Genomic DNA, 72,089 nt, shown 5'->3' on the forward strand with positions numbered 1-72,089 from the left:
CATCGAGTAGCTGAGTGCCCCATTAGAATGCAAAAGAATGCGGCACTAATGCAAACAAGTCAAGGGAGTGCATTGGCAATGCCAATACTCACTTGTGATCGTTGTGGCATAGATCATTTGATCTCATAGTGTTCTAACAATCCAAACGCACCGAAAATCACACCATTGAACTTAATAGAGATTGTTGATGGGACACCACCAACTATAAACATAGCACCAGTGAATGCACTCACACGGTCGATGCTCCAAAAGCAAAATTACATCCTCGAAGAGAGAGATGCTGCATCCATTGGCCGAGCGAGAAAGAAGAAAACACGAATAAAGAGATCGCAAAAAGCAGCGAAGTCAGACCCCAGTTCAAAGACCAACATAGGTACTGGTGAGGACCCTGTATATATGAACGACGCTGAAGAAGATTCTGATTCAGGTGAAACCATGGAGACCAAAATGACCACTAACATAGAAACCAACAAGGAAGATCTTCATGAGCCACAATGGCCAGGATCCAAAAAGAAGATAGGAACTTACCCAAACCCTATAGAGGAGATTGAACAAGTCAAGCAATTAAGGAGTTTGGTAGAAGATACCCAAAGGGATCTAGAACCAGCACCTACGAAGATCCATATTACAGACACCGTGTTCCCTACGCAACAACAACCTCACCAAGACCATAGACCCTTGGACATACCTAGTGTCATCCAAGAAGAAAGTGACTTAAAGTCATGGAAAAGTGGGCGTACTCACTTCTTGATGGAAAGAATGTTTGCAGAGGGACTACCTGATCCTATTGAAGAAATGGAGATCCCATCTTCCCCACATCAAGGGACTCAAGGCCAAAAGGTGCCGTTAACATTGCCAAATTGATGGATTCATGTCTTCAGAAGTTAGAACCACCATCATGTCCAAACTATATAAAGACCCTCAGCTAGTCTCAGCTCTTCGAGCCTTCCTTAATGGAGAACTGAAGTTTGGGCTACCACAATTTGCACAGATGGATGGAGCTGGGGAGATGCCAATAGAGGAGGAACACTTAGATCCACAACCCAACCTAGATGAGAACCTTGTTATAGAAATACATGTTAACAAGTTGGGACAATACTTTGAGGGTGATGAATCCAATGCGATTATACCAATCACTACTAAGGGATTAACTGTGAAGGGAATCCTTGATGGTGGCGCTGGGGTTAGCATTGTGACTAAAAATTGCTGGGAAACTATGGGAAGACCTCACCTTGCAACCACAACCATAGTAGTGAAGATGGCCAATGGGTCTATTGTTAAACCTATTGGGATGCTAGAAGATCTCAAGCTCAAGGTCTTTGGACATAAAATAAGAGTTACCTTCATTGTTATGGATTTCTCCAAACACACTATGGCATCGGAGATGATCTTAGGATGTCCTTTCATGAGGGAAGCAAAAATGGTACATGACTGGTCTAAAAACCATGTCTACTTGCAGTTTCAAGATTCTGTCATTCGAGTGGATCTTGTGACTGGTCGAGCACATCCTCTAGGAAATAGGTTTATAATTGATCATAGATCTGACACCACAGTTCACTCGGCCCCATTGCAGTATTGTTATACGTGTAAAGCAGACACTGATGTTGGGAAATATTCTCCTTATATGGAGGTACTACCTGGGATGACTGAGTCGGACAATGTGGATTGGGTCCACCTAGCAGAAACCATAGACACTTGGGGAAATAGGGGGACGACCTGGGTAACACCCAAGGGGGATGAAATGCCCGTACCCTTAAATATGCTACAAGCAATGCATATAGCTTCTGACAAGACTCATCCTAATATAACAAAGAAAACATACAAGTGGGTCCCTCAAGCTTCTTTAGTGACCATAGCTAGTGCTAAAAGACAGAAGACTTGTAAGAAACGTTCCACTCGCCCCAAGAAATGTAAGAGAACATGGCGTTGGATTCCTAAACGACTATTGGAAGCCCAAGGCTACTATCAAGGAAATGATCAAATCTGGGTGCCAAAACGTAGATTGTGTTCTTACTTGTCACCTAACCCATGTGAGTCCAATCCTGGGGCTCCAAAACGAATCGACGATCGTGGAAAGAAAAAAATCACCGAATGCTACACACGCGCTCTAGAGCTAGTTTGGGTACCAATGAAAGAACGATTTGTTCCACCTAGCTCAGGAAGGGGGGAGTCCCATGAAGCTTCTAGCTCCTCATGTAATGCATCCATAGAGGTAAAAGCTTCTCCACAGCCTCCACCTACAATAGTGGACCTCCATGAAGCTACAAAGGAGTCCACACCTCCTAGTGTTCAAGAATCACCTGATGAACCACTTCAAGTTCAATCCTGGGAGAGTACCTTACCACCCTTGCAACTCGATGAGGCACCTAAGGTAATAGAAAACTACTGGCAAAAATACCCACCTATTACCAACTAGAACAATTGGTTTCAAAGGGTGACAAGCTCATTTCAAACGGTATGATCTACCCAAGGAAGGGGGGAATGTTTGTTGATAGTCATCATCCACTCGCTCTCCTCTCAACCTTCCTCCCTGACCTCTCAATCTCCCAATCTTAGGGAATGTCCATATAAAGCCTTATAATTACAAAAATAAAAATAAAAATAAAGAGCAAGAGCAATTAGCAAACGAGTATGCACAATAAAAGTCAAAACATTGACTCAGACCTACACATTTGCATCCGGTACACTGAAACAGAAAACTATGCCATAAAACACCTTTGATCCTCATCACTCGAGTGATGGAGGGTAGGTAGGATTATTACAATAGGAGTGTTTCTATTTTAGAGTTGACTGATTAGCAAAGTTCCTTTTTCCCACTGATGTACCTCCTAGAGGTGTTCTTTGTGTTTCTTAGTGTGTACAGGAACGTGTTGCTATGGTTAGGATTTGGACCTTCATGGAATCTTTCTCTCGTTCACACTTCATATCAAGCGCGATCATCAACACAAACAGGTGTTTCTTGTCCATTAGCATTGCCCCTTATCTTTTTTCATCCATGTTTTTCTGCTTTAATTGTGATTGGTAGCATAATATTCAATGCATTTTCTTAGTATCAAACATTTAATTCAATGTCATTTTTTGTCATAATCACTTGTCTAGGTTTAAACATCAAGCAAGTCCGACTAAGCTAGTTTGACCAAGTTAGGTGTTAGAGATCTTCTCTTAATACCATGGGGAATGCCTTCCTAATAATCAATGGTTACTTAGGTTCTTAATCCGATTTAGGCAGCATCGTGTGAAAGGTACTAGGGATTTCTAGTGGGCTTGACCCTATTGACCTTTAGCTTAAGTATTATAAAGGGAGTTTACTTGTGTGATGAGCCTGGGGAGGTGTATCAGTGTTATATGACCCCCCAAAGTTACAAAATTAAAATGCTGAAAATGAACAAACAAAAAATTAAAGTGCCACAATGTAAAATCTTAAGCTGGAAGAGAAATCTCAGCTTGATTGGGTACTTCACTCACATGTATCGCCTATGGTACTAGAGCCCTAGAGGTTCCCAGTGTGGGCGCTTTTCCTTGAAAAGAAAAAAAATCAAGGCATACAAAATAAGCACACACATCAAAATTGAATCACTGTGAAAATACTTTCGGGGGTCAAAGAAAAGGTAATCAGTCAGGCGATGATTTCATGAGAAATTCCTTTTATCGTAGCTTAACTACAAGGTCTTCTAGGTATAGCCTCTAGTCAGAAGCCCTCGAACATGAAATACTTGGCTCTCGCGATTAAACAACTTAATTGACCAGAGAAAATTAAGAAGCTTACCCATGTTATTAATAGTTGATCTCTAGTTCCTTTCGACCGTTAAATTAGCGACCCCAGACTTGTTTAATTTTTTACCTTTACATCTGTTTATGCATTTGATTATATTGCAATTTAATGTTTATTGCTGAAAAATTGTTTAAAATTCTGTTACTAATCAATTTGTCTGCCTAAAACTGCATATGCTTTTTAATCGCTTATGAGAATGCAATTACTGTGCCAATGTTGTTTGATTTTGCAGTGACTGAAGAAGGCTAAGGACATTCATCTCAAATGCTCTTCCACCTCGACGAACGATTTTCAACTCAATAGCTTCCGAGGACGGAATCTACATTAGGAAGGGGGGCATGTTAACCCTCACGGCTCACGGACACCCTATCACCTACGACGGACGTGTATTATGTATTTGGTAGAGTCAGGTACCAGGCTTGTCGGTCCAATAGGAAAAGGGTAAGAGTGATCGCCGATGAGAGGCGCACTCTAACTGGGACATTCAAGGGATTAGTTGGCTAAGCATGGGCGCCCAAGTGTGAATGGGGCAAGCCCATATAAAAGTCATTCTAAACCTAAAATGTAGTATTCTCTCATTTGTGCAATGCAAGAAGAGTGCTCTTGCTCCATCTCCTTCTCCATCTCCTTGTGTACTAGTGTGTGTGTGTGTACTTGAGAGAGAGAGAGAGAGAGAGAGAGTGTGTGTGTGTGATCGAGCATTGCGGCGGCACGACGGCGGTGAAGTGGTTGAGCGTGACATAGCGGCGTCTCCTTCTTCTTCACGGTGAGGAATCCTCCACGGTAGGAGCATAGAGCAGTGAGTGACACACCATTGCCCTCTTTTGAGCTTACTAGTTAAGCTAGTTGTGTGCTTGGAGCCGTCTGTGGCTCGCACACAGTGTTAGGCAAGTCCCTTGCTTCGACAATGCGGCAAGGAGCGCACACACACACACACTAACTCAAGCTCATGTGTAGAGTAAGAAGACTCTCTCTCTCTTATCAATTTTTAATGGAAACCTTGTCACCTACTCCAAGCTTATGAGAGGGGAGGCTTACACCAATAACTCTTGGCTTTGTGATGCAAATCCAACCAAGAGCCAAGCTTCAATGCATGCTCATCTCCTCTAGCATGCTAATTACTAAGCTAAGCTATGCTAATATGAGTGATTATGTGAGGAGATTTACATCTTTCTTGTAAGAATACTCCTTCTTCCTCTCAATCTACTCTCATACCCCGCTAGCTCTCACCATCTTTGAAGGTGTGTGAGGTCTTGGGTCTGAGACCGTGAGGGAATTGATGTTGTGTTTGATAAGTGTTTTGCTTAGTGCATGAAGTTTTGATCTTCATTGCACTAGCGAGTATTGAAGGAACACAAAGAGTTGTATTGTGAAATGTCTCTTTCAATGGGAGAAACCATAATACAAAGCCTTTTGGAGGGGGGACCGGCTCCATGCAAATCCGCTCCTCAACTGTTGTCAATAGCTTAATTTCTCTCTCTTTTGAAGTATTGTTCATGCTATCTAACTAGGTGTTATACTTTTTGTTGCTCTCTCCACCCAAACACTCTTGTTATTCTCATTAGGAATTTATTCTAATGAAATTATCACTATGTTCATGTTATTTTCCATTGCACACAAGTTACTAGGCCATTAAATGTTACATGGTTTGTTGTTGAAAATGATTTGTCCCCAGTGGTTGTTGATTATTTTGTAGAGATGGAAGGCTATATGTGTCGGTTTGACCCCACAAATATATGATGTATCCCAATTGGCCACTAATTTTCAGTATCCAACTGTTAATATTACTACCATTTATAATAATTTTGTTATTTCCAACTACTTGCAAGTGATTTTTTAGCTTGTTATCTTCAATTTGGTCTTCTTGGGTACTCTTTTGGTACTATATATATTAGGCACTGCAACATTTGGTTCTGTAACTATTTGTACTGTATAGTAGCAATATATAGTACCAAGTTTGGTACTTAATAGTATCAAATTTGGTACTTAATAGTACCAAGTTTGGTACTATGGACACTAGCCATCAAGAGAAGATGCACTAAAATATCATGCAAGTGGGTTACAAATGGTGCAAAACTAGTTTCGGTACTAGGTACTATTCATTTTGGTACTACCACATTTGGTTCAGTAACTATTCTAAGTTATTGGGATAGGATGATTAACCCAAGTTACTCTTTGGTACCTGCTATCAGAACACAAGAACAAAAAGAGAGGAAATGCAAGAGAAACAAAAGACCATTAGGCTATCAAAAGAACTACATGGTTGAGTTTTTCATAATTAACCCAAGTACTATAAGAGATTGTAGTAGAATCTATTGGTACTTTTTGCCTTTGTGTTTGCTATTGTTTGCTACATGATTAGTTCATCTTGATCACTCTCATCATCATATGGCATGCTATTGTATATGCTTTCATAAATTTCAGTAGATAACTTGAATCTATTTTGGCATCTAGGGATAGGCTCCATGGAAAACCGTATTGCTCTTACAAGGTGTGAGTAGATCATAACTAGAGGTGTATGATGTAGAAGGCCATAGTACAAGCCTTCAACTACTTTTCCCCCTCTAAAATTTTTGTTATGCCATGCATCCTTTTGTGCATTCACTGTCTGGTACATATTTTTGATGCATTTGATCATATAGAAATCATGTCCTTTCTCTGCTGCCTTGACTGCAAAGTTGTCACCAATTGACAACAATTCACACAAACATTCAGGTTTCCCTTCATACATGGGGAGGTTAGAGACATTTTTCATTGGCAAATTGAAATCAAAACTGTTATTTTCTTCGGCACGATCAGCCCATAAAGCATAAGGAAATAACCTAGGCCACTCTCCCATTTCACCTTTGCAAGCCTTAGCCAAAGCTTTAATTATAGGAGGATGCCCACGTTCTAATTTACCACTCACTTCAGGATTGTATGCAGTAGTTAGTGAGAGCGAGTTTAATGCCCAATCTAGAGAAAAAATCCCTTGCTTTGTCACAGCATCCAACTCACCCCTATCTGCTGTTATTTTCCCAACACAACCATAACGGCTAATTACATCATCCAAGAGTAACCTACATATCCCTTCTGTGATTTATGTTCTTAGAGAACGACCTTCAACCTGATTAGTTAAGTCTTTTCTTGCAAGCACTATGTATCTCATTTGTCATAAACCCAGTGGCATTGTAACCAAATCTACTACCCACTTATAATGCATGGCCAGTGGGTAAGTAGGGTGCAACCATCATGATGACATACATTTGAATACATTTGATAGGTTTCACAAGACTACACAAAGTGAGATACATCTTTATACATACCTTTCCACCAATACCTCTCTTTCATTTTAGTAAAGGTGGCCCATACCTCTCTATGTCCAACATAAAGACTCTCATGAAACTTTTTCATAAAGTCATTTTGAGCATCCTTATCATTCACAACTCTCAACAGAATCCCATTTCTTTGTTTTGGATGTTTCCACAAGTATCTATCTTTCAAAAAGTGTCCATAGGCTTTTCTACGTATTCTTTTGAACTCTTGATTTGTCCACCCTTCTTGCCTTGTCAAAGTGCTCAGATAGCGTCCAATGAGCAACCAATCACCTTGATATAAGTCCTCTGTAAATGACTTAAGTGCATTTGATAGGCAAACATGATCATCCTTTGCATAATTAGAGATACAATAAAACCTTGTGCCTACATCATCACCCTCAATAACCATTTCTTCTTCATTTTCATACCTTGCTCTTGAAAGCATATCTGCAACTGGATTATTTTTCCCTGTAATATGCTTAAATTCTAGATCTAAGGACTTTATGTAGGCAATCCATCTCAAAATAGCAATGTCAAAATTTGAATAGCTTGTGATCATTCCAAGAAGAGGTAGACAATCAATCTCCACTATTACATTTGCACCTACCAAGTACTTTTTATCACATTTCAAGGTTGTAATTGCTCCCCATAATTCCCTTTTCACCTGTGGATAATTGCATTGGCGAGCACTTAGGACTTTTGCTCCAGATCTCACTACATATCGCTTACCACCTTCATCATCCATCCAATTCCTGTGGGGCTTGTATCTACTATCACAATCACATGTCTTCCACAATCATAGTTTACTTTCCTCAAAGTAAGTGACATAAGCAACAACTTCTTTAATTTCCTCATGGCATGTGTATGCATTTCTTCCCATTGAAACTTTTGGTTCTTTCTCAAAAGCTGATACAAAGGCTCTGCTACATGTGCATAATGCGGAATCCAGATAACATAAAACACACATACACCCAAGAACCTTTGAACCTCAATGACATTTATGCATTTATCTTTCATTCTTTGAATTACATCAATATTTGCAGGACAAGGCCTTCTACCATATGGCCCACACATAGGTCCTACAATAAGAACTTCATTCATACCAAACACTGACTTTTGGCTGAACAAGGTAAGATTCACCTCTTCCAATCTTGTCAAGATCTTATCACAATCATTGATATGGTTTGTCACATACTTGTGGCACCCCCTCGAGTCCAGAGCCACATCTATATCCCTCACATCACATCCTTTGATTGGCACATCATCAAGGAAAGGCATTGTAGTTTGAGGTATGAATTCACGTAGGACTTTGTTAATGAATTAGTTGCTCCTTGAGATAAGGTGCACATCCTTACCAGGCCCAAAGGTGTCCTCATGGTAGTAAGGTCCATGCTTTTCATTGCTAGTTGGAGTTGATCATACCCTCAGTACAAATCTCCCATAGAATATATTGCCCTTCCTGCAATTGCCTCTGTAAATTCATCTACAATTGGCCCTGTACCCACATTTCTGATTGTCGCCTTATTTACAGGTTGCATATCTTGAATAAAGCGTAAAGAACCATTTTTTTTTGGAACTATGAACCACCTGTTCGAATACGGAGCACAACAAGGGTCCAAAATACCCATCTTGATCTTTTCATGAAGCAACTCAATGAGTTTTGGCAAATGGGCCTTTGGAACTGGAATAGTCCTCAAGTTCCAAGGTACATGAGGGATAATGAAGATCACCATATGAGAAACAATGGATGGATCAACACATCCTATCTCATGAGGCTCAAATGCAAAAGCTTTTCAATGTTTAGCAAACATGTCTTCAAAGCATATCTTTTCAGCTTTTCCATGTTTGGCAAACATGTCTTCAAAGAATATCTTTTCAGCTTTTGTCAAATTGTTCTCGCAAGCAACCTTTAACTCCTTCAAAGATTCCTATGTGAACTTGTGTCCAATCTTGCTTGGGTCACGAAGGCTAGGTTGCAAAGCAGCTTGTTCCTCAATGACTTTATACCTTTCTATTGAGCAAACTTTCACAACCTCACTTCCCATACACAAATTTCAATCCACTAAAGACTCCAAGTCTTGCATAGTATCCACAAACGAACACTCATCAATCATTTTCTAGAAAACCATTCATCTTCAAACCTTTGTACACTATTTACATGTTGTTGTTCACCCCATTTTATAAAAGCAATAGATCAATAGTCTATTAATCCTACAAGACCTGTAGAAAACGTTTTCTTTGCATATACATCATGTGAGAACTTTTCTCTTCTTGTGCCACTGCAATTTTGCTCTACAATGGTACATGGCCAAAACCCCTCATATCCCTGTAGTCCTTGAATTCTCTGTTTGTCTTTGGCAAGGGTTTCTCTCTAAGACTTTCACGGTTCCTTTCATGGTCCACACAAACAGTAATTAATTGTATTGCACGCTTCCCATCCCTACTCCTTATCCTAGCATAAGCTGACCCATCGTCCATTACCTTGGTTCCATGTGAGTAGCAGTGATGTATGGCTGCCCAAGGATAAGAGGGTATGCATACATCTTCTGTACAAAGAAATTTTGCTAACCTTTCACATCCACTATAGTAACCTTTACATTTGGACAAGCTGCGTACAACTCTCCCGATGAGTTATTTGTTGCACGGATCATCCATCCATGATTTATATCAATTGTCCATTTTCCCTTTTGATATAAACTCTTGGACATAAGATTAATTTATGACCATGATCTATCAGTGCAATGTATGGCTCTTCTAAGCCTCCCACTTTCACTAGGGTCTCAATAGTTGCTCTTGCCCAGTGACTCTTCAAGTAGTAACTCTTGTGAGTTTTGACTTCATCTTCGTCATCCAAGAAGTGAACTTGTTTTACTCCTCCCCTACACTTGTAGCATCCAACAATAGTTTGATCACCTTGCTCACCATAGAGCTGTACTCCTTATGTATTTAAAGTCTCTTCTTCACCTTGTACATGGATAGACTCAGTAAGAGACTACCACTTTCTCTTTATGATATCAATTATCTCTTCATGGAACTCCCTCTTTGTTATTCAAAGGACCTCACCCGATGTAAATTCCACCTTACTGTTCAAAATCCTCTCTTCCAAAACCTTTTTAAGGTCTGCTGCCGCCTCTATGTCAGATTGGAGCTTGTAGGCCGGGGACCCTTTGCTTTGGCTTTCATTGCATCCTTCTTCTTTTCTTTAGATGCTTCTTGCATTGGCACTTTGGGGACAGGCATCTGCTACCGGGAAGGTGATCTAGGAGGCACTATGTCATTTTTTCCCCCACTCCTCGTCACCCGTTTTGAAGGCCCTTCATCCCCATTATCACGCCTACGTTTCTCTTCGACAACGGCCTCATTGTCTTGAAATTTGGCGTTGTATGCATGCACTGACAAAGAGTCAACAGGGTCGTTCCAACCTCTTTCTAGCCGAATGCAATCTCCAGCTTCATGTAAAACTCTTTAGTCATTTTACCTTTCACAGCAAACTCTATTGCTCATGGACACAATTCTCCAACCCCATTAGATGCTGCTTCTACAACCTTGACTCCTTTCTGCTTAATAGGTTCCACCTTCAACCCATAGGCGGTTGCCTCAACCATTGAGATGGCATGGCTAGTAGCCTTGTCCTCAACTAGGTTCTTTATCCACCTTTGCCAAAGTTTGTACCCAAGAGCTTACCTGTTTCACTTAAGTGAATTTTTCCATCTTTAAAGAAAACAAGCTCCTTTATCAAAGCATCTTTGAAACTTTCACAATCCCTCGTTCCATGGTCAGTACTATCACACCATATGCATCTATTTACAAAAACTTCTCTGCTTTGAGGTTGTTGCACTTTCGATTGACCTGATGGTTTCCCTTCTCTTCTAGCCTTGTAAGCTTTAACTTCAACTCTTTCATTTCCTTAACAATATCATTGAGGATGGATTTGTCACTCTTTGAACCAAAATCATAGGCTTCATGGGACTCTCGGGAACACTTGAGTCTTGAGTAGGGTTGGCGATCATCTTGTATCTTTTGTCGTTGTCGCTTGGCCAACAGTGAAATTGCATCTTCGACCTCATTCCAATCAGTCTTTAAGCCCTGTTCCGCATCCTTATCCTCAAGCAGTAACTCTAACTTCTCTTGAATCTCTTTTCCTGGAGCTTCCAAAAAGAGCTCTGTCTTCTCTAAGTCTAGGGTAGCCTTCTCAGTCCTTGAAAGTTGATCATAAAGGCTTTCAAATTCCCTTAGCAGTTCAATAGGCAAAAGTCCCTCTTTTGGCCGAACTACCCACTGTAGAAAAGTCCTTTTTGTTACCCTTCAGAGTCTTCCATGAAATACTCTTCTGTCAAGGCTAATTTGAATGCTTCCCAAGTTTCCCCATGCTCATTTCTAATTCCCCTTACATGATCTTTGATCTCAGGAACCACAGCTAGTTCAAAACTTTGCACCGTCTTTGCTTCGGCCACTCGTTGAAGCTCCATCTCCTTTACATATCCACAAAGATACTTTGTTACATCTTTACCTTTAAATTGGTAAATTTCTTCACCACAGATCGAAGCACTTTAGTTGAGGAAAGCTCCCTCCTTTTTGTAGCTTGCTGCTGCTGCATAAACAACGGAAAAGGTTGAAACATTTGCATTATGACAGGATCAAACCGAACCCCCTGTTTATCTTATTGCTTATCCATAGATTTAAACCTTTGTTTTGATACCTTCAATGAAGCTTTTGAACCCTCACCCTAGCCTACTTTGCGTCGGACTCACGAAACTTGTGTCAAGAAGTACGGAGTGCGGCTAAGAGAGTGTCGGGCCTCTGATTGTGAGAGTTCGCAACAAAATCAACCAAGTTATACAAGATCTGAGGCTAAAAACACACTTGAAAAGAACAAAACTCCAGCCATTAAATCTTGTCTTTGAAAAAGAACCAAGATCAACTCAAAACTCTTGTGTGTGTGATGATTTGGTGTAGCCTCACTGCCAATTACACAGTTGCAGTGCTCTTTCGCCCTGATAAAAACCCTACACAAACGCTTCAATTCTCCATCGTTGTCATTTCATGGAAGCTTAAGAACTTCATTATTCATTCCAAGTGGTTATTTGAAGAGGAGAAACCCTCATTGGTGGCCTCACAGCCTCAAATACAGGGTTGGAACAGCATGGGACTGCACTAGCATGCCTTAGGTGCAGGCTTTGTCCTTTTTGCATCAATATTGCACCAATAGCATGCTCACCCACACTCAAGCTCTAGTAGAAAATTTCATCCCAACAAGGAGGAATCATCAAAGGTAAGGTAAATATCTTTTGCTTAACGTCCTCAAAAGTTGTTTGTTCATGCTCGGTCCAAAGAAAAGGGTATGTTTGTGTTGCCTCTCGCAAAGGGTGCATATATTTAGTAAGCATACAAAAAAACCTTGAAAAGTACCTTAGATTTTTTTTCAAAACTCATCAACTCCTTTGTAATTTTAGGACTTTCCATCATAAGAAAAATATTCCACTTTTGCAGGATTTGGAGATATCCCATTCTCACTTGCCTCATGGCCAAGAAATGTCACTCTAGCTCTTGCAATTTTACATTTCAAACGATCAACACCATATCAAGTTTTCTCACATGAAGCATTCTATCAGTATAAGCACAAAAATCATCCATAAAAACGTTTACAAAGTTTACAAGGTAAGGCCCTAGCACTTTGTCCATACAACTTTGGAAGCTACCATAAGAATTCATTAAACCAAAGGACATTAGCCTATAGAAAAAACTTCCCATGGGGTCAAAAAGCTGGTTTTTTTAATCTTCACATGCAATGCCAATTTGAAAATATTTACTAAACCCATCACATAGCAAATATCTCTCATGACCGGCCTGCAATAGTGTCCAAAATTTTATCCTGAAAGGGAAGTGGATAGTGATGCCTCTTTGTTTCCCCATTCCAATGGATTATAGTCCACCCTTATTCTCCATTTATTACCCTTATTTAGAATTATAACGATAGGGGAAACCCACTCTGCATCGTCCACAAGGTAAATAAAATCAGCTTGCAAAAGTTTGCTCACCTCCATCTCCAATATCTTCCATTGAATGGTGCCCAATCTCCTTAACATTTTTTGAGAATCAGGCTTTGCACCTTCTTTGATATTTATTTTCATGAGAAACACTCTATTTTCCCCTCATTTGAGCATAATATTTCTCAAACAACTTGGTATACTTATCAGAAATTGCATCATATGCCTCTCTCTCTTGACTAGTCAAGTCGCCTACAAGCATATCCATTATACATTCGGCTCATGATAAAAAAACGTGGTAGTTTATTTATTTCTTAGCATATTATTTATCACAATTTTCATAATATATGTGCACCCCACAAAGGTCTACATCAAGATCAATAAGACTTTGATCATAAACCTCATCATTACATGTATAGGATGCACTAGAAGAGTTTTCACACATGTCATAAGTGGATGGTGATAATCTTGATGCATAGCTGGTTAGTCATCAATTTACAACACCTTACATGTTTTCATATCATATCTTATCCTCTTCTCTTTAGGCCTATCCACAAAGATGTCAATGCATCCCATATACCAGTCCTACCACGACCTCGTAGCAATCAACCAAGGTCTACCTAATATAACTGGATATGCCCCAAGATTTGCAAGCATCACATAAATGTCCATGACAGCCCTTTGAACCAAAAAACTAAGCTCCAAGTCATGAATGACGCCCAAGCATTTCACTCTACTACTGTTTGTCATATTTACACTAAACAAGGATTTGCTTGTGAGTTGCAATCCCAATTGTTGCATTGTTTCTTCTGTCATAACGCGGGGATAATAAATTTGTAAGCTTTTAATTTAGAGCTTTTGTTGCAACTTTAGAGCTTTCTTAATTGGGTGCTCAAATAAACTTATTATTTGAAAAATGACTAGATATTGAGAGATGCCCATGTCTTGCTCCTATTAAAAAAAAGATTCCAAAGCTTTCTTTGCCAACCCTATATTCTCTATAGTCTAGACTAAGAGACGTCATCTTCAAATAAACCCTTGATTTGCAACATAATCCACAATTTTTTTGGCATATTTTTCAATTGCACACTCAAAGAGAAAATCCCAAATGAGGCTCTTGTCACAAACTTATTACAATTTTTAGAACCAATAGCTCATCACACATGGGACATGATAATAAACTGTACAAACCGAGTAGTTTTGTCACTCTAAGACCCATTGTGGCATTACCTAAGACATCGATGAGCATTACGTGGTGTCGTAGTGAGGCAGTGCCATCATAGTGTAGCAGAGGTCACCGGAGTGTGAATAAGAAGCAGCGACGACCTCAGGAATGGAGCCCTTTTTGCCAAAGACTTCCTTTGGAAATAGGAGTGGCGACAGCTTCCATCGCGCATTGCTCTCTCTCACTGCATCTCCACGGACTTTACAAGGTTGGGCGACGACGTGTGGCCCCCAATCACACAGAGTTCTGATCCATGCATAAACACCGTAGATGTAGCTTCACTCCGCCTCTCGTTCAGCTCGGGTAGCACTTCCCACTCAAGCTGTCTGCCAGCTCCAGGTGCCCCTTCAGCCGCTCACGAGGAGATGCACTCTCATTAACACTTTCTACTGCATACAATCACTATTTATTGCCATCAAAAGATCAAACCAGTAATGTGCACATAGGGATAAGCCTATAATTGGCGTTGTTTACTTGCTGTGATCCCCAATTTTTTCTTTTGCAAATACTTATCATTAGCTTTAACGAAATAAAAACCCACAATTCAAAGTATAATTTAGAAGAACGAGCAAAGAAGCAACATTATAAGATACATTTTCCCTATTGAACGGGACACCACTCCCTGAAGTTAAGTCCTCTATTGTTGGCAATTGGGAGAACTGTGGGCGGAGCATTGCCAACAAGCAAGCCTTGGGACATGTGGTCTAGCCATTTCCAATCCTTGTAGTTTATTTGAAGGCCATTTTTCTTTTGCAAATACTTATCATTAGCTTTAACGAAATAAAAACCCACAATTCAAAGTATAATTTAAAAGAACGAGCAAAAAAGCAACATTATAAAATACATTTTCCCTATTGAATGGGACACCACTCCCTGAAGTTAAGTCCTATATTGTTGGCAATTGGGAGAACTGTGGGCAAAGCATTGCCAACAAGCAAGCCCTGGGACATGTGGTCTAGCCATTTCCAATCCTTGTAGTTTATCTGAAGACCATCTACCAACTATTCTCCCCTGGGGTTGCTCCACCATTCCGACAACACAATCCTAATTTATGGTGGCACTTTGTCCATTAGCATCTCCAGCAACAATATGGCACCAACGCTGCATGTGTCGACCCCCATGCTCAGGATATCGTCTGTGCTTATTTAGGAGTTCCCTTGCCTTTGCAATCTTGCAGCACGATGAATTACCATCACTGCCCTCATCGGCTTGTAAGGGCACAACCAACCCAAAATCTTCTAAGCGTGCTGCATGTGGAGATGGCTCCCGCCTCATGGAGAAGGATGTTCTCAGGCCTTATGGCGAGGTGCAAGATGCTGTGCTGATGGTAGAACTAGAGCAAAGCCTTGGAGACATTGTACCTATATAGCAAGGGCCACCTCTTCTCGACATAACATCACCAACAAGCTGCCTTGGACGTCGAACCCAACATGTGCACAATTGGCGTGTTGCAGTGTGCTCGCTCTGAGAGGAATCTCATGAGCCAAAGCTCCCCTGAAGCATCCACCACGTCCTGCTGCTCATGATCAGGTTGCTTGACAAGCATTTTACATGCCATATACCTGTAATATAGAAAATTTATACTGTTAGAAACTGTAATGAATCCCCTAGCAAGAAATACTATAGCAAAGTTGCCCTCACCGAGATGGGAACCCACAATCTCCATCCCTTAAATGGCACCCCTATAAATTATCTGCTCATGTTGCATCTTGAATAATATAGCAGCCGTTGCCAGACGATGTTCCATTGTCGATGGATGCACGTAAATTCTCCATCGCCATTGCCATGCACCTCTTCCCAGATTGTATTGTCGAAGGTAGAGCGCTGATCTCTTGGCCGATGATGCAGACGATCACAAAACCTAGCTTGCATCCTATCAATCAGGGCCCAACGTGGTCCTGAATACGTAGGTTCTACTTCTCTAATAGCAGCTAGCAGCGCCTATCAAACTGCAAGTCGAGGTCTTACAGATGCCCTGCACCCATTCATTTGAATTTTGCACGTCAATTAGCAGCAAAAGTATGTGTTTTATATACTTTTTCAAGTGAAAAATATGTAGGAAGAAGCTTTGCCGGCCACCGTATTGAGCAGCTTGTTGCTCCAGCAACACAATGCATGTGTGCTCAAGTTGATCCCCAAGCGTTAAGAGCATAATGTCCGTCTGCGTGCGCACGAATGAGCAGTGATCTCAAGCGATAAGAAAAAAAATATGAGGCATTTTCCAAAATACCCCTCACAAGATTCCCAATGCCTATAAATATTTCCAAAATTTGTGAGGCGTCTTAGCCATTTCCAGGGTTATGAGCACGCTGTTCGTCTGCGCTGTCAAGAAGTGCGGAGTGCGTCTAGGAAAGCGCGGGGCCTCTGATTGTGAGAGTTCATAACAAAATCAAGCAAGGCGTAGATGATTTGAAGCCAAAAACACACTAAAAAAGAACAAAACTCCAGCCATGAAAGCTTCTCTTTGAAAAAGAACGAAGATCAACTCCAAACTCTTGTGTCTGTGCTGATTTGGTGTAGCCTCACTGCCAATTACACAGTTGTAGTGCTCTTTCGCCCTGATAAAAACCCTACACAAACGCTTCAATTCTCCATTGTAGCCATTTCATGGAGCATTCAGAAATTCATTCTTCATTCCCAAGTGGTTATTTGAAGAGGGGAAACCCTAATTGGTGGCCTCACAGCCTCAAATATAGGGTTGGAACAGCACGGGACTGCACTAGCATACCTTAGGTGCAGGCTTTGTATCCCTTCCCATACGCAAATTGCAATCCACTAAAGACCCAAGTCTTGCATAATATGCACAAACCAACACTCACCAAACACTCCTGTAATGCATTCATCATTTTGTAGCAAACCATTCATCTTCAAACCTCTTTGTACACTATTTACATGTTGTCGTTCACCCCGCTTTAAGTCCTCACACTTTGTAAAAGCAATAGATCCATAGTCTGTTAATCCTACAAAACCTGTAGAAAATGTTTCCTTTGCATATACATCATGCGAGAACTTTTCTCTTCTTGTACCACTGCAATCCCGCTCTACAATGGTACATGGCCAAAACCCCTCGTATCCCTGTAGTCCTTGAATTCTTTGTTTGTCTTTGGCAAGGGTCTCTCTCTAAGACTTTCATGGTTCCTTTCATGGTCCACACAAACAGTAAGAAATTGTATTGCACGCTTTCCATCCCTCCTCCTTATCCTAGCATAAGCTGACCCATCGTCCATTACCTTGGTTTCCATGCGAGTTGTAGTGATGTATGGCTATCCAAGGATAAGAGGGTATGTAGACATCTCCTGTACAAAGAAATTCTGGTAATCTTTCACATCCCCTATGGTCACCTTTACATTTGGACAAGCTCCTTACAACTCTCCTGATGAGTTGTTTGCTGCACGGATCCATCCATGATTTATATCAACTGGCCATTTTCCCCTTTGATATGAATTCTTTGACATAAGATTAATTTCTGACCCATGATCTATTAGTGCAATGTATGGCTCTTCTAAGTCTCCCACTTTCACTAGGGTCTCAGTAGTTGCTCTTGCCCAATGACTCTTCAAGTAGTAACTCTTGTGAGTAGTCTCGACTTCATCTTCATCATTCAAGAAGTGAACCTATTTTACTCCTCCCCTAGACTTGTAGCATCCAACAATAGTTTGATCACCTTGCTCACCATAGACCTGTACTCCTTGTGTACTTAAAGTCTCTTATTCACCTTGTACATGGATAGATTCAGTAAGAGACTGCCTCTTCCTCTTGATGATACCAATTATCTCTTCACGGAACTCCCTCTTTGATATTCCAAGGACCTCACCCAGCGTAAATTCCACCTTACTATTCAAAATCCTCTCTTCCAAAACCTTTTTAAGATTTGTTGCCGCCTCTATGTCAGATTGGAGCTCGTAGGCCGGACCCTTTGCTTTGGCTTTCATTGCATCCTTCTTCTTTTCTTTAGAGGCTTCTTGCATAGGCACTTCGGGGACAGGCATCTATTGCGGAGAAGGTGATCTAGGAGGCACTGTGTCATTTTTGCCCCCACTCCTTGTCGCCCGTTTTGAAGGCCCTTAATCCCCATTCTCACGCCTATGTTTCTCTTCGACAATGGCCTCATTGGCTTGACATTTGGCAATGTATGCATGCACTGACAAAGAGTCAACACGATCGTTCCAACCTGCTTCTAGCCGAATGTAGTCTCCACACTACAAGAGGTTGTGTGCTCTTGTGACGCTGCTAGCGATGGAAATACACTGGGTTTTTATAACCCCCGGCGTCGCTAAAACCGTCGCTAATAGCGTCGCTACGAGAGCGTCGCTACGAGAGCGTCGCTATATGCGACGCTATAAGCGTCGCTATATAGAGACGCTCATAGCGACGGTTATAGCGACGTTTACACAGAAGTCTATAGCGACGCTTATAGCGACGCTCCAGAGCCATAAATAGCGACAGTTATAGCGACACCTGAGAGAAGGTGACAGGGCATTGAATGCCCTGCCACCCATCAACCATATTGTACTTGATTCACTTTTTAAAAAAAGTGCAAGGGTAGATAATAGACCCAAAATAGTCACCCACAAGACGCATTGTTTGCAAAATTGACAAGCGTAAAATTGACAATTGTACACATCATAGGCAAAATGAATTGATTGGCAAATGTAATAATGACAATTGTACAACATCATAGGCATAAAGAATTGATTGGCAAAATGAACTGCGGTGACAAATGTAATAATATACATGGTTCAAAAAGACGTATAAAATCCGTCTCATGATACGTAAGCTATGAGAAACCCTAAACTAATGCTATCTAGCTACGGCTAAATTGACGTCGTATAGTCAGACGTCTCATCGCGTCCAAGCGGCGTATCTGTTGGATTCTGTAAAAAAAGACAATAAGACAGCTTTCAGTAAGTATAAACATATAACGACATTTATAAAACAATACAAAAAATAGAAAAGAGTAAACCCTAATACTAACCATGCCGCCGCGAGAACTGAGAATGTCCATCAGGGCGTTTAAGCCCTTCCTGCCTGCGTACTCGCGCTCGTACGGTGTGGGATCACGTCCTGTCATCGACCACTGTCAAAACATACAAAGATTTCATTATGTTAGAATTAAAAAACTCATAAACCCTAAACTATCGAACATAAAGAGCAATGCAAAAACACTTACAAAATCGGCCTCAAATGATGCCCATCCACTGCTCCCCAAGTGGTGCGAGCTCCCTGCCTCTACTCGCGCTCTGGCTGCATCCTTTTGTTGCTTCCACTTGTCGGGATTCTCGTGCACTGCTTTCTTCGCATTCTTCCAATCTTCTTTGGCCAGCCAATCTGGCCTGTTCCACCCATGCTTGATTGCTTTTTGCACTTCGAAACGCTTGTGTTTGCAGTATTCGCGCATTCGAATCTTCATCAGGACTTCATTGAAGCGCTGATCCCGTGTTGGAACGGGAAACTCATCATGAAGTATGCTGATGACTCTGTCTTTTAAATCACTTGGTACTTCACTCCATTTATTTAGTATGTAGTGTCTAAACAGCTGAGAGCAAAGATCACGCATGCGCGAGATCACCTTCTTGCCGTCATCATCCATGATGATGCCGACGCTGAAGTCGACGGAGTAAGGCAAGCCCTCTGGCCGGTGACGCGTGAACCTGGGTGTCCCGGCAGGGGTCTCTAGCGGCGTGTCGATGGGGGTACGGACGTCATGTGCAGCAATGATATTAAAGTCCACATTTTATGCAATGATATTAAAGTCCACTATGAACGTATCTGACACATTTTATGCCAATCGTGTGACTTCAAACCGGTAAGCTTTCCTTCTTTAGTAAAACACGTTCGGAGCGAGTGCATTATGCCAGTGGGGGTCCGCAAAGATCGAATGGTCTCTTTTACTTTGCGTTCTAGGGCTCCTGTGAAAATCCATGGTGCTTTAGGGAGTTTTATCGATCCATCAGACGCTGCTTGCGGCCAATATTGCTCCATATGATCCACATTTCTAAGGTCAACTCTGGCTCCCAAAGTATCTTTCTTGCCGGTCAGATGGTCCCATAGTAGATTACCCACATTCTTGAATATGTGCATTGGATCGAGCAAGTGATTGATCATGAGTCGGGGCCAGTATGGTAACTCGTACCATAGAGATAGTCTCTTCATCCCTGGAGGCAATCCGTCATCGCACATCTCCTTCTGCTCTAACCATGCTTGTGCAGACATCCTTGGTGGCTCTCTTCCCAAAAAGCCGTCGCGTAACACATGATTCTCTGGAAGATACGCTTGATGACCTTCATAGATTTGCTTCTTCAGTGAGGGCGCCCTACGTGCATTCAGTCTAGGTCCACATGTGACACATGCTCTGTATCCGCTTGTTTGAATCCCTGCATGTATGCACATGATAATAGATCAACTATGGGAAAAAACAAGATTTACAGTGTCTGAGTGAGGAGTGTCAATAGATCACCTGAGCATTCTGTTAGCTCGGGATAGTCATGCATGGTCCACATTAGAATGCCTCTGATCAAAGCATTCCGTCGTCCTGTGTGTCGGCTCATATCCACCACCTCTATGCCAATCCACAATTGTTGTAGCTCTTCCAATAGTGGACGAAGATACACATCCATATTCTCCACTTTATATCGCCCTGGAACAATCAAGCTTAGCCATAGGTGCCCCTTCTTCGTAGTCAACCACGGGGGAATGTTGTAGTTGACGATGACAACGGGCCATACACTATAAGATGTTGATCTTTGACCAAATGGATTTACGCCATCCATAGCCAGGCCTAAGCGCAAATTTCGAGCTTCCCTCGCAAAATCCGACCATGTTCCATCTATATGTTTCTAGGCTGCGCAATCTGCAGGAATTCGTAGCACACCATCCAAAGATTTATTCTCCTCATGCCATGATGCTAGGGCGGCCATTGACTTACATTCGAAGAAATGCTTGATGCGAGGAAGCAGAGGAAAATGTCGCAAAATGCTTGATTCTCCATGTCTATGTATTCCCCTCTGAAAAGAATGCAGTCATTAGGACAAGCGTGGATAGAATTGTAATCCATCCCCAAGTTTTGCAAAATCTTTCTTGCTTCATCTCGGGAATCTGGCATCACATTGTCAGCTGGTAGTATGTGCTCTTTGAGCAATCCACACAACATAAAAATACGATACAGTCGTGTAAAAATCTATCAGATCATTATACATTTAGAGTTTTATTAAAGTAAACTAATTGTAATAGATCACCTGAAAAGCGTTGTGACGCTAGTGTCACTCCATCCAAAATTTGCCTGCATGTTGAGAAGAACCAGGAGTGCTTTCAATCTAGACATACGTGCTCCATTATACAATTGCGTATTGGCTTCACTTTTCATATCATCATAGATAAGCCTTTCTGAATCCATGATCGTCTCGATCATTTCATCAATCTCGGGCTCAAACATTGCCTCGTTGGGAATGTGCTCTGCATGATCATCCCCCGAGCTGTCAGAGGCTACATCTTGTGGCCTCACATATGCTGCTTGACCAAAGCGCCTGCGAACACGTCTATTGGGTTGTAAGATTGCTGCTTGTTGGCCAGTGTCAGAGTTCGACAAGTTATAATTGGCAACAACTCGATCTGTAATAGATGGATCAAACTCGCCAAATTCGCGAACGTGCTGCAAAGAAACACGTCTTGTCCGTCGCACAGCATGCTTGCATTGATTACAAGGACATAAGACCCTCGTTGAGAGATAGGTGTTTCGGTTGGACGGTCCCACATCCTCGTCACTACTCATAATGAGGATAAAAATCTTATAACCTGGACAACAAATTTAATATTCTATTGGCATTCTTCGTCTTATCTCTCTCTCTCTCTCTCTCTCTCTCTCTCTCTCTCTCTCTCTCTCTCTCTCTCTCTCTCTCTCTCTCTCTCTACCTCACATTCTCTAGTCATGTCCAATCCCCGCACACCTCGGTCTAGAGGTGCACAGAGATCAGAACCACCGGGTTATAATCTCGTCTTTATTGGTCAATACCTATATTTGTGGGTACAAGAAATCTACAGACCCACGTCTACATGATACTGCATGTAGTGGACAAAACCCCTTTGCCTCTTCTCTAGTTGTAGCACTTCACAGCATCTTAACATCTTTTCACAGTAGATCTTTTCACTGTTCGTCTAACTCTAAACCCTAAACCGTAAGTAATTCTTGCGTGGACTAGATCTAACGTAAATAAGCGTAAATCTAAATAAACATAAATCTAACTAAAAATAAACCTAAATCTAATTTAACGTAAGTCTACATCTATCCTAATCTTTAACGTCTTTTGGGATAGTTTCCTACGACGTTAAAACTCTCTTCTTCTTGTGTGTGTGTGTGTGTGTGGGTAAACCTAAATAAACCTAAGTCTAATCTAATATAACATAAATCTAAATCTAACGTAAATTATGTTATATTAAAAACAGAGAACTAAACTAACAGGGATTATAAGAACCTTAAAACTGATTTAACACATAATTTTTCACATAACTCGGTAAGAGTTGGCATTCTCATCACTAAAGATGTGAGAGTTAACTTCTGGCGGTGACGCTACCTCATCTCCATCCACATCTGACGACAGCAATTGGCCCTTTGGACCGTTCTTGCTCTTGTTACTAACTTTGAAGTTGTTGTTGAATGACTAGCTATAGAGGTTTTCTAGATGGTTATTGTCGGGGATGTAGTGACTCTTGCCGCCCTGAAGATCCACCTTCTTCCCTATCTTCTGAAGACATTTCACCAGTACTTTTGGATCGACGGAGCCCACCATGAGTGAAGGCAACAATACCCTATATTCTATTGAGGGCTTTCTTCACCCGCTTCATGTAGGCATCGCAGTCTATAGAGACCTAAATCTAATCTAATATAACGTAAATCTAAATCTAGCGTAAATAAACGTAAATCTAACTAAAAATAAACCTAAATCTAATCTAATTTAACTTAAATAAACCTAAATCTAATTTAACGTAAGTCTATATCTAACCTAATCTTTAACGTCTTTTAGGATAGTTTCCTACGACGTTATAACTCTCTTCTTCTTGTGTGTGTGCGCGTGTGTGGATGTGTGTGCCAATAAAAAGAGATAAATGGTATAACCTTTCTATCACCCATGCCAAGTATGATAGATTGGTTATGCCATTTCCCTCTTGAATAATAGGTCTTGAGTTCAACTCCTCGTCGGCTAGATCTTTAGGTCTTTTAATTTTAATTAGTTTTCTACGACGTTAAATTAGTTTCTCTCTCTTCCTCTCTCAATGTGTGTGCGTTTTTTTGTTTATGCATGTTTTCTCTCTCTTTTCCTCTCTCAATGTGTGCGTTTTTTGTTTATGCATGTTCTCTCTCTCTTTTCCTCTCTCAATGTGTGCGTTTTTTGTTTATGCATGCTCTCTCTCTCTTTTCCTCTCTGAATGTGTGTGTGAATTCTTTGTTTATGTATGTGTGTGTGCGTTTTTGTTTATGTTTGTACTCTTTCTCTCTCTCTCTCTCTCTCTCTCTCTCTCTCTCTCTCTCTCTCTCTCTCTCAAAAACACTATGTGTGTGTGTGTGTGTGTGTGTGTGTGTGTGAGAGAGAGAGAGAGAGAGAGAGAGAGGGAGAGAGAAAGAGGGGAAGGGAACATGAGAGTGAGGAGAGGGAAGGAGCATACATGGCTCTCCTTCCTCTCCTCGTCTGTGTGTGTGTGTGTGTGTGTGTGTGTGTGTGTGTGTGTGTGTGTGTGTGTAGAAGAAAGAGAGAGAGAGAGAGAGAGAGAGAGAGAGAGAGAGAGAGAGAGAGAGGGAGAGCATTACCTGCTCCTTGCTTGAGGGCGCCAAAAAACTCAGATCTGAGATCTGAGTTTTTGGGCGCTCTCTGTTATTTTTTTTAGCCCAGCCGGCGTCGCTATGAGCGTCGCAAATTTACTTGTAAATTTGTGACGCTCATAGCGACGCCGGGGTTTTTTTTTTTTGAGCGTCGTTGTGTGAGCGTCGCTAATATGAATAGCCTCTTGTAGTGCCAGCTTCATGTAAAACCTCTTTAGTCATTTTACCTTTCACAGCAGACTCTATTGCCCATGGCCACAGTTCTCCAATCCCATTGGATGCTTCTTCTCCAACCTTGACTCCTTTCTGCTTAATAGGTTCTACCTTCAACCCATAGGCAGCTGCCTCAACCATTGAGATGGCATGGCTAGTAGCCATGTCCCCGACTAGCTTCTTCATCCCACCCTTGCCAAAGTTTGTACCCAAGAGCTTACCTGTTTCACTTAAGTGAATTTTGCCATCTTTAAACAAAACAATCTCCTTTGTCAAAGCATCTTTGAAACTTTCAGAATCCCTCCTTCCATGGTCGGTACTATCACACCATTTGCATCTATTTACAAAACCTTCTCTTCTTTGAGATCGTTGCACTGTAGATTGACCTGATGGTTGTCCCTTCTCTTCTAGCCTTGTAAGCTTTAACTTCAATTCTTGCATTCCCTTAACAATATCATCGAGGATGGATTTGTCACTCTTTGGAACCACAATTACAGGCTTCATGGGACTCTAGGGAACACTTGGGGATTGAGTAGGGTTGACGATCATCTTGTCTCTTCGGCGTTGTCGCTTGGCTAAAAGTGAAATTGGATCTTTGACCTCATTCCAATCAGTCTTTAAGCCCTATTCCTCATCCTTATCCTCAAGCAGTAACTCTAACTTCTCTTGAATCTCTTTTCGTGCAGCTTACGAAAAGAGCTCTGTCTGCTCTAAGTTTAGGATAGCCTTCTCAGTCCTTGAAAGTTGATCATAGCGGCGTTCAAATTCCCTTAGCAACTCAATAGGCGAAAGTCCCTCTTTTGGTCGAACTACCCCCTCTAGAAAAGTCCTCTTTGTCACCCTTTTAGAGTCTTCCATGAAATACTCTTCTTTCAAGGCTAATTTGAATGCTTCCCAAGTTTCCCCATGCTCATTTATAATTCCCCTTACACGCTCTCTGATCTCGGGAACCACAACTAGTTCAAAACTTTGCACCATCTCTGCTTCGGGCACTCGATGAAGCTCCATCTCCTTTACATATCCACAAAGATACTTTTTTGCATCTTTACCTTTTAATTGATCCATTTTCTTCACCACAGATTGAAGCACTTTAGTTGAGGAAAGCTTCCTCCTTTTTGCAGCTTCCTGCTGCTGCATAAACACCACAAAAGCTTGAAACATTTGCATTGTGACAGGATCAAACAGAACCCCCTGTTGCTCTTGTTTCTCCATAGCTTTAAACCTTTGTTTAAATACCTTCAATGAAGCTTTTGAACCCTCACCCTAGACTACTTCACGTTGGGTTCACCAAACTTGTGTCAAGAAGTGCGGAGTGCGGCTAGGAAAGCGCGGGGCCTCTGACTGTGAGAGTTCGCAACAAAATCAAGCAAGGCGTAGATGATTTGAAGACAAAAACACACTAAAAAAGAACAAAACTCCAGCCATGGAAGCTTCTCTTTGGAAAAGAACCAAGATTAAAAATCTTGTGTGTGTGATGATTTGGTGTAGCCCCACTGCCAATTACACAGTTGCAGTGCTCTTTCGCCCTGATAAAAACCCTACACAAATGCTTCATTTCTCCATCGTAGCCATTTCATGGAAGCTTCAGAACTTCATTCTTCATTCCCAAGTGGTTATTTGAAGAGGGGAAACCCTAATTGGTGGCCTCATAGCCTCGAATACAGGGTTGGAACAGCACGGGGCTGCACTAGCATACCTTAGGTGCAGGCTTTGTTTCCCTTCCCAGAGGAGCTTGCAGTGCTGATATTCCTGTTCTAAAATGCTCCCTTACTTCTCATATTCACGGCACCGTGAGTGATGTGGCATTTTGAGCCATGTTTTACCATTTTTGGGTCATTTTTGACCATTTTTTTGTCATTTTTAGCCCAAAAATGCCCTTTTTAGCCCGTAAAAAGCCCAATCTAGCTGGGAAAATTTCCTAAAATTGAGGAAAAATCCCATTGGGCTTAAATTTCATCTTGAACCTCATTTTTCTACTTGCCAAGAACGCAAGATGCATCTATTTCACCGGTGCATAAAACCTGCTATTTTTGGTCGAGATCTCCCGCATTGAACTTTCTAGGCAAAACAAGCGTGCCACTTCGATACACTTGACATTTGTACATTTCTAAAGCAAAATAGGTATATATTTATGTGAAAAATCATGCCACAATGCCAGATCGAGGACCTCGCTGTCCCCGCAAGGTATATATAGAGCTGCAACCGTGGCATCTATTTTCGCATATGTCACACTATGTACATGATAGCATTTGGTCCCACATAGCAAAAGCATTGAGAGTGAGGTAGATAATTTAGTTTCACATGATGCATGTGCCATGGCACGACAACGCGCGTACACACAGATAGTGACCTCAAGCAATAAAAAGATCTTGAAATTTTTCCAAAATAGCCTTGAATTTTGGAGAATTCCAAAAACACCCCTCATATTTCACAAAAAACTCATAAAATGTCCTTAAATATCCCTTATTGTTCTTGCGGACATCTACTAATGGTTTCTTTTCAAGATAAAATGGCTCATTATCAATAGGCACAAAATGATATGCTATCAAGATAAGATGATTTATTATCAACAGACACAAAATGCCTTTATTTTTGAGATGTATTTGAAGGGTATTTTGGAAGTTCCACCAAATTTCGTGGGTATTTTAGTAATCTTTCCAAAAATATATATATAATGTATTTCATGGTAGAAGCTGGTTCTCTTATGTCGCTTAGGGTACAATTCCATTCTGAAAGAGCACACCATGTGGTTGATCATTAGCATGTGCACAAATGCTCAGAATGCTTTAAGAGCAAATCTTGATAGTACTCTCTTTCTCTTGGAGGGAGAGCAAGGCTTCAATTTTCCTCTTTCATGTGATGAGAAAATGCCACCGTATCTTGTAGGATAGAGGAGAGAATGCCATCATATCTTAGAGATATTTAGTTCAAAATAGGCATTATAGGTATAATTTTGCCAATTTAGCCATTTTTATATTGTGAAAGTGCATCAAATTTGTTATGAAAAGAAGAACTAAACAATAACAAATGTGAAATTTTATATTTTTTCTATATTCCCCTACTGGAGTATATCTCTTGATTGACTCTCTTACCCTATATGTTTCAATGTGAAATTTCTTTTGTGGTCACATGAGAGTATTATCTTATATTATTAGGAGCATAGTCTTCTTCATTTTCAATTTATGGCCAAAAAATGTGTTGGTTTTCCATGCATAGATAGTCAATGTTTTCTAGAGCAAGGCTCTTCAAAGTGTCCTTGCAACCCATAATGGTCCTTGGCAATGATGAGAGATTCTTGGGCTCAAGACAAGATGGTTTGTGGGCTCTTGTGTTGATGGCTTGCAAGCATTGCTCTAACTCCTTTTGTGTGCTTTGCCTATGTCTGGAAAGCATTGCTTTAATTCCCTTTGTGTGTTTTTCTCTAATTCCCTCCTAGTCAAAAATTAGCGTCAAGATTTAATCCACCCTCACAACTATTTGGTAAATGTGTAATTAGGCCACCATTGGAAACCTTTGGTATCCGCGTTGATTTTTGTGCGGCGTGTTGTAGTGCAAGATCCTTCTCATAAGAAATTTATATGTGCTATTGGCATACTCCATGGCTCCTTCAGAATGTAAAGGCACAATGGAACCCAAGGAAATGGTTAGTCTAAATTAAGAGTGATAAGTTTTGATCACCAATCCATAGAAGTTTGTGGGAGATTGTATCACTTGCAAGATGGAAATCCCAGGATCTCTCAATATGTAATAGACCACATCAAACTATTGTTTTCAGAAAAATGTAGTGATACATCAACTTTGGTGGCATGCCATGATCAAAATATGATTTTTTTTATGTTTTTCATTTTTCATATGTGCAGTCTTTGAACTATAAGTTCAAGAATAGATTTCCCAAGAAAAGTAGATCTTTATGGTATTACAATTTTGTTTTTCCAAAATCTACAACAACAATTTTATGTCTTGTTCCATTACCGACCTAGTGTTAAGAAGAATTTTTGTCCAACTACATAGACTGCTTACAAAGCAGAATTATTGCCTACTTAGTCAAAATATAAACATAACCTTCTTTAATCTTATCTCTTATAAAGAAAATGCATTTTATAAGCATGTGTGAAGCATAGAGGTCTAAAGATGATGGGGACAACATCCAAATAGACTACCTTCTTTTTAAGATGGTGTGGGGTGGCATACTGCCAAGTGTGAATCATGGAGTTCAAATAGTTAAGTTTTGATCACCAATCCATAGAAGATTGTGGGAAATTTTATCACTTGGAAGATGTAAATCCCAATTTTTCTCACTATGTAATAGACCACAAAATATTATTGTTTTCAAAAAAATGCAGTGGTACATTAACTTTGGAGGCATGCCATGGTCAAAATATGAAATTTTGTATTTTTTTAAATTTTTCATAATATATGTCAATCCTTGAACTATAAGTTCAAGAATGGATTTCTCAAAAAGAGTAGATCTTTATGGTATCACAATTTTTGTTTTTGCAGAATCTAGAACAACAATTTTATGTCTTGTAACGTTACCCCAACTTAGTGTTAAGAAGAATTTTTGTCCTACTACATAGACTGCTTACAAAGGAGAATTGTTGCCTACTTAGTCGCAATATAAACATAACCTTATTTAATCTTGTCTCTTAGAAAGAAAATGTAGTTTATAAGCATGTGTGAAGCATAGAGGTCTAAAGATGATGGGGAAAACATCCAAATAGACTGTCTTCTTTTGAAGGTGGTGTGCGGTGGCATAATGCCAAGTGTGAATCATTGAGTTCAAATAATTAAGTTTTGATCACCAATCCATGGAAGATTGTGGGAAATTCTATCACTTGGAAGATGTAAATCCCAAGTTTTCTCACTATGTAGTAGACCACAACAAATTATTGGTTTTTTTTAAATGCAGTGGTACATCAACTTTGGAGGCATGACATGGTCAAAATATGAGATGTTGTATTTTTTTAAAGTTTTTTCATGATATGTATCGATCCTTGAACTATAAGTTCAAGAGTGGATTTCCCAAGAAGAGTAGATCTTTATGGTATCCCAATTTTGTTTTGCAAAATATAGAACACAATTTTATGTCTTGTTACGTTGCCCCACAACTTAGTGTTAAGAAGAAATTTTGTCCTACTACATAGATTGCTTACAAAGAGGAATGCTTATTCCAACTTGGAATTGTTGTTTGCTTAGCTGCACTATAAACATAACCTTCTTTAGTCTTGTCTCTTTAAAAAAAAGAGCATTATGCAAGCATGTGTGAAGCATGGAGGTCTTGAAAGATGATGGGAACAACATCCAAATAGGCTGTGGGGTAGCATAATGCCAAGTGTGAGTCACTGAGTCACTAATTACATGTTTCTGCATCTACTTTCCTCCTCTTTTCTTAGGATTGAAAAATGTCCATGGGAGTGCTACTATATGATAAAGGGAACCATATTTAGATGTGCCCCAAAATAAAAACAATACTAACCCCCAGAGAAATCTAAACAAATACCTACCTCAAAATATATCCCAAAAGAAAAATAATCCAATCCCCAATAAGAAGACTCTAGGATTAAGCTTTAGTATTTATCCTGCCAAGCTATGTTTCTTCTCCAAATAGGAAATTAAAATACAAATGGAGAGAGCTCAAACTTAGAAAAGATTTATGTTTTGCAAAAATGATCTAAATTAAAAGATCCCTTAAAATCTACACTCTCATAACGCACACTTGGGATCCACCACCTTACCCTCCTTCCATGTGTCCAAGAATCAACCACACAAAAAACATCAGTGACTGTATGAAATTGCACTACACGTGCATCATGCATCTTTACCTTCACCCTTCTAACACTTGCTAGTTTATGTGAGTGCCTTCTACAAGATATGGGCAATCCTGCTTTGCAAACAGAATTTACTCAACAACTTCGTGCTTATGGGATTTCCCTTCCTCTCCAAGAGGAGAGAGACCTTAGGAGGCCTCTTAATGAGACTCCTAGAAGAAGACTCTCTCCCATAAGAGAGGAGGAATCCAAATAATGAGAAACAAGGGAATCATTAAGTTCCTTTGAAGATGTGACTCCACGAAGATGACTGTCTAGACGATCTCCAACTCCTCCCAAGAGGAAATTGTCCACCCATAGTCCAACTCCTCGTCACTCCAAAAGGGAAGAGAGGAAACAAAGGAATAAAAATGCAAGAAAGAGATCACCCACTTCTGCTTCTTCTTCATCCTCCTCTTCCGATGAAAGCAGCATCTATTCTCCTAGAGAATACAAGAGGAGAGGACATTGCAACTCTTACCCTGCATGGCGAAGGTCTCAAAAGCTCAAGAAATTTAAAGAGGGAAGAAAGAGTATCTCTTTTCTCACCAATGATGGCACTTGGGTGCTATTGACAAAGTATTTGCCTTCATCTAGCTTGATGAGACCTTTGGAGACGAGAGCTTCATAGAGTCCTCCAAGCTACACCATGTAGCTATGCACTTCCAAAACTCTACTCGTCAATGGTGGGATAGCCTTCATGGCAACAGCGAAGCCGCAAAGACATGCAAGTTTCCATCATGAATCAATTCCTTGCAAGCGATGAAAAGGACAAAGCGCTTACCGAATAGGGGAGTTTGAAGCTGCTCTTTAATGAGTTTGGACAAGTTTTGGGATTTACATCTCAAGGCTACCATCTTTCAAAAGATAGACTTCGTTAAGAAAAAGCAACAATTTTGTGTGGGATTACCTGAAGAAATGGATGAGTATGTCAACTCTTCAATGGCTTGTTTCTATCACCAAATTAATCCACCACACTATGGCTGCTTCGTGCATCAATTTCCAACAAGGGGCTAAAAGGATGCCAAGCCCATGGAAAACAAAGATAAAAATGATGGAAAGGGGAAAAACAATGCCCCAAACAATGATGGAAAGGGGAAAAACAATGATAAAAATGATGGAAAGGGGAAAAACAATGCCCCAAACTCTTCTCAAGGTAACTCCAACAACAACAACAACAATCGGTCCAAGGAGAAGGGAGTTTACAAAGTTAAAAATAAACTCTCTCCTGCTAGAAGCTTTTTGCAATGACCACAAATGCTTTAAGTGTGGGGAGCAAGGACATGGCTATAAGAAATGCGGAATACAATAAGGATCCAATAACAAGAAGAGTAGAGAGAGATACCATGCAATGTAGATTAGTGTTGAATCAAAAACTTTAGATTAGCACACTATTACAAAGTGATGGCGTCATCCACCCTTGCGCTCTCACGGTAGAGCTTAGATGGCAATTTAGACAACTACAGCAAGTAGGAATACAAGGGACTAACAATCCTTCAACAAGGATGTGTTGTGTACATCAAGTGTGCACACCATTCTACCGAATTACTCATGAGAAGGCCTCCTTATATAGATGTAAGGGAGCCTCTAAACGCCCATGTGTAGCCACCCTTAGATAGCCAAGTCCAAGTAGGACTCTCACATGTGCCCATGTGTAGCCACTTTTGGGTAGACAAGTCCTCCTAGAACTCGGCCACCGGCCAAGGAAATCCGGCCACCGGTCGCCGACCACTGGCCAAAGACCATTAACAACCGGCCACCGGATGGCCATTTTTCAATTGTCTTCCGGCCGTCATCCGGACAAGATATTCCGAAAAAAAGGAATATTCTGATGAAAATTGGCCCTGAATTTGCCTTAAATTTGGCCCAAAGTTGGCTCTGAATTTTCTCCATACCATCCACGATCACAAATAGAGATCTCATGAGCGTGCAAAGATGGAATTCACCAAATATATGTGTACCATTGGCTTCTCCTGATCTGGGGGCCTTACAAATTGTGCAGCATATATTATGATGGAAAAACTGAGAGAGGAGGGCATTGCATGTATACCAACACTCCCCCCCCCCCCCTCAATGAACACCCGAACATGCTCTATGTTTGTCGTGTGCCAACTCCAAGTTGATAAAGATGTCAAAGTAGTTGTTCTCTCCCTAGAGCTTTGGTGAAGATATTTGCATAATTATCTTCAGTAGGACAATACTCTAGCTCCACAATTTCATCCTCAATTAGCTCTAGAGCATAATGATAATGAACCTTAATATGCTTTGTGCGTATATGGAAGACGGGGTTCTTGGCAATCTCCATGCAACTCTGGTTGTCTCATTGAAGTGTTGTCGCTGAATCAAGAGAAACACCTAAGTCCATGAGGACTCGCCTTAGCCAAACTACTTCACAAGCTGCAAAACAAGTAGCTTTATACTCTGCTTCCGTTGAAGAAAGAGCGATGATACGCTGCTTCTTGCTGATCCAAGAAAACACTCCAGAACCAAGTGAGAAACAAAATCCATAACTGGCTTTCTAGAGTCACAATACCCACTAAGATTATTTGTGCCAATGCCACAGGCAATACCATGGCCCAAAACACCTTTGATGTACTTAAGAACTCGCATACCTGCCTTCCAATGAGATTCTCTTGGCTAGTTGGAAAACCTACTTAAAGCACCTACTGCAAAAGAACTATCTGGCCTAGTGTTTCACAGGAAAATTAAGCTTCCCACAAGTTTTCTATGCTGTGTAATGTTCACTAAGGGAGAAGAATCTTCCATTGAGAGTTTTGCATTTATCTCCATTATTGGAGTTCTCACAAGTTTGCAATCCATCATGCCAAAAGCTTTTACGATCTCTGTTGCATACTTTTGTTGAGAGATGAAGATACCTTTTGAGGATTGTCAAACCTCAATCCCCAAATATTAATGGAACAAACCCAAGTCTGTCTTTTCGAATTTAGAACTCAAACTCTCATGAGTTTGTTTTGTAGTCACCTTTGATTATCAAGTCATTGACATACAAGATATAATGACTTATTTTAGATTCTCTCTAAGTACATATAAATTTTCTTCAGAAGCACTTCTTCTAAAGACAAGTTTTTAAAAAAACTTATCAATTCTGACATACCATGCTCTTGGAGACTATTTCAAGCCATATAAAGCCTTCTTCGATCTACAAACCTTCTGTTTTGAATGGGGGATCAAACCCTGCTGGTTGCTCAATATACACCTCCTCCTTAAGAAGTCCATTCAAATAGGTAGACACAACATCCATTTGGTAAACAACCCATAAATAGATAGCAGCAAGAGCAAGCACAAGACGAATAGTTTTCATTCGAGCTGTGTGAGCGAAGGTGTCACTAACATCAAACCCTTCGACTTGAGAGTATCTTGTGCTACTAAACCGTATTTTTACTTTTGCAAAGAGCCATTACCTTTATGCTTGAGCTTGTACACCCATTTTGGGCTAATGACTTTCTTCTTTTGAGGCCGATCCACTACTTCCCAAGTGTCATTCTTTGTGATGTCGTACTGAGACTGCATCGCTTCCTTCCACTTTGAATCAACCATGGCCTCGTCGATGGGGGCTGGCTTCTTCACAGAGCCCACAATTTCTAAGATGGGAATCATGTTGATGATGTATTTGGAGGCTCTCCTTTGCTCCTCTATTCTCTTTGACCGTCGCAAACCCCCCTCCTCTTCGTGGGGATTGTGAACTTGAGGGTTGCGAGCGTCAAAAATATGTTGAGCCCACTTGTTGGAATTAGGGTTGCAGAGAAACACACACAGATTGGAGAAGACGAAGGAAGCTCAAGGCACACAATAGAGAGTGTGTTACTTAGTGTGCAATGGAAAGATAGATAGCCCTAGAGTGATGGGCGTATATACAATGTACGAGGGTATACAATATCTCTCTCTTGTTGCAGAACGTCATTTCTTGCAGTCAATTGCTTAGTGTAGCCATACAATCCATGGTGGCCATCTCCGACATAGTTCACTACAGATGTAATATCCTTAAAAGGTGGAGTGGAGTTTGTGACGGGATGTTTTGGATACATTTTGCCACCAGCGAAAGGTATACATTTTCATACCCTGTGATCTTAAGTTCTCCTTCGAAGGTTCAAAAAGCGTCTGCTGCTTGTTTTTCTTGCAGAGGGGTTCATACTCTCATGAGAGCTCTATGTGCATGTGATACGCATCTCTTTTATTCCTCGTAGAAGTTTTTCGTGTAGAAGCTACAAGTGTCGAATGAGACATGACTGATCAAAACTGTGTGCAGAAGGAAGTGGGGGCGATAGAAGAATGGCAATTTGAATATCGCATGCGCGAGAGAGAACGCAAGAGGGAATGGGGGGGAAGAAGGAGGCGAGGAAATAGAGCTTAGTTTTCAAAAACGCAAAAGATTGAGATATTTCGCATTGAATTCAGTAGCCGCCTCGCACATTGAAGTGTTATCATGATTGGAATACTTTTTGGGTTTTTTAATAAACGTACCTTGCATGAATAAGATATCTCGATTTTAGAAAACATGTATGAAAAATGGTTAAAATGAATTTTCTATTATCTCTCTCTACGCTGACATGGCATTTCTTACAAGGCCCAAATTTGAGTTCAAACTTTTCCTAATGGTGGCTCTTGGAAAGTCAAATTTGTAAACATTGATAATTATTAATATAATAGTGCATGCATATGGTGCTATGGTTTTTTTCCATGTACCCCCAAGGGTCTTTTCATCCACAGTTAGGGACTTCTATTTGAGTGGGAGTGTTGGAGCTATATATACCAACCCCTATGCTATATATAGCCAGGAGTCCCCACTATATATGTGCTCAGTCTGTGTTCTCTACATACTTTGGGGCTTGCAGATGGTGGTGTCGTCTGTCTCTCTTCTCCTTCCTCTCGTGTCTCGTATCCAGTTCAACACTTCATGAGTGGGAGTCCTTGCATGGCATGCCATCACGTAGATTGTTGGCCGAGGAAGAGGAGATAGGGTTTGAGGAGTATTGACGCCATATCTGCCTCTTCTCTGAGCTACAAGCTCTACTCAACTCCCCCCTAGGTATGAAGGTTCATTCAACAATGCACTATGTCAATGTAAACTAAAACCACAGTCGTCAATCGATTGGTGGAACCACTTTGTGTTCTATGCTTGTGTGGATGAGGTGTGGATGAAGAGCGATGGAGAGATATTTTCAAGATTCCCATCGACCTTTTCACAAGCTTGACTGAATTGATTCACAAAAATGTGCAGCAAGGCAACATACCCACCAGATTTCGTAACTTGCCTGGCAGGATATTCACTGTAGAGAACAAGGTGGTAATTTCAGTGATGGTGCTTGCCTCTGGGAACACGCATTACCATGTGGCTAATGCTTTTGGTTGTGGAAGGTCTACTATCACCACATTCATCCACGAGTTTGTACACTCCCTACTCCATAGAGGTGGACATCTTATCAAATGGCCAACTACAGAATTAGAGATGCAAAACATGAAGGATGGCTTTAGAGCTTTGAGAGGATTACCCAAATGTTGCGGAGCCATAAATTGCACCCACATCAACATGGATTTGCACAGGAATGAGCAAAGTGAACCATGGCGGGATTGCTACAGGAACTATAGCATGATTTTGTAGGGAATAGTGGACTCAAACTAGATGTGAATATAGGATGGCCAGGGTCATGTAATGACAAGAGGGTTTTGCGCAATTGTGGGATGTATCGGCTTTGCCAAGGAGGAGACTGTTTGAGGGGTTCATCCTTTGAGTTTCAAGGCTTGTCCTTTCCAGAATATATTGTTGGTGACAGAGGATATGTGTTGTTGCTGTGGCTCATGATTTCGTTTCATCGCCCAGAGCTGGTCAGCCAATGTCATTGAAACTACAATTTCATGCAGCCTTCTACACGAATAGTCGTTGAGCGTGTTCCTAATGAAATCTACCACTAGGAGCTTTTTTGGGCTTGGAGCTTGCTTTTTCTTGTGCCTTTCGTCCACTCTTGCGACCTTTCTGCAATTGTGCATTGGATGTAGGCTCCACTAAAACAACAGGCAGGGAGACTTTAGTAGGCACATACGAGTCAATGGCCATTTGCATGGAGGGTACAACATCATCCGCTAGTGATTCCTCAAGGCTCTGAGACTAAGTTGCTCTGCCTTGCAAGTGTTGAACATCCACCAATTCACGTGATAGATGTAGCACGCACATGGAACGAACAGTCGTGCGTCCGATGGTGCAGTGAACACATCTACCGGTCGTCACTGTGCGCACATGAGATACTTTAGCCAATGATCGTTGCCAGCTGACGTATTGTTGATCTTGAATGTGCAGAGCAGGCAGTAATCAGCGAGCTCCACGTAAGCTTGTCACAGCTTTTGCAGGCCTGCAAGTGCTGCAGATTAGCTCCCGCCATGTGAACACAGGCGACGGTTGCTGAACGGGATTGGGGGGGGGGGCTCCATTGCGGCCAGAGCGGTGGCTATCCGTTTCTGTGCGTGCAGGGGCGTGGTGGGCCTTGCTGAGCTGGAGTGGTCTTTTTCACGAAATGCTCTTCGTGAACGGCGCATGTGCGCACCATAAGAGCAAGTGGGTCTTGTGAAAAAATCCCCCTGAAATTAGAGGTCAGAAGAGTGGTATTGAATGGCATTGTTTGCCTTGCCCTCAATGTCGCAGTGGCTGGATCAACAGAAGACAAACTATCCTCCAAGCCATCTTCGTGTGGCTGAGATAGTAGGTTCAAGTCCACAGGCAATGTATGATGCGGAGCCAAGGCGGGCATTGCTTGTTGCACCATGGGTTGTCTATGCAGGTCTCTTAGAGTTGGGTCGCGCCCGTGCTTGTGGAGGGAATGGGGCAAGGCTGTAGACCAGATCACACCTTCGTGGTGAGTTTGTGGGATCGATTTTGCAGGAGTGGATGAAGGCTTGTGATTGGAAGGCTGCACCCTACGAAAGAGGAGATGAAAGGGCTTGCAAAATTATAGCTTATTACCTACCTTTTAAGAAGTGCTAGCAAGGTTATCATTTGCATTCAACAATCTTGGAATGTTCTTCTCTCGGTGCGACTCTGCTCTTAGTGCATTGCCAGTTGGCCTACGCAATGTGGTGCACGCCAGTACGCTTACCCCCTTGGTTTTCAGGACGTGGTAGTGGGAATTCGAAAATCCCGACGCCTTTTCAATGCGAGCAAGTAAGGGTGTATTCGCACGGGATAAAGATGCCGTCACACTTTTGGGAATTTATTGCCATCGAAAAAGCCTGCTGCAACTACGCCTGTGTCGTGTAGCTCCAAAACGAAGCTAAGTTCTAACTCTGCCGTTTTTGGCAGAGTTGGACTAGCGAAGGCAGCGTTGAGGTAATAGCGACAAAGCAGCTGTCGTAAAATTAACCCATGCGCATCCGCCCTAATAGCCCACTACCCACAGTGCGACTCAGCTCTAGGTAAGCGGTTGGTGACCTGCTGAGAGGGGCAGGATACCATTACACCATGCGACCAGGTCCATATCCCCTGGTCCATAAATAGTCCGTTCGGCGTTCAGCTGCCTTCAGGCCCAGGCAAACTTTGGTTTGCAGCGCCTGCTGGGGCGTAGCTGGTAGGCTAGCTAGTGGGTTTCTCTTTCTGTCAGTTCGATATTAATTTACTCTTGCTAGGCCTAATTTGGGTGTGGAGTGTCTCAATATCTTCTGCTGCTGGGAGTACCAGCGCCATGGCAGCTCTTGTGGAGTTCGTTGAGCGCAGCGGCTTCGTGGGTGCAGGCATGGAGTATCTGGCCTCTACTTTCGCCCATGACCGATCCATTTGCGCATGTCAGTGGCCTGGCGTGGAATGTAACCACCATGGCTTCATTGTTTCTCTGGACCTTTCGTCTGGAGAAGTATGTCGCTGTGTATTGATCAATGAAGTGCAGGACGCTACCACCAGAGATTGGGCTACTCTCCCAATCCCTCACCACCTTGGTGTTGCCGAATTGTGGTCTTTTACCTCCCCTGCCAGCTGCAGCACTCACCATCCTCTCAACGCTATAAAGCCACGTATTAAGATTTTTGGTGTCGAGCCCACCGGTGCAGATGATGTGGCGCAATCAAAGGCAGCAGCACAATTTGCTGATGCCTTGATGGGGAATTTAGGCCCTTTAACTTGGTATAGTTTCTTAACTTTGTTTGCACAACCTCTCCGACCCGCTGACCCTCTATTCTTCAGCTCTCAGATTTCTGATTTAGCCCTATGATGCTCGATTTAACCCTCTATTCTTCAGCTCTCAGATTTCTGAAAGCTTCTTAATCCGTTAACTTAACAATCCCCCACCAGATGCTTCCTGCTTTCAGGAAGCATTTCAGTGTCTCTGGTCAGCTTTCCGTGGTAGATCTTTCACTACAAGTTTTAGACATTTTTACACCTATGAAAATTGAGTGTGAATATCACTTTTCTCACTCTAGAGTGTGAATAACATGTTTTAGACTCAAAAAACTACCATTCAAATGTAAATATTGTAGTTTTTACACATGAAAGTTTTCTACATCTCTTGTTTTACACTGAAAAAATTACATATGCTTTTTTATAGCAATGAAAAAAGAATTTCTATGTAAATTTTGTAACTTTCTTACGTGCAAATATTTACACGTTAAGCAAGTCCATGTGTTTTTTTTTGCAATGAGTATATTTTCTTACCTTCCAGTAGCATTTCAAGGATAATTTTTTAATACAAATATAAACAATGTGAATTTTTTTCACACATTCATAACCTTCATATATTCTCATCAAATATTTTCACATGCAAAAATTTGTCACTCTTATGTGAGTCCCACTTAAATAATTATAAGCAACTATCTTTTACAATAGCTATTTTTCTCACCATCTATCTTTTTTACTGAGGATCGTGTGTAAATACAACCTACAAACATACCAGCACCCATATAACTGGAGGTCAAGAGCATGATTTTTTTCTCCTTCCAAGGTGGATGTTTAAGGTGGCTACTGGTGCTTCCACTGTGGTTTCTCCGTGGAATGATGCCTCTCTTTATACCAATGGCTCTGCATATGTGCTTCTCATGCTATGCTCCACCACCATCTAGTAGCTTTGGGAAGGGCTTGACACATGCACAGATCTCTCGACACCATGTCAAAAGGGCTTCTACCTCAACCTGTGAATAGAGCGTATTTCGACATGATTTAAGTCGTCTTCACATTGCTTGATGATGTGGTAGAGAGCTTCAACATGACCTCTTGTGGCCACCATAGGGTGCGATGTTGTTGGGGTGGTTGTCCACCATACGTGTGGGCAATGTAGAGAGATAATAATGTTTAGGGCTTAAATTAAACACCAAATTCAAGTCTTGCACGTCTATTTTTCATGGCTTGTGTTTTTTAACACTAAATAATTACCACAAGAAATAATGACATATATATCTCTTCTTTGTCCACTTTTCATAGCTTCAAATATTTTTTAATTTTAGGTGAGCACAGATCTCTCCCTCTGTTTGTCTCTCCAATTACGAGAGCAAGAGAGAGAGAGAGAGAGAGAGAGAGAGAGAGAGAGAGAGAGAGAGAGAGGGAATGGTGCTATATTAGAATCAAAAGGCTCATGTGACACCAAAGCAATAAGTATGGCTACTCAATTTTATGCTTCAAGAAATGGCTCCCCATTATGACCATAACACATGAAATACAAGTCAGGAAAAACGTGGGCCACTTTCACCAAAATGAGTATCCACTTGCTATCTACAAAATCACCCAATGAACTGAGGTTTCTAAAGTGACAAATTCTTTAAAGGTTGAAAAAGTGAGCACTCCAATGAGTGCCCCTATCAAGAATTTCTTATTCCTCTCTTAAAACAAGTAGGCATGACATTTGCATCATTGGCATTTTGAATTGGAGACCATCCATGAAGCACCTCCAAACATGTTTCCAAATCCCGCCACTTGTTTTCTCCTTGAACATTCCAATATTCCGTGGTTGGATCTCTCCTCAAAAACCCTAGCTCAACTGCTTTTTGTTCTATATTTATATTGAACACGACAGCAACCTTGAAAGATGGAGTAGACATGGAGGAGTTGCTTACAACCAATACTACGTCTCCTATTTCCACCCATGGCCGTGCACATCCAACCTTGCCAAGTTGTAGCAACCAAGTTCGAAAAATGGTGTCGCTCATTTCATATATCACCTTGTTCTGGGTATTGCTCAAGGGTAGAAAGAAGCACTTGTGTAGTATGGCGTATGTTGGTAAAAGACACTTCTTTTTGCGAGAAAAATCCACATCACTGATCACTCTCATCCCAGTGACCTTATCAAGTTGAAGAGCATCTATTCCATTGCCTCCATTTATAAACTCCCCAATCAAGAACAACTCAATGCCTCTGTTATGCTCATGTGACAAGAAACCCGTGATCTTGCATACACCCCTTGCTTTATTTTGATGTCCTAAATTAGTATTTCTGCCTAAAGTGATCACCACATTGTCTTTTGCTTCATATCGCTCGCCGCATATGTATACTTTTGAGTAGGAAAATCCCTCTAGATGAATATATTGTTGGCTCCAATAACTCTTCAAAGAAATGATCTCCCAACCTTCAAGATCCCTTTTTGTTGCTTTCAATTAACCATGTAGAGAGATTCCCTTTCTCTGAATCATGCTCAAGCAATGACATGGGCCAAGCCTTTGAGCATTCTTGTACAACTGTGTTGCTTGACCTTCAGAGGATGCAATTGCTAAGCACAACAGATGCCATCTTTCACAAGTTTCTAGTTCCATGCTAGCCTTTGAAAAAACTTGCGGCAATAAAAGAGTCTCATGTATGCATGAGAGTATCCTCTCTGAAGGTGACAATCCATCCTTCTCAATCTCCAACTGTTGCAAGGTTCGTGATAAAAGCGCTCGAGTGTGATATTGAGTGTACATTAACTCATTGAACCTGTTATTGGTTGGAATCTCTACAATTCCCAACACGTTTCTCTCAAACTGGTAGCACGAAAGTCCATCATGGCTACTATGGCGTATTATGTCATCAAACAACTCTCCAGAACCTATATACAAAAATTGACATTATTTTAGGTCTCCATGTTATATAAGGAGTGCTTATTATATTTGTGGTGAATAGAAACATACACACCTGCCACATGCTCTAGAGGAGAAACAGTCTCTCCTACCTCTTCATCCATAATGATTCTCCATGCTGAAACTAGTTTTCGGGTAGCATTGATGGTATCCAAAGTCCAACCATGAGTACGTGTGTAGTTGTAGAAGATATGAGCTACGTCAACCAAAATCATTCCCACATCTCTCAATGTCTGGAACATTATTTAAAATGTGTGGTAAACACCATTGAATAAACTTTTGATGCTCTTCTGCAATAAAATTTCCGTGGTGTCTAGTAGCATGCAACGGCCATCGTCCACTTCTGCGAAGTGTTTGGAGAATTGTAGCAGTAACTTCATATATTGCATTAGTGATGGATGTTTTCATGACATTGCTAGCCTTTAAAAATAGCTGTTTAGTATACTTCTCGAAAATGTTCAGTGCAAGAATGTGCATCACATCATACACAAGATCCAAACTAATATCAAATCCATAGAGATGGTACAACCTCCAGAGTGGTGATTCTCCTGTTAGCCCTGCATTGGATAGAGTAGCGTTATACTCCTCCTTTGTTTGTTTTTGTCTTGAAAGTCTTATAGCTTCAAACATCTCTATTGCAGTCCTCTTTTCTGGTGGGTAGCAAGCAATATATTTATTCTTTGTGTATACGTACTTTGGAATGCATACCCCTTGAGTGATTTGCTTCATGAGAGGCTTATCCCATCTACACCCATTCTTGCCCCCATCCTTCAAACATCCTAGTTTACATTGGGCTGGGTGATCGCCTGTCCATGACATGAGAATTGCCCTTAGAATGCAAGAACGATATGCTATGTCCAAAGAGTTGTCAAATATGGCCGTTGGTGGATAGTTAAAATTGATGGAGAAACCATGAACAGAAGCCGAATCAAGTTCATATATTAAAGGCTCTAAAAGGTATGGAAGAATATTGCCATGTTTCTTTTCTAGCTTCAATAAGCTAAGTGGAAAAAATAGAACTGGCAAAGGTCCAATAATTGAGTTTTTGCCATTGTTGAGGACCACCACTTCAACAACCCCACTATCTTTCGGCTTGGTTGAAGCCATTTGAAAGCCATCCCAATGGCACATTAGTGCAAAATTTCGAGGATCCCCCTAAAAAAACATGAAAGTTATGGGCATGATAAACATTGCTAAGATGAAGCCTATTCAAATTGATTGCAATATTGTCTCACCTTGACCATTCTTCTTGGCACTTTGATATTTGTTGCACAATGTGAGCATAAGAACTCATATTCCTTGGTAATCTCATTCCAATTGTTGTTTAGCTCCGGACTACGCAAGGCGGTTGGAAAAGTCCAATAATACATGGCACAAAAACTATTGGGGAACTTAACTGGAATCTCCCACTCTTTCTGTGGGTTCCAAAAGTCTTTGCACATTCTTATTTTTTCCCCATCCCAGTAATCGTTAATAACATTGGTAGAGGTTTGAACTGTCCGCTTGCCAATTACTTCTTGCCCGCCACATTGTAAGAAAATCATGACAAAACTCCTCGCACTAACATAGAAGACGCAATTGCTCGATAAACGAGATGTACTCAAATCGCACCATGTTTTTTCTCTCCTTGCCACAGACATCACAATAAGCATGTCTCACAATTTCTCTTGTGCTTATTCCTTGAAGAGGACGGAGAACATGTACATGGTAAAACATTCCCCACGTATATATCCTCTGCATCTGGGGGAAAAAGAGTGGGCTTGTGCATGTTGTTTTTCATCCTTGCCTATACAAAGTCGCCACTGTGTAGTATTTAAAAGCCCCTTCTCTTTATATCGAGCAAACACCTGTGTAATAGTTTGTGGTAAGGTGATGTCTACTCCTGGAAAGTCTTTATCCATGAAAATTTCTAAGAGTGACCTATTCTGCCTTTTTTTCATAGACCGTTTTCCCTTTCCCTTTCTATTTGAGGGGAATATCATTCTCAATATTACATCTTGTGCAAGCAAAGGTGAATGAAGACTATCCAGATTGGATTGTAGGCTCAACACCCAGCTCTCAAGCTCACCCCGCAAAAGGGAACCTCTCTCTGAGGATGAACATGCCAATACTTGATTGCTATCCTCAACACATGGCTCCATTAGTCCTACATCACATAAACATACACAATTTTCTCACTTTGCTTGGTAGGTTGATTAAAAAAATGGAAACAAAATGTATTCAACCACTCTTCAAATATACAAATTGAAATTCAATAGAAAAAGGTTGTGTCCATCAATCACAATTCAAAGATACATACTCACATACAAAATGAATGAGCAAAAAACAATCATATTTGTCTTATAAAGTCAATGAAGTTGATGTCTCATTCCATCTAAACCTCTAACAGATCGCCTATCTTAGAGAGGCAATGTTCATGGCACCTCTCATCAATCTCAATACTCATAAAATACCGGTCTAAGACCTCACACACTTTGGCCATATTTCCGACCCCAGCAAAACAATCTATTATGATTTCCCCTTCTTGAGTGCAGAGCGAAACTAGGAAACCACAAAAGTTTGTGTGTCTCTCAGCTGCACCATGCAAGGCATTGCCTTGTTCATCTAGTGTCAAGTTTAGCTTCCCTGTTGGTAGCTCCACAAATGTAGCAGACTTGTTGTTGAAAGATCCCTTCATGACTTTTAGTAATGCTTGCTCCCAATTTAATTCACGTGTACAATCTGGATGGGCAAAGAATGTAATCACTAAAATGGAAAACCTGCAAGGTAGCATTAAGAGAGTAAATTATTAGAGCTTAGCCTAAAAAAAACTCTACAACCATAATCCTCAAGTGGTTTTGACTTACCTCTTCTACTTTCCCACGAATGGTCCTTTTGCATTGGGTTGTAGTTTCCAAGAACATACTATGTACATACTGAAGTTTGGATTGCCCCATCACACGTGACACAATCTCAAATTCATGCTCAATACCACTAGTAGCAACAAACAAACCATCATGGCTCAAGAACTCTACTGCAATGGTAACTCGCGCCTTTAGTTTTTCTGAATCCCATTCATTCCAAGCTGGCAGTTCATCCTCCTCTTAAAATGGGTACAAACCAGATGGAAGATCTGCCCATACAAGAGAGACAAGTGCATCCTCAAAGAATCCACCTTGGGCTTGAAGTTTCTCTATAAACCGTTGTATCATTTCTGCATCTGAGTCTTCGGGGCCATTAAATATATCAATTTCAATATGCACTATATCAGCATGTACAGGGAGATGAAATGGCACAAAAGCCTCCGGTGCATCCTCATCTTCATTTTCCCATTGTGTTCGCGTAGTGTTGCCCTTCAACTTTTTTTGTTGTTGTGTTTTCTTTGTTTTTCTATGCTTTCCTTCCAAGTTATTACCTCTTTTCTTCTCATTGGTACCCTTACCCTTGCGATCTGGACTTTGCACTACCTCTTTAAGAGTACCCTTACCACCTCTGGTACCTAGCTTGCCAGGAGACGTTATTGTATCCTTTCCACTCTTGTCAATCTTGTCGTGAGGGCTCCTTGTGTCCTTTCTACTTCTCCTTTCCCTTGTGTTTGTCACTGTGTCTTTCTTTGGAGTGCCATGAGGGCTCCTTATATCCTTGCCACTACCAATACCACTTTCCTTTGCATTTGTTGTTGTATCTTTCTTTGAAGTGCTCGTTGCACTACTATTGGACCTTCAATAAAAAAATCTCAAATTATTGAACTCCACGAGATGTATGAAACCTCGTCAGCCTCTCTTATTAAATCAATTGCTCTCTCCACTACGCACTCCTAGTAAGAGTAGCATGCAATATATGAGCGCCAGTCTTTGTCGCCCCCTTTGAAGCCCCATGCTCTTCCAATATCCTTGTTTAGAATGCGATCTAAAACAAAAACTTTTTTGCACTTCAAAAGTCATACAAATCAGTGATAGCCACGCCAAAGAAACATATTAAACAAAAATACTTGAGACTACCTTTATGGAGGAAGCGGTGTTCGGGTCACTGTAAGCAGTTTGTCCAAAGTTACGTTGTGATCGCTCTCCCAATCTAGATCATAAATCTTATTAACCCACTCCTCCCCAAGGGCTGGGTTTGCCACTGCCACAAGCTTGAATCCTTTCTTCCCTTTGAAATGTTGTTCCACCTCGCGGATGGTTTGCTTGTACAATGCTTTATACGCTGGGTCATCTTTGGGGACAACCACCTCTTCTAACCTCTTTGAGAGCTACAATTTGAATTCACTCTACATCAAAGTTGAGCATAACATGAACTAAAAGAAACAAACAAAGAAGGTTATGAATGGCCATACAGAGTAGATAAGTTGCATGAGGAGGCCAAGTGGTATAGTCCATCAAATCTAGGGATGCCCCCTCTTGTCTTCAGAAAATTTTGCCTCTATCTCCTGTAGTGCCTCTTCATCAAAATATTTCTTCCAGCTATTTTCATTTCCAAGGGCAAGCCTTCTTATCAAGTGGATCTCGCTTGCAAGCGTCCTCTTGATATGTGTTTGTGTCAAACTAGCAAAAAAATTCCATACATATTAGGGTTTTATGATATGATTTGCCTCTATAACTCAAAATACATCCCAAGGTACCTTTCTCACCTATTAAGACAATCCAACACAAACACCATAGAGCATTCTTCATCTTCCGAGAACGCAGTGATTGTACACTTAACACGTACAAACTTTGAGGCATCATCATGGCAAGCTTCACAAGATTAATTCACCACATTAATAAATTATAGTAAATAGGACACATACATATTGAGGTAAGAAATAATTTCTCACTTGAATTGACTTGTCCAAGCCTTCAAATGATGGTTTCCACCCCATACCACCAGCTTTCGACCAACAAGATGTGCCCATGATTGAGATGCAAGCAACTCTCGATCAAACTGCCGATTCACCTCCCCCCAAAAGGACTCATCCCATTGATTTTCTTCCTACTCACTTACTCAAATTATGTCTCCATTGGCCATTTTTTTCGAGACAATAAAATATGCGAGAGTTGGCATGTAACCATGATGCCTAAACTTATGTGCCAAGTCATCAATATTGTTTCCCCTTGTGAGACGGACAACTTGGTGACCATGAAGTCGGCACAAGGGAACCCAAGGAAGTGGTTCCTCACATTGAGCTCGTGCTTGGCCATCCAATTCTCCAAGAACTTTGTGTCGAGCTCAACATATCTACCCGTCGCCTTGACAACTAGCTGGGAAGATTGCAACCCCTCTTGGGTCGCACCTCTCACAACCTTGACTAGATCAGTTTCGACACCTTGCGAGCCCTCTTCCATGACCCTTTAGGAACTTTGAATGTATTCAGTCAAGATATTCAACAACAAGAATTTAACATACAGTACTTACAGCTCTCCCAAATTCATATTTAGCGTCTCTTTTTGTACCCGAATATGGTATTGATTCACAAGTTTGAGTTGATTTAGTCTCATAGGTCATTTTGGCCACTTGAAGACGCTAATATATCATTTCATCTCTCTCTCTCTCTCTCTCTCTCTCTCTACCATTGTATGAGTGATCACACAGATCCCACAAAATACTAGCTAGTAGCACTCCCAAATTCATTTTTTAGCATCTCTTTTTGTACCGAGACATCGTATTAGATTCACAAGTTTGTGTCCGTTTGGTCTCATAGGTCATTTTGGCCACTTGAAGATGCTATATATCATTTCATCTCTCTCTCTCTCTCTCTCTCTTCTCTCTCTCTCTCTCTCTCTCTCTCTCTCTCTCTCTCTCTCTCTCTCTCTCTTTCTATCTCCCATTGTAGTACTCCCAAATTCAATTTTTAGCTTCTCTTTTTGTACCCAGACATCGTATATCACAAGATGCTATATATCATTTCATCTCTCTCTCTCTCTCTCTCTCTCTCTCTCTCTCTCTCTCTCTCTCTCTCTCTCTCTCTCTCTCTCTTTCTATCTCCCATTCTAGTACTCCCAAATTCAATTTTTAGCTTCTCTTTTTGTAACCAGACATCGTATTTTGGCAACTTGAAGACGTTAATATATCATTTCATCTCACCAGAGTTCAACCCGAATGTCGGGTAGATCTTTAAGCTCTCTTGGGATAGTTTCCCACGACGTTAACTACTACTTCTTCTTCTTCTTCTTCTTCTCTCTCTCTCTCTCTCTCTCTCTCTCTCTCTCTCTCTCTCTCTCTCTCTCTCTCTCCGCTTACCACGCTTAGGGTGGGTCGACAAACTTGCCTCTATGCGCAGGAGATCAGAGCACCGGAGGAGTTTGCGCACCTTTCTTTGCCGGACTCACGCACGGTGATTTTAAAAACAACACGCTGAATATTGCTTGTGACACGCTGCAGCCCAGACCCTAATTAGCATATATATTTTTGAGTTTTTAAAACTCTTCAAAAACAAAGCAGTAGCGCCCGGCGCCCGGCGCTACTGCTAAAGAAAGAAAATCTCGTTGTGGCGGGTCCCCCCACTCCCCTCGTGCGTAATGATCACACGGACGTGCAGCGGGCTCTCCCAAAAAAATCTCACTCTCAGCTGGCCCTAGCGAACTGCAGCTCCAAGCTCGTCTTCTCGCGAGCGCAACGTCTGCTACGTCGTCATCCTACAGTGTCCATCGACCTTGCAGCGCAGTGGCCATCGATCACGGGTACGTCACAAGCTGCGCCATGCTCGTTTTTTATCAACATGTTGACATTAGCTGGCTGCGCACAGAGAAATGAAATGAAATGTTATATTAACGTCTTCAAAAGGCCATAGTGACCTATGAGAGAGAGAGAGAGAGAGAGAGAGAGAGAGAGAGAGAGAGAGAGAGAGAGAGAGAGAGAGAGAGAGAGAGAGAGAGAGAGAGAGAGAGAGAGAGAAATGAAATGAAAGGATATATTAACGTCTTCAACAGGGAGAGAGAGAGAGAGAGAGAGAGAGAGAGAGAGAGAGAGAGAGAGAGAGAGAGAGAGAGAGAGAGAGAGAGAGAGAGAGAGAGAGAGAGAGAGAGAGAGAGAGAGAGAGAGAGAGAGAGAGAGAGAGAATGAAATGAAAGGATATATTAACATCTTCAATAGGCGCAAGAGAGAGAGAGAGAGAGAGAGAGAGAGAGAGAGAGAGAGAGAGAGAGAGAGAGAGAGAGAGAGAGAGAGAGAAGATGAAATGAAAGGATATATTAACATCTTCAATAGGCGCAAGAGAGAGAGAGAGAGAGAGAGAGAGAGAGAGAGAGAGAGAGAGAGAGAGAGAGAGAGAGAGAAATGAAATGAAAGGATATATTAACATCTTCAATAGGCGCAAGAGAGAGAGAGAGAGAGAGAGAGAGAGAGAGAGAGAGAGAGAGAGAGAGAGAGAGAGAGAGAGAGAGAGAGAGAGAGAGAGAGAGAGAGAGAGAGAGAGAGAGAGAGAGAGAGAGAGAGAGAGAGGAGGTGTGAGAGGTGGGAGGCGACAACGCTAACAGCGGCAGCCATGGTGACCCCCCTCGTCAAGCCCAGGATTGTGAAGAAGTGTGTAAAGAAGTTCAAGCGCGCCCAGAGTGATCGCAAGATCTGTGTCAAGCCAAGCTGGAGTAGACCAAAGGGTATTGATTCACATGTCACGAGGAAATTCAAAGGGTGCATTTTGATGCCTAACATTGGGTATGGCTCAAACAAGAAGACAAGGCATGTGCTACCCAATGGTTTCACGAAGGTTTTGTTGGACCTTCTTATGATGCACAACATGAAATTTTGTGCTGAGATTGCTCACAATGTTTCCACTTTGAAGCGGAAATCAATTGTGGAGCCAGCCGCTCAGCTCAACATTGCAGTTACCGATGATTCTGCCAGGCTTCGTAGTCAGGAGGATGAGTAGGTGTTGCCCGGTCCTAATGATCACATCATTAAGGATGAGAGTTTAAGAAATTTTGGAATTGTAATTTTGTGTTTGTGACAGCCATGCTCTGTTGTATTGGTTTTGGAATATTCAATATCAATGATTATCTTCTTGAAAAAGAGAGAGAGAGAGAGAGAGAGAGAGAGAGAGAGAGAGAGAGAGAGAGAGAGAGAGAGAGAGAGAGAGAGAGAGAGAGAGAGAGAGAGAAATGAAATGAAGTGATATATTAACATCTTCAATAGGCCATAGGAGTGGATTTCTACCGTAATGCGCCATTACCTTCGAAAGGCCAAAATGACCTATGAGACCAATCCACTACAAACTAGTGAAAGAGAGAAACAGTACTAGAGATTTAAAGGGTGCGTATCAAGAGCCTAACGGGTTCATATACAAAAGGGCAGAGTTTACCTTAAACAATAGATAGCGGCCCAAATTCTTCCCTAAATAGATTACGGTGTTATGAATCAAGGCCTTTGCCTTCACCTTTTGCTAGAGAGAGAGAGAAAGAGAGAGAGAGAGAGAGATGAAAATGAAATGAAATGTTATATTAACGTCTTCAAAAGCCCAAAGTGACCTATGAGACCAGAGCGTTACAATGTGGTGGATCCGATACAAAGTCAAAGTAACAAAATGAGAGAGAGAGAGAGAGAAATGAAATGAAATGAAATTTTATATTAACATCTTCACAAGGCCATAATGACCTATAAGCCCTTAAAGTTACAAAGTGGTGAGAGAGAGAGAGAGAGAGAGAGAGAGAGAGAGAGAGAGAGAGAGAGAGAGAGAGAGAGAGAGAGAGAGAGAGAGAGAGAGAGAGAGAGAGATGCCATAGTTATTTCAATTGTGCTCAATTTGTAATTTTCTCTTAAAGATCTCATGCTCTTTCATCAAAACATGGAGAAGAAGTGCTTAGAAGGCATGACTCGCTAGAATGCAAGGGAAGTTACTCAACTTGTTAATGGATACTTAGGTGCGGATCGATATACACGCACCATACTCAAGAGTAACATCAACGGAAGCAGTCTTCTATATATGTCTGTGCCTTCATGGGAAGCTTTGGGAGTGGACATACCCGGACACCGAGTTGCATTGTATAGTTGGGTACAAAAGAAATTGTCGACCTTGAAGATTTCCTTATCGCAAGAGAAGCATGGCCATGATAATGACAAGGTGTCCTCTTCAATATTAAATTTGCAGGATGAACAGGCTCTTATCCAAAGCAAGCCACCAACCAAGCAACAAGTGCCTCTCTCTCAGCCTCCCCCACTAATTTTGATCCTAAAGAATGCTCAAGAGAAGTCCTTTCTTAGAAATAATTATAGTTGGGAACACAACAGATATAACAAAAATTTAGAGAATATTCAAAAATGGGCTAAGAATGGTCTGGGTATATTCATTATAGACAAGTTTATAAATGCTGACCTAAGTAAAGACAAGGAGATGAGAGAACAGCTCAAAGACTTTATACGGCGCAAAAGGAATACATTGATATCTTTTGGAGGCACTGGGGACGAAGATGGTAAGTACATGTCAGAGAAAGTGATCTTTCAAAAGCTAAATCAGCACAGACGCTATTTGCGATTAAAAGCTATGTCATTCTCTAGTGAAAAGAGCAAGGGGTATCGTTCTCTAATCGTTGATTTGGAGGACAAAGAAAATCAAACTCAAGATAGCTTAGATAGTATGGAAGCACCAAGAAGCCTTGTGGATAATCAAAAGGGATACCAACGGAGTGTGATCCCTCCTAAAAGTGTCGCAACCATGGATGATGAGTGTTATGTTCCTGCAGGATCTCACGAGCTGGTCTCCATCATGGGCTCATCTCAAATCCTCTCACATGATCAGAACATCAGTTGTAGATATGGCTTGTTTCCTCAAGGTGTGCAACAACAGTATGTCTTTATTCCTTTCTTAGATGGAGATACCAAGGAGATTTCCATTGGTACAATCTTTTCAAAGTCTTGCGATGGAAATACCTATGCAAAGTGGAAGGTGGAAATAGAATCTATCAACCAAGATGCACATGGATGTTATATCCCTGGAAGCGTTATGCAAGTGTCATGTTTGCATGTTGTAAGTATCTCTTTTGAATGTGATATCCAATGTAAAATTGTTTCAAAAAATGAAAGCTTTAAACTGAGAAAAAATGCCTTGTGTTTAGGGACAAGTCATAGAAGTTCCTATTGTGTATTTAAAAATGCTTGAAAGTAAATCCTCCTTGGAATTACTTGTAAGTCTCACCTTTTCTTTGGATTTGAATTTCAATATTTAAGTTCTCTTTTTTGGGACTATTAATAAGGTAGTTTCAGCCTTCCAAGGAGGACAGCCCTTCCTTCTCTTCACAACAACGCTCAAGTGTGCACTCAACCACCGGCGAAGGTGCGAAGAAGTGCTATGAAGCACCAATAGAGGTACTCGGTTCTTCTCAGTTTTATTTTAATTTTTCTTACATAGACCTAAGCTCCTAAAGACCACATTTTTACATTTCAAGGCTAGTAACACTCCAAACGGGTCATCCACATACATGCAATCGAGCAACATATCTCCTGAGTATAAGTTGGGACATCCACAAAAAACTAAGGAGGTCAATGTGTAGCCTTTATTTTGTTTATACTTTGATTTTAATTTAACAATCTTGTTCCCTCTACAATTTCTTTTTTCCACTCCCCTAGGTTACAGTACTACCTATCAATGGATCTTTCACAAAATTCCAATTACCATCCTCTTGTGGCAAGAATGATTCTTGGCATGACAACGTTATTGATCAGGTTTTTTTAGTAGAGTTGTAAGGTTTTGTACATTGAGATTTTGTAGCAAATTTTAAAGTATTCAAGAAATTGTTTGGAATATTTATCTACTTTGTATATTTGTGTTTATAGAATTTTGGGAATGACTCTCCTCTAACTAAAAATTTACCTATTGACTTGGATCATTCAAACGAAGAAGTAAGAGAGGTAAATTGTGATCTTTTCCACAAAACCAATCACATGCGATTCCTCAAATTGGCTATGTTTAATGATGTTGGTGTGTAGTCAACATGGAAGATGTTTGATATGGTGGAAACAAGTGAAGACCATGGCATTTCAATCATCAAGAATTTTGTAAGGACTTCTTTGTATTATTGATTAAGTCATGGGTTGAGACCTACTTTTTTGCTTATAGATGATAGTTAATATAGGTGTTTAACCATGCATTGGTAGACCTTGATGACAAAGGTGATATGGAGATATTTAGAGGGGTAAACTTTTTTGGTTTTTCCTCTTATTGAGCTAAATCTTGTGACTTGCATGTTTATATCAATTTTATTTTAGAATCATGATGCTACACCACCCATTAACATATCAAAAAAGAAGCCAAAGGTCATGTGCTTAAATGAGCTCATGGTAAGTGTCTTAAACTCAATGTGTGAAGATTTTTTTAATCTATTAATGGTGTTTGAATGATACCTATATGTTCGCTTATAGTGTGGAAACAAAGATAAAGGAAATATACCCTCAAAGAAAAAGGTTAGAGACTAGTGATTTGATGTCATTAAAGGATGTCTCCCTTGAAAGGGATCAAGCAAATCTTGTTTTTGCAGGCTTTGAAGGATCTCACAAACAAGAAATCATCTAGCAATGCCGCCGTCATTTCAAGGGCTGCTCATTGTCAACTCTTTGGTAGAGACTTTAAATCTCTATTTTGTAATGATTTTGAGATGGAATGGTCTTTGCAGCGTGAAGCAAGAGAAAATGGAAAAGCTAAAAGAGTTTCCAAAGTTCCTGCTAGATACAAAGAGAACACCTCTACCCTGGTACAAGCCCTTTTCTTGGTATACTGATCTAATCAAGCATTTTGAGGGTTGTGAATTTTTTTATTTATTGAAGGTTTGCAACTCAAAAAAGAGGAATTTGAATCCTTCTCATAACAAAGTCACATTATCGCCTCATGTATTGCTACTAACATCTTTGGTCTTGTACATGAGCACGTTGCATTGCAAATTCAATGGATTTTTTATGAAGGTCCTTACATGAGTGTGACATACCTTTTGCAGAATAACGAACTTAAGAAGACAACAAAAGAAGCGATAGCTTTGAAACTGATGGGAGAGCACAACATAGACCTCATGTATAGGCAACTAGCTGACTTTTTAAAAGAGCTACAACGGACTACGCCAAAGGAATCATTTGATTTCAAGAAAGAATGCCCAGATTCAGAGGCATTGGATGTTTTAGTGTCTTGGGCCATTGGGGCTAAAGATATGGGTCAGGATGAAGTTGAACTTGTTTAAATCAAGTTCACTATGGAACCTTGGTTATATATGTTGTCTCTATTTTGACAAAAATTTTGGCCAGTTTGGCATGTAATGCGCAAGCGTATATCCGAATTATAAAGCTATAAAAGATTTTTTGGGACAAGTTATAATCGATATTATTTCAAAGCATTATTGCTCTTGTTGCGGTCTTGAATGTTTTGATGTATGTTAATTGATTGGCCACTATTAGCATTTTTCATACTATAGAACTATCCATAAAAGATGTTTGATTTGAGGTTATCTCCATAATTTGGATACTGTTATGTGTACAAGATAGAGATTCCTTTCAATATATGATAAATTTATAGCTATGAAACTACATTAGAGGTGTTGAATGTTTCTAACATGTACACTTTTTAAGTGTGAATCATATCGTTACAAAAAGATTATATGTGAGAATAAGATCCTTTTGTCATTGTGAAGTGAAAAAGATTTACCCTATTCAAATTTTTTCAATGACGGTGACAATTAATGTCTCTCTTTTGCATAGATAATCAGGGCAAGGTTCCAATGTATTAATTTTTTCCACTAGTTTTCTACCTATCCAATGTATTAATTAGCTTGTAAAAAAATACAACTTAAGAATGAAAATTTTCCGATGTCAACAGTGGAAATAATTTACACTCAAGATTGATAATTCTCTCGGTTAAGAGTGGAAATATTTATCATTACAAGATGTATGAGTGAAAAATATTTTCATCAGAACTATAAAATGCAGTAGAATGAAATTTTTTTGAGGTGCTAATTTTTACCTACTTTGCAGTACAATCTTTAAGAGCCTCGATTGGAAAAAATTCACACCATGAACGTGCAAGGTCTTGAGTGCAAATTATTTTCATATTGTGTTTTGGTTTTTACATTTCATAGGACCAACAAATATTATACATTAGTAATTTTTTCTCATATGAATAGCAGAAAGATAACAATAATTATGAGCTCGATTATTTTTCATGTTAGTACTTTATTTTGCAAGAGATTTATTCCCACTTTGAGGATAAGAAAAATTGATGCATGGTTTAAAAAAATTACCATTGGGAAACGAAAAAAGGAAATGAGAAAAATAATTCACACTTCTTAGGTTTTTAACACATTAGGGTGGAAAAAAGGGTGGAAAGAGGATCTTTTTATCAAAGTGAGAAAATGTCTAAAACTTGTAGTGTTTCTTCCAATGACCTCACAGGGGCCTTGCCTTGGCTGTTATTAGCAGGTGGTCATGTTTATGTACTCAATTATAGCTCCATAAACACGGTTGAAATGCTGGATCTCTCTCATAATGATATCATGGGCGGCCTTGCTCACAACTTTGTAACCTCACTAGCTTTTTCTAACCTCACTAGTCTCATTGATTTAGACCTCTCTTGGATCTTGCAGGGCTCCATTCCAACTTGGATCTCTTATCAAACCGCCCTCCTCACCTTAGATTTGTCCGACATTAGACTTGAACAAGTTGAGAGGAGACTTCGACAAAGGGAGTACTCCCAATTTCAATGAACTTCAACAATCTCTCAGGTGAGATACCTACCACTTTCTGCAAAGAGGGCTCTAGTTTGAAAGCTTTAAACCTAGAGATAAACCTTTTGAGCGGCCCCATTCCTGACAACATGTGCCGGCATTAATGCTAATGTACTTGGTGCTTAGGCACAACTTATTGGCCTTATTCCAAGTTCTCTTCACAATCTTAGTGCAAGTCTTGAGGTTCTGAACACAACCTCCATGGCTTCTGAACATGCAATCCCACCCTCAAAATGGAATACCTCTGCTTCAGATTCTTGACCTCTCCTTCAACAACTTGAGTGGAGGCATTCCTGGTGAAAGCCTTGACCCTACCTTGCTACAAGGCTTTCTCTACAACCTATCAGCTGAAAGCATTGTCGTGTACGATGAGTCGATCACACTTGAAGGTAAAGGGGCTGAGCTCTCCTTGAGCTACATCCTCAGAGCCACAGTGTCTACAGACTTCTCTAGCTTCACTTACTGGTTTTGAGATTCTTGAACCATCCCAAAAAGCCTTGGCAAGCTTCAGCAGTTGCTCTCCCTGGATTTGGCTAAGAATGAACTGGATGGAGAGATCCCTAGAGAGGCCTTATGCACACTTACATTTCTGAGTGTGGTGGATCTGTCTGACAACAATCTGGAGGGCCCAATCCCGCGCTGCAAGCAATGGAGCACATTCAAGACACCTCAGCCTTTTCTTGGGAACAAAGGGCTCTGCGGACCGCCTCTCCAGCGACAATGCAGCTCGGGCGAAGGAAGTGGTAATACTAGAGGTAATAAGCAGGAAGATGGTGATGAGATCTTCCAGCTAGAGGCAATCTTTGTGGGCTTCTGTGTGTCCTTTATCATGGTCTTTGCCATGAGCATGCTATGGAGACCAGCCAGTCACCCCATTAGCCTAGCTTCTAGATGGTTTCTCAACAAAGTTGTATAGCTCTTTCCGTCTTTCCCAGCAAGTGGTGCCTCAATTAGGTGGCCATGGTGATGTCTACGCGTGGCTCTTTCCCGATGGTACGCAGCCCTTGCCCGACCATGTAACATGGCTAATATTTGGAAGGGCCATGTAACCTCTCCCTGTGGGCCCTCTGGTGTGTTTATGAGTGCCCAAATGTGCCATGTATAAGGCTTAGTGGCTCTAGTGTTCAAAACCTGCATTCTTTTCTAAGTCGTGTTTTTCCTTGTAACATGTTTCATGATGGATTTCTGTTTATAAGGTGAGGAGGTTCTAATATAAGATTCTTTTCATAGTTCATTGCTAAAAGAAGCATGGAAGATGTTGTGCCCCGCAGTGTTCGGAAAAACCTGGGGTCTAGTGTACTTTAACCGGTTGAAATCGTAAAATCCCGGTTAGATTTTGAGCTTGCCTTCAAGAAACCTCGCAAATTTACACAAGTTTTAGTGTAAATACCGGCAAAAACTTCAAATTTTGACCTGAAATCCGAGAGAATTTCAAGTTTCCACTTATTTTGATAGGTTAGGGTAAATGTATTTTTCTAGCCCTGGTTGCAGTTTCAAGTTGAGCAAGCTACTTGGGTTTGGCAGCTGGCTGCATGAATCACTAAACAGCCTGTCTTTTCTTTTTACTATGTAAAGGGCATGAAAATCTCATTAGCATTTTTCTCATTTTTCTCATCTCATTTCTCTCATTTTTCTGAGCTTTATTTCCCAAGAGGTAGAAGCATCAGACTTGCAATCCATGCTTCAAGGTTCCAATTGCAATGAAGATGCACCAAAACTCATTGTCAATGATCTTGTGAATAAAACTAGATCTCTTTGCAACCATATGAGAGAGACAATATATGTAGCCAAAACCTTGAGGTCTCAGACTGAGGAGCTATTGACATGTGTTCCGGCGGTGATGGGGGATCCCTTCCCCCTTCATCTAGACTATAGATTCTAACATAAATGTGACTTCTTCATAATGCGTTTTTAAGGACATGTGAAGCTTCTTTAATTAGGAGTAGCAAGCTTCTTCTTATGACAAAGTGCGTGGTAACCTAGATTAGGGACATTTTGAGTGGTCCATAAGATTTGTCTTTCAATCGAGAATTCATGGAGTGTCAATGCATGCTAAGGTGGTGCACTTTTTGTGGTTAAAACCAAAGTGGAAATGCTTGTGATTTTTAGCACTTGCATACCTTATAAATTTTAAATGTGGAGAATGTTGTGGGGTTTGCTGGACAATGATGAAGATGAGAGGGAACATGGCTAACTATGAGGCCACAGTGACACAAGCACGCACATGCGAGCGCGCGCGCGCGAGACAGAGAGAGAGAGATTTATCATCCACGCAGGTCAGATATGACCCATGGGACCATCACAAAAAAAGCATTACATCGGCTCGTTGCTTCTAAGCGAAGCCATCGGATACATATGAGTTAAGGACTGAGGCTTCAATCAAGCAAAGGAAAAAATGAAAAAAGATCTACGGAGGGTGGGGTAGAGCCTTTTTAGTGGCTCGAAACTCTTGGATGATAGTCTTACCACCTCGGTAGAATGCCATTTACCTTGCTTACGGGCTTCGTGCATCTTCTTGAGCTCGCTCTTTTTTATCTTCAGTTGATTTGTCGTAAGCTCCTCATTGATCCAAATCTTTGCACCTTTGAGGACTCGAGCTTGTTGTAGCAATTGCATCTTATCCTCTGTCTTTGAAAGTGAGAAGACAATGCTCAAGTGGCACTTGCCTATGCGTATCGTTGATCCAAGAAACCTTTTCAGGTTTGATGTTAATTGGTTGAAGGATGTCATTGAGCTTGGTGATCGCTTCTTCAAGAGTGTCCTTGGTGATGCACCATGGGGAGGGGAGCCTACCAATGCGAACCTTGAGAGCATTGTCTTCTTGGAATCTTTGTTCGCGAAACTTTGTTGTCACACAAGTCTGCACTTTGGCAAAGGCGATTGATTGGGATTGGGTGACCTTTGATTCGACTTCTTTTACTTTATCGGTGGCGAGCTAGAACATGGAGTCAAAGCGTGCCTCAAGCTTGCTAAGGCGATCTTTGAGGTCGTGATTCTCCTCCATTACCTGATCAAGGGCCGCTTGGAGCTGTCCAATCTGTGTAAGCTTGCCCGGAGCTGCTACGACTGGCAACTGCTGCAAAGCTTGGTCGGCCCCTTGCGGTGAACTTTGGAGTATGCATTCTCGAAAGTAGGTCAGGCTGTCGTGGGATAAAACCCTAGGCAGAAGTTCTTTGAATAAGGGGTCCAAATAAGCTTAGGGTAGATGGAGATGCCATGGTGGTTTTGAGTAAGGGTTACAACTTACAGACTTATGAGGCGGCCCCTACTTGCGTGAAAACGACAGAGAAGACGACGACTGGCGGCGTGAAGAGGACAGAGGAAGAGGGCGGCGGCGTGAAGAGGACTGGCGGGTGAGGTGTGCAAAGGTCGTGACGAGCGAGATGTGCAGAACATCGTCATCGTCGCTCTCAGAGAAGCGCTACCCATGTACTACAATCGCGAGGACAATACATAAGGCTTGACGCACCCCCCCCCGGAGCTGCTTTTCGCTCGGGGGAGACTCACGAACACAGTAGGGTTTTAGCCTGCGCGCGCCCGCACACACACACACACACACACACACACACACACACACACACACACACACACACACACACACACACAGAGGGAGAGAGAGAGAGAGAGAGAGAGAGAGAGAGAGAGAGAGAGAGAGAGAGAGAGAGAGAGAGAGAGAGAGAGAGAGAGAGAGAGAGAGAGATTTGTACAAGCTCAAAGAAGACGGTGTCAGGAGTTTTTTGGAGCAAGGGATTGCGCATATGTACATACCCATGCATGGTGCATCGAATAAAGGATTGCCCATTTTCCAGAGCCAGGTGGTTAAGTGGGGCCCACATGTGTACAGGTAGGACAACATGTACATAGTGCATCGATTTTCACTATCACCAGTACCAGTATGTTTTTTCTACAATAATGAGGAGTTGGTAGCACGTAAAACTTCTCGAGGAAGCTATCCGCGGGCCGATGACATGAGGTAAGCAGGTGCGTCAGATGGCATCTAGTGGCGTCAGGAGGCCGAACGGGGTCAAGACTTGCACGTGGATAAGTACGGACACGGCGTGGATGTTTTCTTGTGATAATTATGCAAAAAGGTCATCATTAGGACCACTTTTTGGGGCCACTTCACGTGGTGGCGAGATGCATTATTGGAAAAAGGCTGAGTGCCAGGTGTGCGGATGATGCAAAAAGGTGACAACTATGCACTGCGAGGTCAGTTTTTGGCCTGTTCGGGATCCGTTTGAGGTCATCTAAAAGGCCAAGGGTGCCCAACTAAAAAATCTAAGTGTGGGAACTGAAAAAAGAGAGAGAAGACCAGGAAAAACGTGGAGAAGAGAGGAGGAACAGCCGTAGGTGTGTTTTTGCTCATCTTGGAACCTGTTTTGGCCGTAAACTGCTCATCCGAGGTCGGATTTGAGCACTTTGACATTGTAGACTGGGGTTTTGGGCCGTTCCAGACGCGATGGTGCTGTCCATTTTGCCAAATTCCTCACTCTTTTTCTGCTGTTTTTCTGTGTAATCTTCTCCGGTGAGTGAAGCTTCTTCTCCAATTTGTGATTGTATCTGGTATCTTTTACCCATATTATGTGAGCTGTTTGCCCCATTGGTGTTGGACCAAGCTCATTTGTATCTAAACATCAGAAGTTCTCCTCTTTTGAGCTGATTTTTTTTTTTTTTTTTGTGTGTGTGTGTGTGTCTCTGTGTGGAGTGGGCAAGTGGATAGTCTCTCTCCTCTCACTCCAGAGGTGTGTTCCCTGTCTCGGCCAGGTGTGTTGTGTAAGCCGAGTGGTGCCCCCTAGTGTGTGTGTGTATCTTCCCAAGAGTGTGTGTCGGGTCGTTATAGAGGCGCTATGTGTGTTTTCATCCCGCTCACATTCTTTTGGCGCCCCCATGGAGGATCTTCTTCGAGTACCTTCTGCTTCGAGCTTCAAGCTTCGAGATTCGGGATTACAGATTGCAGGTTGCAGATTACAGGTTACAGGTTATAGGTTACAGGGACAGGTACAGGTACAGGTGATTCACATAGGTACAGGTAGCTGGAGAGCAGTGATATACTAGCAGTGATGTCACTTGCAGTTGTTGTGGGAATGCATCACTTGGCGCCTATTTGAGCGCATTGTCTGCTGGATTGTACGTTACTTGTGGAAACTGCCATTGTACGCATTTGTGGAGCCATATATGGTTTTATTTGGCAGTCCCAGCCATTTCTGAGACTTGGTCTGGAAGATAGTCATTTCTGAGACTTGACTATATGCGATTTGCATTAGCCTTCGTGTGAGGGTCGATAGCGTGAGGTTTTTATTGAGCTGGGGGATTCTCAAATGTGGAGATCCTTTCGGTGATATAGGTAGCTGGAGCACCCTTTTTGTGACCTCGCCATAGGCTATGTACTAGTGAGTTCTACTTGATGCTCGGGTTCTATTGTTGACAGTTTATGCATACATAGACAGCCTATATTTTGGGTTCCTACTGCTCTACTTCTGGGGAAACTCTGTCGAAATTTTCCCAAGTTATGATGGCTGGTTTTTGGGTATTTTGAGCCATTTATGCTGTTATGCTGCTGAAATTTTGGCAAAATCAGAGGTTGAGTCAGGTGTGCCTTCTTGGGAGCTTCATGGTTGGCTTTAATGGATGATCAAAATGGCCCTCAATTCACTCCATTTCATTTAACTCAAAGAATCCAGATAAATGTTCATGTGTCCAGGAAGATTTTTTTCCAGCAGCGCATAGTCTTCATGTTCGGGCCAAGAAGATTAAGGGAGATCTTGGAATGTCCTTTGCCTGTTGTAATTCCGATGATCAACTATGAAAACTCATTTGATGTGCATGTGTTTGTCCTTATCTAAAGTTGAGCTCCATTGAAGTTTCTGGGAATTGAGTCAGTAAAAGTTTTGGGTTCTTGCACGTGTGTTCAAAGGGGTTCTCAAAGCATTAAACTTGGGTAGCCAAGGCTTTCTCTTATCCGGAATTTCATGGAAGAAGTGGTGAAGATGCGGAAGACTTTCTGGAGCAAGTCAAGGTGGCATGCATAAGCAACAATATGTGTGACGAGGAGAAGATTTTGAGGCTATTTGGATTGCTTTTGAAAGATGAGGCCCGTGTTTGGTTCATGGATTTAGAAGCTAAAGAAGCAGTGGCTTCTTCTTATGGTTTGAGTCTTGACAAGTTTATAAAAGCTTTTTTAGAGTGTTTCCAGGTTTTTGAAGATGCAAATGCAGTATGGAATGAGCTCAATGCTCTTAAGCAAGGTTCTTGTCAAGGTGTTGATGCGTATGTACAAGTTTTTACAGATTTATGGACTCGTTGGTGTGTTTCTCTTAAGGATGAGACCCCCCCTTATTCATTGAAGAAAAGTTTTTTTGTTGATGGTTTGTCACCTTGGTTGCGGTTTGAGGTTGAGTTGAAGAGGCCCGAGTCTTTTGAAGATGCAGTATGCATTGCAAAGCACAAGGAGTGAAAGTTTAAGCGTCTTGAGGAACATGGTATCAGTATAGGTATGTATGTGCAAAATGGATTTGGCATAGAAGATGAAGTTAAGCCTAAGCAGGTGAAAAGTAGCCTATCCTATGATGTTTCTCGTTTCTTCCCAAGGTCTATTGTGAAGCGTAAGGAGGTCTTGCAGGTTGACAGGGTTATGGAAGAGCCTAAAGAGGTGAGTAATGCTTTGGATACAGGATTGAAAAGTCTTGAAGAGGATGCATTGGATACTTGTGTACCTTGTGATTCTGGGTGTGAGTGTGAGGTTGAGGTTATTGATGATGAGCACGTATCTTTGGATACTAGTTCCTTGGAAATTAGGGAAGAGGGCAAGGTTGAGAGCCATTTTGTGGATTTGTTGGATGTGCAGCCTGTTTTGAAGCCATATTTTGATGTATGTGCAGTGATTGAACCGATTTGTGAGCATGATTGTGGTTTAGAGCAGGGATCTGTATTCTTGGAGACTGATGAACCCATGCTAGAAGCTATGGATAGTGGTGATAGCCATGATTATGATGTGGATGAAGTGATGTGTGATGATGAGTATGCTTATGATGATGAGAAGGGGTTTGGCATATATGAGTCCAATCTCAGCTATGTGGATGCCTATGCTAGGGATATGTGTGCTGCGGGGATACTTTTGTGCTTTGGATATCAACAAATTTACCTTCACACAATGATTTTAGCTACTTTGGTGCATGATTTGCAAGTTGTTGCTATGGCTGGTGAAGCCAAGATGCCAGGTGATGAGTCACTTGAGTTGTCTCTATCGGTTGGGTTGAATGTGGCATGCAATATTTATGCTTTTGGAACTCCAGACAGGGCGGATGTGTTAGTTGGATATGCCTATGGTTCATTTTGGTTTATTGTTGACAAATGTAGATGTGGTGTTATGATTCTTCTTGTGAATCATGTAATATGCCTTTGGCCTTTTGATCCAGGTGGAACGAGCATCTACTAGTGCTGCTGCTGCTGAGCATGAATGCTCTAGCAGGCTAGGGGGTGGGCAAATTATGTGAGGAGTTTTTTGGAGCAAGGGATTGCGCATATGTACATACCCATGCATGGTGCATCGAATAAAGGATTGCCCATTTTCCAGAGCCAGGTGGTTAAGTGGGGCCCACATGTGTACAGGTAGGACAGCATGTACATAGTGCATTGATTTTCACTATCACCAGTACCAGTATGTTTTTTCTACAATAATGAGGAGTTGGTAGCACGTAAAACTTCTCGAGGAAGCTATCCGCGGGCCGATGACATGAGGTAAGCAGGTGCGTCAGATGGCATCTAGTGGCGTCAGGAGGCCGAACGGGGTCAAGACTTGCACGTGGATAAGTACGGACACGGCGTGGATGTTTTCTTGTGATAATTATGCAAAAAGGTCATCATTAGGACCACTTTTTGGGGCCACTTCAAGTGGTGGCGAGATGCATTATTGGAAAAAGGCTGAGTGCCAGGTGTGCGGATGATGCAAAAAGGTGACAACTATGCACTTCACGTGGTGGCAAGATGCATTATTGGAAAAAGGCTGAGTGCCAGGTGTGCGGATGATGCAAAAAGGTGACAACTATGCACTGCGAGGTCAGTTTTTGGCCTGTTCGGGGTCCGTTTGAGGTCATCTAAAAGGCCAAGGGTGCCCAACTAAAAAATCTAAGTGTGGGAACTGAAAAAAGAGAGAGAAGACCAGGAAAAACGTGGAGAAGAGAGGAGGAACAGCCGTAGGTGTGTTTTTGCTCATCTTGGAACCTGTTTTGGCCGTAAACTGCTCATCCGAGGTCGGATTTGAGCACTTTGACATTGTAGACTGGGGTTTTGGGCCGTTCCGGACGCGATGGCGCTGTCCATTTTGCCAAATTCCTCACTCTTTTTCTGCTGTTTTTTTGTGTAATCTTCTCCGGTGAGTGAAGCTTCTTCTCCAATTTGTGATTGTATCTGGTATCTTTTACCCATATTATGTGAGCTGTTTGCCCCATTGGTGTTGGCCCAAGCTCATTTGTATCTAAACATCAGAAGTTCTCCTCTTTTGAGCTGAGTTTTTTTTTTTTTTTGTGTGTGTGTGTGTGTGTGTCTCTGTGTGGAGTGGGCAAGTGGATAGTCTCTCTCCTCTCACTCCAGAGGTGTGTTCCCTGTCTCGGCCAGGTGTGTTGTGTAAGCCGAGTGGTGCCCCCTAGTGTGTGTGTGTATCTTCCCAAGAGTGTGTGTCGGGTCGTTATAGAGGCGCTGTGTGTGTTTTCATCCCGCTCACAACGGCTCTCACAAGAACGAAAGCACCATGGATGCTGAGAAGCACGTTGCTTGAAGAATTCGGCACTGAGGTGCACAGATCAGCAGGACCTTGAAGAACAGAGGGGAGACAAGGTTTAGGGTTGAGAACATTCCACTGTCATGGGAAAAAGAGCATTACATCGACATGTACGTGGCTCATTCTGTGACTTTGAGGTGCAAGTTTATGGATTGCATGTGAGGTATTTTGTGTGTGAAGCAGGTGGTTGTTTGCATACCCCCAAAATCGAATATCCATGCCAAGAAAATTTTTGTTGCAGTAAGGAGGAGTTCCATCAAGAACATGGCCTTAGCCTTGTGGGTGAGAGTCCATAACAGGTGAGCGACACTGATGTGCTCAAAGGCATGTGGCTCACTGTGTTCGAAGAGCCCTGAAGAGGAAATCCAAAGGTACATTGTAAAACGTTGAAGCCAGATTATTATGAGGCATTCATGCTGCAACACCATAAGGTATACCAGGAGCCTCACATATATTACATTGTCTTTATTGCCTATGCTCGTGCATTTGTTCTAGAAAATCGCAAAGCCGGCAGCATAACTCGGAAGAGCCTAGCAAAGAAGAAAGAATGGGAAAGAAAACCTATTTCTTGGTCCGTGTCCTCTCAAGAAGTTGTGAACAATGTCATTAAAAAAGGCACTCTTGCCCAGAAAGTTGATGGGTGGAGAGAGGCCAATGGGGCCACACTAGTTGCAGCATCACCTCTACTCAATGTGAAGCTTGAAGGGAAGCATGAGGTAGAAGAAATGGCCATCATAAATGTGGATTTGCAAGACCATATCTTGACAGCAAAGAAAATGGTTAGCCTTCAATTAAAGGATTGAGGAGAAGAAGGAGCAGTTGCAAAGAATGAATATAGACTTGGAGGAAACAAAGGCAGACAGGAAGGTCTCTCGGGTGTGGTGTAGCTATACTTCGAAAGAAGCTGGGAGATTCTCAGTGCCAATTGGAAACAACAAAGAGCGCGTGAAACTACAAGCTTGGATAAAATCATAAGACTCTATGCTGACATGAAAGCTGTGAAGGAAGTTTTACATCTTTTGCGAGCTTCAGAGTTGCCTGACTATGAGAAGCGTGCGACAACTTGCTAGGTTCGCTTGTGTGTTCTTGCAAAATGCTTTGTTCATATTTAAGGGGATCTAAATACTTTCATATACTAGGTTTCTTATGTGCAAATAGAGAGGGATAGGGTGCAAGAAATGCTTGAGTAGTATGTCCACAGGCTCGAGTTCTGCAAAGACATACTTAAACAAGTTGAGGCAAAATCATGTGTACACAGTTCATCCATTTCCATTGTCTAACACTAACAGATCAAGTTGTCTCATCATTGAAGATGTTTGTGCATCCTACGGCTTGGGATTTCCTCACAATGAGGTAGTGAGTGTTTGTATGCTCCAATGCAAACGCCCCTACCATCTCTTATGCTTTCCACATTTGTGTGGAAGTCGAGATACATTGTCATGCCATGGCACGTGCAAAATGTGAAAATAAAGATATCTATCTCATTCTTAATGTTTTTGGTCTGTGGGACCAAATGCTACAATGTACATAGTGTGATATATGCGAAAACGGTTGCCATAGTTGCAGGCGTGTACATACCTTGTAGGCCAGGCGAGGCTTGGAACTTGGCACCATTGCATTTTTTAACACATTAAAGCATGCCTAATTTGATTTAGGAATGTACAAATGTCAAGTGTTTCAAAGTGGCACGCCCGATTTGCCTAGAAAGTTCAATGTGGACGATGTTGGCAAAAAATAGGAGGTTTCATGCGCGGACATAAAATACGTGTCCAAAGTGCTTACCAAGTGAGAAAATAAGGTCTAACATGAAATTTGAGCTCAATGGGATTTTTTCGAGCTCGTTTTGGCATTTTACAGACAAAACGGGACTTTTTGGGCAAAACATGTCCATAAAATGATTAAAAATAGCCCAAAAATGGCTCAAAATGCTACTCAACGATGGTGGGTCATTGCTCAAGATGAGAGGGAAGTTTTAGAGCCAAGAATGAACTCATTTGGGTATATAAGCAAGGAGATACAACCATTCCAAGACAGGGTGCTAGTGCAGTCTCGTGCTGCTTCCACTACATGGTTGAGGATGTGAGGCCTCCAATTAGGCTTTCTCCTCCTGAAATAACTACTTGGGCTTCTCCAATGAAGTTCACATGGTCACAAGGATGAAGAAGCGAAGTATCAATTTAGGGTTTTTAACAGGTCAAATGAGCAATGCATCTGTGCAATTAGGAGCGAGGCTACACCTAATCTTCACACAGACAAGAGTTTTGAGTTAGTATTGGTTCTTTTTCAAATTCTAGCTTTCATGACTGGAGTTTTGTTCAATTTGAGTGTGTGTTTTGCTACAAATCCTCACAGTCAGAGGCTCGGTGCTTTCCTAGTCGCACTGCGCACTTCTTGACACTTCATTGGTAAACCTGACGCGAAGTAGGCTAGGGTGAGGGTTCAAAAGCTTCATTGAAGTTCTCAAAACAAATGTTTAAAGCTATGGAGCAACAAGAGCAACAGGGGGTTCGGTTTGATCCAGTCACATTGAAAATGTTTCAAGCGTTTGTGGTGTTTATGCAACTACAAGAAGGGAGCTTTCCTCAACCAAAGCGCTTCAATCTGTGGTGAAGAAAATGGACCAATTTAAAGGTAAAGATGTAGCAAAGTAATTTTGTGGATATGTAAAGGAGATGGTGCAAAGTCTTGAACTTGCTGTGGTTCCCGAGATCAGAGAGCATGTAAGGGGAATTAGAAATGAGCATGGGGCAACTTGGGAAGCATTCAAATTAGACTTAAAATAAGTGTATTTCATGGAAGACTCCAAAAGGGTGACAAAGAGGATTTTTTTAGAGTGGGTAGTTAGGCCAAAAGAGGTTCTTTTGCCTACGGAACTGGTAATGGAATTTGAACGCCGATATGATCAATTGTCAAGGACCAAAAAGGCTACGATAAAATCAGAGAAGACATAGCTCTTTTTGCCGGCTGCAGGTAAAGAGATTAAAGAGAAGCTAGAGCTACTACTTGTAAATAAGGATGCGGAATAGGGCTTGAAGACTGATTGGAATGAGGTCAAAGATGCAATTTCACTTCTACCTAAGCGACAATGACGAAGAGTGTAGAAGGCGAAGACAGTCTTGGTAGGCGAGAACTGTCCCTTAGAAGATCGACCAACGAAGGGCAATCAGACTGGCGGTAATTACCACGGATAGTTACTATAGTAACTCAAGAGAGCTATAAATAGAACCCACTACATTGTAATCGGGTCCCCCGATTTGTTTGTGTTTGGCTTTAGCTTTCTTAGCACTTTAGAGCTCTTCGCCTCTAGTTTCACTTTGTAATCATCAATCCTATAATCATCTAAGCTTGAACCTTTATACACTGTACTGGTTGACATTGGTCTATTAATCTGAATTGGCAAATACTCTGCCAATTTTTCCAGCTATGTCTCTTGTTTCAGTATCATATTCTAGTTCACTTATCTATTTTAGTTCAGTCAATGCTTTGTTCCAGTCTCACTATCTGATCTGACGACATATCCAGTAGCTTTAGATTCTAACATCAGAATCAGTTGTCTCAAGAGATCAACTCCAATTCCATTTTGGAATCATGGTGGTTAGAGCTATTTGCTCTTTCACGGAAAACTCTTATCTCCCAGTTAGAATTTTTCAGCTGCATTGATGGCACCCAAAGTCAATCGTGGTCGTAAGAAGTCAACCCAGTTAGGCAATGATTCCAACCGTGCTGACCCTATTCCTGAGGTCTCAGAAGGAGAGTCTGAGCATAAGAAATACCTGGAGAGTGAGAGTGAGGCTCAGGAGAAGCACAGTCATGCTGATGAGGCCAAGGACTCTCAGCACTCCAGTCATTCTAGAAGGAGAAGGGCTGAGCGGAAAGAACGCAAAACCAGGGGTTCTCGGTCCATGCATAAGTCAGATGGGGCCAAAGGAAGTAAGGGTAGGCGTCACAGTTCCAGTAGAAAAGCTAGAGAAGATACAACGACTGAGGCTGAAGAAGAAGTTGACTGGGAAGCTCATACAGATCATTATCAAAAGTCTTCTCGCCGAAGTCAGAATACTAAGGGCAAAAGAAGCAGGGATGATGCTGTCCGGCATGATTATACTTCTTCTTTGAAAAATGTCTTTCCCAGTGTTCAAAGGAGGGAAGAAAGATGACCCAGATGTTCATATTCAGGCTTTTGAACAATATGTTGAGTTGAAGAATATTGATGAAGATGACTGGGGGAAGTATTTTCCTCAGACACTCAAAGATGCAGCAAGGAAATGGTACTACCATTACCCAACCTTCCAACTCAGATCATACAACAAATTTCTCAAAGCTTTTAGATTGGAATATTAAGATAGTAGGGGTGATGAGGATCCTCTACGAGCTAGATAAGATTAGACAAGGGAAGCTGTCAGTGAGAATTTATGTTGAAAAAAACAAGGAGTTAACTAGGCAATTGCAGGAGCCACCATCAAAAAAGAGGCTACACGCATGGTTTCTAAATGGATTTTGTAGTAGTAGGAAACTCAAAGAACAAGAGGTACCGGCATCAACAAAGAAATTCAATGATTTAGTGCAGAGAGCTTTGAAACTTTAATAGCAAGCTAGAAAATAGATAAGGCACAAGAAGGGGGGGTTCCAGTAGCAGCAGCTCTTCCTCTGAGAATTCTGATTCGGGTGCAACGTCCAGCATCTCTGATAGCGGTTCAGATGAGAAAAGCAAGGACAAGGCTAAAAAGGGGTCTTGGTCCAGAAAGATTGATGAAATGGCCTGGCAGATTGCTCAAATCAGCCAGACCAGAGAATCAATGAGAAGAATGGAAACTTGGTGTTCAAAGTGCAAATCTAAAGATCAAGTTTCCAATGAGTGTCCACAGTGTACCTATTGCAAAGCGTATGGTCATTTATGGAACAATTGTGGCATTCAGATTCATCACTTCAAGAAGGGAAAGGATTTGTCAGTAGTAGCATTTACCAATGCTGAACCAACCAGAGTAGAAATAACCAGTGTGTCTCAAGAAGAGAAATAAGACCATATTAGGTAAAGTGGGAAAATCCCAATTCCCAGGTTGGACAACTTTCAATATATCATGTATAAAATATAGAGATTTTGTCAAAAATTTGAGTTTTCTTTAGGTCTCATTCCACTTTATGCACATACAATACACAATGAAAAAAACTAAAATATCATGGTTTCAATCAATTGGATTATTAGGAGAGGAGTATATTGCATCCATTATCGTTGTCTATGTTCTACTGTCCTACCTACAACTTATCTCAACATGGAGAGCTTGGTTTCTAGGTCCACCACTTGTCCAAGTTAATGTAAAAGTGACTTAAGGTTCACAACTTGTGAAAGCAAGGATCCATTGAGGAATACAATCCACTTGGCTATTTTTCCTTAATTTATTGCATGTGACATTTAAGCAAGGTCCACTTCTAATCTATAACTTCTTAATTTGAGGCATGGGGCATACATAAAATATGTAGCATATGCTCTATTGCCTCATAGGAAGGTTGGTTTCAAGGTGCACTTATCCATGCTAGCCTATCTTGGAGAAATGATGGAGCTTGCTTCTCTCCTTGTTTCAATGGAGACTAGCTTGGACAAGTGGTGGACCTTTGCTTCTCTCTATGTTTCAATAGAGTTAGCTTGGACAAGTGGTAATCTTGGAACAAAACCCCCATGTAAAACACATCATGGGTATTCCAAGTGATTAGAAAGATTACCATTTAAGATATAACCTTATAGGTTGGACAACTAGATCTTGGCTTGGAGAAATGGTGGACCTTTGATTCTCTCCATGTTTCAATGGAGTCTATCTTGGAGAAATGGTGGAGCTTGCTTCTGTCCATGTTTCAATGGAGCCTAGCTTGAATAGTTGGTGGACCTTTGCTTCTCTCTATGTTTCAATAGAGTTAGCTTAGACACGTGGTGGATCTTCAAAATAAACCAACTACTATCAATGTTGCCTAGCTTGGACAAGTGGTGGAGTGTTTCTCTACTCCATGTTTCAATGGATCTTATCTTGGACAAGTGTTGGACCTTAAAACAAAAACCCCATGTACAACATAGAATGGATTTTCTAGATTTCAATGGAGTCTAGATTTAACAAATGGTGGAGCTTGTCTTCATCCATGTTTCAATGAAACTAGCTTGGACAAGTGGTGGACCTTGTAACAAACCCTCCCATGTACAACATATCATTGGTTTTCTAAGTGATGGGAAGGAATACCATTCAAGATATAAACTTATAGCTTGGATAAGTAGTTGACTTTAAAACCAAATTCATCATAATACAATGAAATACAGGTCAGCCAATTCCTAAATCTTGAGACCAAACCTCCCATGCTATTAGAGATAATATATTGGATAAGTGGTGGACCTTCTATTATTTTCCCATGCCTAGTTTAGACAACCGGTACACTTCGCAGCTATAAAGGTTGGACGAGTTGTGGAGCCTTGTTTCTATCCATGTTTTAATGGATCCTAGCTTGGACAAGTGGTGGACCTTGGAAAAAAGCTTCCATGTACAACATATATGAGGTTTTCCATGTTTTAATGGAACCTATCTTGGACAAATGGTGAAGCTTTCTTCTCTCCATGTTGATTTTGGAACTACCTTAGACAAGTGGTGGAGCTTTTCTTTTCTACTCTTCATAATACAATGAAGTATATGTTGGTTACATGCTGAATCTTAAGGCCAAACCTCCCATTTTACTAGAGATGATAGGTTGGACAAGTGGATCAACCTTCTATCATTTCTCCATGACTATATTGGACAATTAGTAGACATAACATCTCTCTATGTTGTCTAGAGATGAGCTTGGACAAGTGATGGACCCTGCTTCTCTCTTCCCTTGGTTTACTAGTTTGAAGACTCAGTATATATACTTTCTTAGATCTAGCTTGAACAAGTGGTGGACCTTGCATCCACAATCTTAATTCAGTACAAAAAAGTATATGAAAAAATAACATAGGAATCTTGGTTTGAAGGTCAAGCAATTAGGTTCCAAATGCACATAATAATATATTTTCCACCCATATTAAAAGAAAGTTAAATATGTTATTACCAAATTGACAAAGGTAACATCCAAGAATTATATCTTTCCATCTTGTCAGATCTAAATCTTCATCAAGGCGACATGCATGTATACATCAACTTTCAAGCCATTCAAGAATACATGCACTTAGATTCCATAGTTTTGTTTTCAAAGTCTTTTAGGTTCTAAAACTCTTTCACATAAAGTATGTAATGACAAAATTCTTGAAGCAAACATTTGTGCCCAAGAAAAAGATCCCTCTCACATATTTAAAGTCCATGAATTCTCTGATCCACAGTTACAAGTTTTATTTTGACATCAAACATCAATTCTTTCATAGTTCCAAATAAATGCAACCTCGATATGAATTGACAAAAAATGAATTTCTTTTACTATATGACCCAACATAGGCCCCAATCAAATAAAAAATGAGTCCCCAAAAATTTGGGTGCACTCTAGCAATACATCAGAGTCCCCTTACAATAGGATGCACTCCAATAGTACATTGAAGTCCCCTTAGAGTAGGGTGCACTCCATTCAAGTGTTCATAAAATTGACACACCTTTTTAAAAAAAAAAAAAGACTATATCAAATTATACAAATGTTGAAAGATACACACTAGAATAAAAAAAGCATCTTATAGCCATATTTATTCAATGCTTTCGTGTTGACAAGTACACACCAAGGACATAATTTGTCTCAGAATCACTATACTGATTTACAATTGTGTTGTATGTATAGACTCTCTTATCTCTTGCATACAACCATCCTACCAACCATGGAATTATGGTTCTCTGCAAGAAGTTTTGAAGTTGCTCGGAAGTTTGCCTCCACATCTTTGGAAATATAAGATATGTCCCTGGCATGTTCCACATCACCCTATATGGAGTGTCATCAAAAATTAAGGTATTGTTTGCATCCAAATCCTCAAATATCTTCCAAATATCACTCAGATTTTTGTGATAAACCCTTGTAAATCCTAACATGATATTTGGATTTTGGCAATTTTTGTTACTCATAAACACCTTGAACTTGGTATACTGCTCAGGAAAACACTTTTGTGTGATGCGTTGCACCCTTGTTAAGTTATAGCAACTCCCTTCTTGAAGTGTATAAGGCTTAACCAATGCTCTAGTGTAGAATGGGTATTTAGGTCTCAAGGTCTACCACTTATCCAAGCAAATATCCATTTAGATATGGAAACCCAATTTTTCTTAATATAATGATATAGAGTGGACAAGTGGTGAATCCTGAGACCAAGCCACTCATGCTACTAGGGATAATAGGTTGGACAAGTGGTGGACCTTGAATGTAAACCCCCCATGTACAAAGTATCAGGGATTTTGGGTATTTCAATGGACTCTAGCATCTTGGAAACATGGTGGAGCTTACTTCTCTCCATGTTTCAATGGAGTCTATCTTGGATAAATGGTGGAGCATCATTCTCTCCATGTTTCAATGGAGCCTACCTTGGACAAGTGGTGCAC

At 41.2% G+C, this 72,089-nt stretch overlaps 4 pseudogenes; 2 read left to right on the forward strand and 2 right to left on the reverse strand.

The window, feature by feature from the left end:
- Nucleotides 1–15,166: 15,166 nt before the first annotated feature.
- Nucleotides 15,167–15,838, reverse strand: LOC147453617 (uncharacterized; annotated as a pseudogene).
- Nucleotides 15,839–35,160: 19,322 nt separating this feature from the next.
- On the forward strand, nt 35,161–36,042 carry LOC147453618 (protein ANTAGONIST OF LIKE HETEROCHROMATIN PROTEIN 1-like; annotated as a pseudogene).
- Nucleotides 36,043–39,897: 3,855 nt separating this feature from the next.
- On the reverse strand, nt 39,898–40,725 carry LOC147453619 (uncharacterized; annotated as a pseudogene).
- A 7,833-nt stretch (nt 40,726–48,558) lies between these two features.
- Nucleotides 48,559–48,973, forward strand: LOC147453620 (large ribosomal subunit protein eL32z pseudogene; annotated as a pseudogene).
- The last annotated feature ends 23,116 nt before the right edge of the window (nt 48,974–72,089 follow it).

The sequence above is a fragment of the Adiantum capillus-veneris genome, chromosome 7 (assembly GCF_014529385.1).
Source record: "Adiantum capillus-veneris isolate H3 chromosome 7, ASM1452938v2, whole genome shotgun sequence".
In the NCBI taxonomy this organism is placed as follows: domain Eukaryota; kingdom Viridiplantae; phylum Streptophyta; class Polypodiopsida; order Polypodiales; family Pteridaceae; genus Adiantum; species Adiantum capillus-veneris.